At 45.4% G+C, this 72,089-nt stretch overlaps 1 protein-coding gene across 1 annotated transcript; it reads left to right on the plus strand.

Annotated features, from left to right (window-relative positions):
- Positions 1-2,095: 2,095 nt before the first annotated feature.
- On the plus strand, positions 2,096-44,382 carry LOC147718132 (tyrosinase-like). Its single transcript, XM_086919205.1, has 4 exons — positions 2,096-2,890; positions 9,181-9,394; positions 16,467-16,608; positions 44,172-44,382. The coding sequence occupies exons 1-4, from the start codon at positions 2,096-2,098 to the stop codon at positions 44,380-44,382; spliced, it is 1,362 nt and encodes a 453-aa protein (XP_086775331.1).
- Positions 44,383-72,089: the final 27,707 nt, after the last annotated feature.

A 72,089-nucleotide genomic window follows, 5' to 3' on the forward strand; every position in this document is an offset into this window, starting at 1 on the left:
AAGGAGCCAGCTCTTCTCCCGCTTCCGACAGGTGCGCTTGGAGGTCCGGAGGTCTTCGTTGAACCATGTGGATTTCTTGTTGGTGTGATTGGTGGCTGGGGTCCTGAGTGGTGCGAGGGTGTTGGCGCCGTTTATTTACCTACTGTGTGAGGTTGATGGTGGTGGTGTCGGGGTCCTGTGGGGTCGGAGGGTGGTCCCAAGGCAAAGGTGGTGGTCAGTTGGTCCTGCGGCATGGCATCTGTTGGGTGCGGTGGTGTGTGGTGGGTTTCCTGAAGGTGAAGTGGACGCCTCTGTTGTTGGTCCAATGGGGTTCGGTGGTGTGGTTGAAGGAGACGTGGGGACTTGCGGAGAAGATGGGGTCCAGTGTGTGTCCAACATCATGGGTGGGTGTCGTCACAAGCTGTTTGAGTCTGAGTTTGGCGAGGTTGTCGATCAGGGTGGTGGAGTTGGCGTCGTTGTTGTTTTCGAGGTGGAAGTTGGAAACAGATCTCCTTCGGTTTTGCAAGGGTTTAAAAACTTGGCTTTCCAGCAATAACTTTGAACAGTCCTTTGGTAGCTTCAACTTTCTTGATGCCTGGTAGTTCTTTCTTCTTCAGTCTATCCTTTGGCGCCCGGAAACCCACGGCGGGTAGCCGTGCGCCTTATAAGTTTAAATAAATAAATAAAATAAGTTAAGGTCCCCGAGGAGGATGTAGTCCACTGAGGCGTGTGTGTGGGTGCTGATGAGGTCGGTGATGGTGTCGCTGAACTGTGGTCGGGGTCCGGGTGGTCTGTAGATGAGTGTACCTCTGAGGGTGGTGTTGGGGTTGGTGTGGTTATGGAAGTGCATGTGCTCGGCAGTGGTGAGGGTGTCGTCGGTGTTGGTTGAGAGGAGGGTGTTCTTGTGGATGATGGTGATTCCCCCTCCCACTCCACTGATGCGGTCTCTGCGGAAGATCTTGTAGCCTTCTGGGATGGCTATTGCGATGTCTGGTGCCGAGGTGGTGTTCAGCCAGGTCTCCATCAGGAAGGCGATGTCGGAGTCTAGGAAATCCCAGAGTTTGATGTTGTGCTTGCGAGCGGAGCGGGTGTTGAGGAGGGTGCATCGGAGGTGATTGGGTTCTCTGGTTGATGGTTTGGCGGGCCAGATGCTGGTGACGCTGCAGTTCCAACCCTTGGGTGCGCTTTGGGGTGGCCCGGTAGCAGTTGTGTTCTCGGCCAGTGTTGAGTGCGTGGAGGGTGCTGGAGTCGTAGTTCAATTTGGTGTTGTGGCTGCCTCGGGGTCCAGGGGTTCCAGCGCGGTCCAGGCGCGGACGGGCACAGACGAGCTTGCCTTTGGCATGCCTTTGGTGCGCCAGCGGCTCGCCCAATCTGCGTGTCTGCTGCGTGGCCACACCGCTGCCGCCATTTGAGGCGGGGATGGAGGGAGGATAAGCTGGGAGGCGGGAGCATTGTGGTGAATTAGCTGGTGAGGGGCCGGGGTGGCAGGGGCAAAGGCGGGAGCAACTGGGCACAGAATTAAAAACTGGGGGTGAGGGTAAAATTCCAACAACAAAAGATACAGCATGGATACAAATGGGAAAAAAACAATTACAAGTGAGAGCACAATACGCAGTTAAAGAGCAAGCACAGGTGAGAGCCCCGGAGCAACCAGGCTCTGAGAGACTCAAACTCACATCAGCAGCGGGAGCGTGGAGGGAGAGGGCCCGGGCACACAGGTGGATCTGTGCGGTGTGGGGAGCGACCTGGCCTGCAGGCAGGGGTCAAAAATGTTTATCATTCTCAAACTTTAATATTCTATTTCCTTCTCCTGGTTTCTGTTTCTCAGCACACAAGTCCATGTACATTCAGAAAGAATAGATGGTGTCTGATCAAAAGACCAGGGTACATATTGCCACCAAGCCATTATCAGGAATGACTCAGGTCATAGCAGGCAGAAGTAGGAGACCCAGGCTCCTCTATTAGTGAAGCTCATGCTGTTATTGCACTAATGTCCTATGTCATGCCCATATACCTTTTTTTGAACTCATGCCTTCCACAGCTGGGTAACATGGAATTCATTACATTTCTTTTCCTCCCCAGGCAGACCCTAGATCATCAAAGATCTTTGGAAACCATGCTGTTCTCTCTTGTGCTCCTCCCTCTGTTCCTTGGTGGGGTCATGGGACAGTTCCCCACTGCCTGCACTACTACCCAGGCCCTCAAGGACAGGCACTGCTGCCCTAAGTGGAAAGATGGCAGCATGTGTGGGGTAGACTCAGGTAGAGGACTCTGCAGGTTCCTGCACCATACATATTCAGAGAAGAGGAGCTTCACTCTGATTAATGATGACCGCTTAGACTGGCCGCATGAGTACTACGACAGTGTTTGTGTCTGCAATGGGAACTACAGTGGTTTTGACTGTGGAGAATGTAAGTTTGGCTTCTATGGAGACAAGTGCACTGAGAAGAAGACCATCATCAGGAGGGATATCCGTGAGCTCTCTCGTCAAGAGAGATTGAAATTTTTCAGTTATCTGAGCCTTGCAAAGTTGAAAACAAGTGCAAGATATAAAATTCTCGTTACTGGCAACAGGCTTGACAGAAACACCTTCCGCTTTGTTGAAGCCACAGTGTATGATGTCATAGCATCTATACACTCTTATTCCGTTGCACCATTCCTAGAAAATAATATGTTTTATGGGACCATAACCCTTGCCCATGAAGGCCCTAACTTCCCTTCTTGGCATCGGTGGTACCTCCTGTTTTTTGAGAGGGAAATGCAGATTTTGACCCATGACCATGATTTTGCCATTCCGTACTATGACTGGAGCATGGATGGCCAGACATGCAGCATCTGCACGGAGGACATGATGGGCAAGAGCAATTCCCAGGGCTTGCTGACTTCTACCTCGTACTTCGCCAATTGGAAAGTAAATACACAACTCTGCCTGTTTGTTTGGAAACTTGCAATGATGTGTATGTGTGTCCATGAATGTGTGCACTGATCGGCAAATCATGTATAATCAAAGGGGTAAAACAAAATGTGTCTACAATGGGATGGTTTTCTTTACTGTTGTTCATGTGAGAGAATCAGCCCAATGCTCCCCCACTGCAATACACAATTGATCATATTTTAGCTCATAGGAATCTCTTGAAACTTAAATTGTATCATAAAAGAAGTCAAGTATGTGTCTAATTAAATTCACCACTTACCATTGCTGATAGGCAGCCCTTTACTCTGGAGGGCAGCGGATTACATTACTTGGAGAAAATAACTTCAAAGTACTTACTAGTTTACAAACCAAATATCCATAATCGTCATGACCAATATCACCCGGGGCTATACAATGAAAGAAAGAGTGTCACTTGTAAGCACACCCAAGAGCCCTGTCTGACTCTATTTCTGTATTCTGTGTCATTTGTTGATACATTACCATTGCTGTGTGACATGGATAAAAGGTTTCCAACCTATTTAAAATTAACAAAATTAGGGGCTAATTACGAGGACATACAGAAGCCCATCTGCACTAGTGAAAATGACAGAAAAGGTTCAACCCACCCCTGTGGCATGGACATTGCGATTACCTAGTTACAATGGTCAAACAGAGGCCATTTTCCATCCGCCGCAGTCTTTCAGGCTCTGCACGTCTTTTGTATACGCAAGGCTGATGGATAGAGAAAACAGAGAAGGACTGGCGTGGGGAAACACGCTCCATCTGCCAATCAGATTACGATGTTTCAAACAGTCCTTCCCACCGCCGCATAAAAAACACCACGTTGCGGATGGTAGAAACAGAACAACGGAGAGGAAGAACCGATACAGAACCCATCTAAACCACCAGAGCCGGCATGCTGCACCTCTGGCAAATAAGACACTGTTGCACCCAACAACACATCCTAGGACCAGTGTAAGGCCTTCAGCCCTCATGAGCCAGGTTAGCTTGATTGCAGTGGCATGGAGAGCACGGGACTCACGTCTGAGCATATCTGTCCCACTCGGGGTGACAAATGTCAAAACAAAAGTTGATGGACAGAATGCAGAACATTGTCATACATTCACCCCAGTACAGAGATCTGGGCCTAAATCCATCAAATTCCAGTTTGAACTCAGCCATATGCAAATCAGTGTTGACCCTGTGCCCCATGGGAACAGCCCAGCCCAAACTGCCAAGCCAGGTCCTCTCTGGACTGAAAACAAGCATCCTAGGACCGGTTTTGAGCTTTCAGCCCTCATCAGCCTGGATAGCTTGAGTCCAGTGGCATGGAGAACTGAACTGGGGTGGTGGAGTGAGATAAAGAATGATGATGAATTAAACCCAGATCAGTTGACAAGGGGTGAGTTTTTGATTTGCTCAAATGCTCCGTCCATCCTCCCCTTTGGTATTGCTTTGTTCGCCCTATGTTGGCAGGGTATGCCCCTATGTCCATCATCCCCTTTGGTATCGCTTTGTGGGCCCAACAACAGAGGTACGTACCAAATATCTCCACTCTCCACACATGCAACCTCTGAACAACTACAACTCCCAGCAAGCATTGAAGCACCACAATGAATGTGGCAACCTGCTGAATGCAAAGTGCGAGGACTACCCACTCTCCAAGAATGACCCTCGGTGCCCCTGAAGGCAATTTGGGCCAATGCTGAGCCCTGCAGTTGCAGAGCGCGTTTGCCGCAATATCAAAATATGTACGCCGAAGGCTCCTATTGGCTGATGGCTCATTCTCATAGTGATTAGTGCACCCATGTGTAATGTTGTGGGGCATAAGGCCCTCATGCATATAAAATAACCACATATACACCGTACATGAATAGGAGAACTGGCTCAGGGTAAGTGCGTCCAGCCCCATTTGTTGTCATGGTCACATGTCCAGTGACGCCTGTGCTGGGTGGCTGTGGGGTGGGGGAAAAGCGAGTCCACTGGGTGTGGCTGGTACATCAGAACAACAAGAACAGCGACCAGCTGGTCACTACACTTTGAAGGTATGACAGCATGTGACCCTGGAGTCATGTCCCCACACACATGGCATGTCTAAGAAAAGGATAGTTAAAGTACATACGTAGTCATGCCACATTGCCTGCATGGACCGAAATGAGGGAAGGAGTCAATAAGGACAAAGATCTCTTACACTGTACCAATGTTGTGCAATGAAACAAACAACCTGTAAACATCGTTCGTATATCCCTTGACATCTTACTGTCCTCTCTTGGCCAGGGGTCGGCATGTCAAAGGCCAGTGATATAGGCAGACAATCAGAGGTGTCATTGTCTGCAAATCAACATACTTGTGATCCCTAGCATTCCCAACACACGTACTGGTGTGGGGGTGCAGGTGGCATGCACTGTGCATAGCTGCCTTGCTTGTAAATGTTACCACACATTCCATAGGAGTGCACATATAGAACAAAGAAAGCAAACCTCTGACCAACATCATCGGTAATTTTCAGCCATGTGGACATGTATACACAATCCATGTGCATTTGTGCCTCATTCAGGTGAACATTGCTATGCAAATTCCACACACATTCACGCAGGACTGACCCCATACTGTCCACATGTGTCTGTCCACCATGCTAAATATACATGTTTCATTGCCCATATGACTAAGTATGGGTGAATTTTGCGAATCTGCGGTCCGCGAATTCATGCGAAATTGCAATAAAGTCTGCGAATGAGCGGATTTTCCAGTGAAATCGCTGATTTTTTTGCGATTTCCTTCTACTCAACTGGAGTACTTTCTACTGGCTAATCAGTAAGTGCTACCTCGTTGGCTATATGTATGGTGCTTTTCCTACACTGCAGCTGCATAAAAGGCCAGAAGATTTGTCTCCCCTGACCATGTGTGCCTGTAACTTTGACACCGCGTCAAAAGGCGCTGAGGTCCCTTGAGTGAGTTTTCCATCATAGTTGGGAAAGGCAGGAAGACGTTTGATACTGCTAGTGTGTGGTGCAGGGCTTCTATGCATGTCAACATGCCTCTTGTGTATAAAGGGTCAGAGAGCAAGCAGGGCAGCAGGTGAGGAGAAAGAAGCCTCCTGGTCACAGGAATGGGGATTGCGCTCGAGAAACTGAGGGATGCAAATACCTCCCTCTGGAATTACAGCTAATTTTCAACGGCAAATATTTGGGTTAAAGCACACTTACCCAGCCTCAACCGTGCTCAGTAATGCTTTTGGGCTGATTAAAACGTTACTGAATTTGAGCTTCAACTCGGGCACCTGCTTTATTTATATCTGTAAGTGCTTCCTGTTGAGGTTTAATTGTTGGCCCACAGGAAGCACTTACAGAGTTAAGGCAGGTGACTTTGTAACCATTTTAGAATGGCTCAAGCAAGCACTCTGGCAGCTTGCAGGTGCGATTCTAAAATGGTTATAAAGCTAGCTGCAACTCAAGCACCTGCAGTAACTTTGCTTCCTGGGTCCAAAAAAAAAAATTGCCCACTCGCGAGTTCGCAAATTTTTCGGCAATTTAGAGAGATTCGAGTATTGCGAAATTGCCGAAAATTCGCAAATTTTGCGAGCAGAGCGGATTTTGCTCACATACTTATATATGACACTCACTGTCCTCATCTCATAATGTGTTGTGTATTGTGGGACAAAAGCTTGCAGTCATGCACTGCTACACTGCTTTGATGCTAGGAAACACAAGTGCTGTGCCATCTAACCACAGGGCAGCTCATCCTTGATGTAGCAGTGTACTATATGCTTTACACATGGACCTCTCTGAATGTTGTAGTGTTAGTATATCAAGTGAGTGAAGAAAAACAATGTCTGCATGCATGTCACGTGTGCATTTCAGGTAACAATGAGTCCTGTCAATGTAGTGGTTGTGCAAGTCTTTGGGTAAGCTGTGCACCACATCTCATCTATAACTCAGCCCATGCTGTTGTACCCTGACTCCGTAGGAGGAGACCACCCATCTTTTGACCTGTCCCCGACCTGGCGATGATGGAGGACATTAAAATCATTCAGAAATTCTCTTTGGATCGCCGCACACTACGGAAATTATATGCCCAGTTGGAGCCCCATTTAAAGCCCAAAAGAATCTATCCGGCTGCATCGTCTGCTACATTGAAGGTTATGGCTGCACTGCATTTCTTCACCACTGGTTCTTTCTTGTACACTGTGGCCAGTGCCGTTGGTATGGCACGACCCATATTCGGCATGGTGTTGTGTGACGTCCTGTCAGCACTGATGCTTTACAAGGACAGATGTGTCCACTTCCAGAGGAGGGATGAATTGGCAGCTATTAAGGGGAGTCCTATGACATGGTAGGCATTTCAAATGTTGTGGGAGATATTGATGGCACCGACATTGCCCTCATTCAACCACAGGCAAGTGAACACATCTTTAAGAATCGCAAACACTACAGCTCCATCAACATGCAGGTCATCTCACACATGTGTGCAAAGTATCCTGGGTCAGCACATGACTTCAACATCCCACGCAGGCAAACTAAGCTTAAAATTGAGGCAACAAGCCTATCCCAAAAACATCATTAATAGGGCATGCAAGAGATCTAGGAACACACTCAGGGCAGTATAACTGGAGACAAATCAAACATCTGAATCCAACTTATTGATTTATGTCACAACATACAACTCTTCATCTAATGAGATAAACAAGATTGTTCACAAAAATGTTCCATCATAACATCTAACATCAAACAAAGCCTACACGTTGTTTGTGCTGTGTTTTCAAGACCTGTTGTATACACTTTTTGGGCTACAAGCCCACACATTGGTGTTCATTTGTCTTTTTAAATTACTTTTAAGAAATTAATATGTCTTATTTGTCGCTCCTTTTTGTAAGTTATTCAGTTCCAGGGAGCTGTGCAAAAGTACTTGAAGCCTTCCACTTTTTAGCAACTGCAAAAGGGAATACTTACTCCTTGTCCAAGAGAACTGCTCTGTTGCCTAGAACTCAGATTTACATTTCTACAAACAGGGCTGTAATTCTTGTTTCAGTTGTTTTGAGCACAGTGATCCAAAAAACACATAAATCTTGGACACCTTTCTTTTATTAACTTTTCTGCTTTTTTGTTAGTATTCACTTTTTATCCTTCTTCTGTTTTCAGAGGAAGAGTGGTTCTTTATTCTTTCTGTGCAGGCTGCCTTAGTCCTTATTCAGAGTCCTTCAAGCTGTTTCTCATCCTCTTTCACTGTGCTTGTTTGTTCTTTCTGTGTGTACTGCATTAGCATCTTCTCTGTGTTCTTTGTGCTGTTGTTCAACCTCTTCACAGTGCGGATGAATGCGTGTGTTTGGTGCCTTACTGTGGTGACTTGTAATGGTCTAACCAGTACATTGATTCGCTCAGAAAATGAATCAACACAACTCGATTGTATATTTTGGTTAGTCACAACTTGCAACTTAATGTCACATTACAGCATAGCGATCCTCTCTCATCTAAATGTAAACATAAGGTAGCATGTGACCATCTTGCACACTAGCTTATGGCTACAAACAATGCAGTGGTAGCGCCTAAGCATGCCAGAACTTGAAATTCACACACAAACCTCTGCTGGAAATGTACGTTTTTAAATTTCACAATGCGACCACTTTACATAGTAAAGTGAGTTGTTGCATCCCTCTGACTGATTTCAGTGTTTGAAATTCTTTTGCCAAATGTATGCATACTCAGAGCAGTTAATTTCATTCTTTTCAGGGGAAAAAAGTTGGCATGTTAAACCCTTTACCTGCATGCACGGATGGCCTTCAAAGGCCTCCTAGGTGAAGTAAAATGGGCTGTTATCTGAATGGTTTTCGGAGTTGTGTCCTTGCTCAATTATTGTGTCCAATCCAGGGAATTCTGAGCTTAGCAGTTTGGGCTGGACTGTTCCCATGAGGCACAGGGTCAAGACTGATTTGCATATGGCTTAGTCTGACCTGAGTAGGTGAAGTGAGCTACAGACCTTTGATGGATTCAACCCAGATCTGTGACTGGGGGTGAATGTCTGTAAAGTTTCAGCGCTCCGTCCGTTGTCTCTTTGTGTTTGCTTTAATAGGCCCACAAGGACCCATGATCAGGTAATTATGGACTTTGTGGCCCTGTTTTTTACAAGATCACCAAGAGGTCCACAGTGATGAGTCTTTGTGCGGAGGAGATGTCTATGGCATATGAAGTAGAGCTACACAAATGTCTAACATGTACTACATCATACATTACAGCCCTCTCTTCTTATGACTTTACAACATTTAATTTGCCTTCCTTCCATACCATTTCCAGAGTATATGCAGTGGGTTTAGCTACCCTGATAAGTATTGCACAGTCGCAGAAGATAAGTGCAGTTTTGAGCCTCTACATAGGAACCCTGGTGCAGACCCCAACAACAGCCATCTGCCCTCCGCTCAGCAAGTGGAAGACGTGCTACAATGGAAGGACTATGACACACCACCGTACAATATCACTTCCAAGCACAGCTTCCGCAACTGTCTGGAAGGTAGGTGATATACAGTCTTTCACAAATATTTTGTGTGTGTGTGACATCTCTATTCTTTCACGTATCTGATCAAAGAAAGAGTGTATAAAGAGGTGGCTTGAAGCCACATGTCTAAGTCTTTATGATTTCTACAGCGTGAATGCAGTGAAAGGATGGAAAGTGCATCCAAGCTCACAATGTCAGTCAACAGCCAACCAAGGAACCTGTGCCTGATGAGACAGTTACCAGTTAGGGGTGAGCGAAATATTCTGTAACACTGACAAAATTGGTGGAATTTTAGTGACTCATGCTGCTCTTGTAATGATGAGTTTTGGCCAAATTTGACAATCACTGCATGGCAGAATTTCTTCTCATGTACGGCTTCAGAACGGTAAATTGTTGAGCAAGATTTAATGTCCGAGTTATCAAAAGGAGGAATGGACACTTGTAGCTTCATAACCATTGGTTATAGTTGAAGCACCCTCATAAACGCTTAGATTTAAATGTGGTATATATCTGTTGTCCGCCCATTATCAGCGTTATGGCATAGTCATCGGTTGTTCAATATTGTGCTATATGCCAGCCTCATCCCGAGGCAACCTCTGGTCTGGGTAGCAGTGTCAAGAGATTGAAAGACTCCCCCAAAATTTAATGTCTCTAGTGCGATTTCAGATCCAGTGACTTTTTTCTAATGCAGAAGGCTACCACCATTTGTGCTTCATAGTCAGAAGACTGCAGCTCTGCACCAAAATCATCTCAAGTTGCTGCACACTCTGGTGCGCCATTGGTGCCCTTTGTGCTGACTTTTCAGCATGGAACACATTCCTGGCACTAAATCACAGCTTCAGCAGCACAACCTGCCTATGGCCATGGACTGTACTCCACAGAACCTCGCTGAGGTTATATGTAAGCCAGCAGAATTCAGCAGAGTCAAAATATGTGAGAATCACACCCACCTATTTTCACTGCTAAAACAGTGTGGCACAATTCTTGCTGTGCCAGAGGACACTCTGGAGTATGATTGGCCATGGAGGTTGAAGCTAATCATCACTGCTTTACCCCAAGGCTATTACTAGAGTATACAAAGGGAAGTTGGGGGACAATCCCTGTTTTGGTCCCGAGTTGGGGTGAAGGATGCAGAAAAGATAAACAAGAGCGCAGCGGGCGCGACGTTTGCGCGCCGAAGGCGCGCCTAAGGCAAGCCCGTCTGCGCTCGCCCGCGACCGACAGGGACCAGGGGCCACCCCCCCTGGCCATCTATCAAGCCAGACCATAACCTATAACTCGCAGTCACTTCGCCAACTAAACCAAACAGTTGGCCTGTCCTGTCTACACACATGGGACCCCTCCATCCAACATTCCGCCTGTAATCAGTGCGGCTTTCGTTACTCTCATGGCATGAAGAATCCTACATCATTCTCTATGCTGTTGCTTAACTGCCGTTCGCTTCCCAAGCACTCTGCGGAAATCTCACTATTATTAAAGTGAGGTAATATGAATTTTTATGGCCCATTGTGTCCCCTAACGTGAACCCCACCGTCTCCATGTACGAGCTTAAAGTGCATGTCACTTCCCTCCTCGACCTGCTATGAGAACGCAAACACATTTGCGTCAAACGTTAACATGTCCTCTTTCAGATCCGCCATGAATGGGTCGATAATTCAGTTCCTAAGTATGCCGTGCCAACGTCTTTTCATGGTGCCTTTCCACGTTTTCCTAGCCCCGCGGAGCTAGGCCCTGATTTCTGCCATCGAGCCCTTTCTGTTCTCTACCTGAAAGCTGCAACGTGGGATGCATTCCTGACCTCTGTTCTACTCCCTGCGTGGCGAGCGGTGCCCGGCTCGGCCTGCTTGCCTGCCAAAGACAGTATTTTGCCTTCAAGTTATCAGTATAGCCGAGTTCAGCTCCTCGAAAACACATTCCAGTCTAGCAGAATAGATAAACATTTCCCGGCTGCAGAGCAAAGGGCCCGGCCTCTCTGTCTCCATGCAAGTAATTCATTGCTCCTGTTACCATGGTAGGCCCATGGCCCCTCGCATTACACGTAGACACGTAGTCACATATGCACGCATTAGCAGTCAGTATAGAGTAGCCTCTGCCCAAGAGACCTTTCCTTCTAGATAGCGTAGTTCCCCAAACACAAGATATCAGGTATGATTTAGGAACAAGTCGATCTGACATGCCAGACTTCTGTCCCTCTCCTCTAGTGTTAAATGTCAAGTCCCCTGCACCCTCCAGCCTTACGCCTGTCACACGTCATGCTGCTGCGCGCGCATCCTTGCTACAGATTTCTGCTGACACTGCAAGATTCCGCTATGTCTCCACCCACTTGTGACACTTTCATGTGACGTTTCTAGCGCACACCTCCGTGTACGCCCTCGTGCACGCCTTTCTGTTACGCACATGTGTTCTTATCTCGTTTCTCTCAGCTGTTCCGCCTTCTGTATTCGTCACCATCATATGGATTTACTATAAATAATGTACGCTGTCAAAAAAATATGTGCTATCCCTTCCTGATCCTTGATGGTGAAAGGAATATGATATACCTGGTTCGAACCATTCCATTTTATGGAATAAAACCACTTTTAAACTCAGCTACCACGGATTTTGCCTCTTTTTTTCCGATTGAGTTATTTAATTGTACTTACTGCATAGAAATTCCGACGGTAAATAACTATTTACCCCAAGGCTATTACTAGAGTATACAAGAGGACACTCTGGAGTATGATTGGCCATGGAGGTTGAAGCTAATCATCACTGCTTTACCCCAAGGCTATTACTAGAGTATACAAAGGGAAGTTGGGGGACAATCCCTGTTTTGGTCCTGAGTTGGGGTGAAGGATGCAGAAAAGATAAACAAGAGCGCAGCGGGCGCGACGTTTGCGCGCCGAAGGCGCGCCTAAGGCAAGCCCGTCTGCGCTCGCCCGCGACCGACAGGGACCAGGGGCCACCCCCCCTGGCCAACTATCAAGCCAGACCATAACCTATAACTCGCAGTCACTTCGCCAACTAAACCAAACAGTTGGCCTATCCTGTCTACACACATGGGACCCCTCCATCCAACATTCCGCCTGTAATCAGTGCGGCTTTTGTTACTCTCATGGCATGAAGAATCCTACATCATTCTCTATGCTGTTGCTTAACTGCCGTTCGCTTCCCAAGCACTCTGCGGAAATCTCACTATTATTAAAGGAGAAAAGCCCAGATGTCTTTTTTGCAACGGAGACCTGGCTACAGGAACACTCAGAACCTGACCTGGTGCAAGCACTTCCACCTGGCTATCAAATACTTCGCCTCGACCGGAAAAAGGGTATCGGCGGTGGCCTAGCTATAATCTATAAATCAGATTTTATTGTCACCAGCACCCTTGTAGACTTCCCAGACTGCGAATGCCTTTCTTTCTTCATAAAATTCAGTGCCACACATACCTTCTCGGGTATGCTTATATATCGCCCTCCTGGACCACTAAGGCAGTTTCTAACAGACCTCACCGCGATAGCGGCAAGCCTTGCAGTTAGCGCTGCAAACTTTACTATTCTAGGTGACCTTAACATCCACTTGGATGACCCAAATGACTCTACAGCAACTGAGCTATCCTTAGGCCTAAGCGCCCTTGAACTGCACCAACGTGTCACTGGGCCTACCCATCTAAAGGGTCATCTCCTGGACCCCGTCTTCAGCAACTGTAATAACCTTCACATCGGAAACTCTTCCCCCCTTCCCTGGTCGGACCACTTCCTTATCGCGATCACCTGGACCCTGCCCTATCTCCCCCTCCCTAAACCTCCGACGACGCAACGATCACGTAACTGGTCTAAACTCCATCTATCCGAGTGGGAGACTCTCCTACAAAGTACCAAACCCACCAACACATCTTTTCCCGCCCACGACAATGATACCTACAACCTATGGATTACCAGCTCTCTTGACACAGTCCTACCACTAAAAAGCTCCGACCACTAGCGGGGCAATCCTACAGCCCCGTGGTACACAAATGAACTACGAGAGGCCAAACGTGTATGTAAACGTCTGGAGAGGAAATGGCGCCTTAGCTACCTCTCATCAGATAAATCTAGATATAGAACAGCAATAAAAAACTACAAAACAGAAATCCATCAAGCTCAGGCTAAATATTTTTAACTCAAGATTGAGAATGCGGCTTCCAAACCCAAAGAGATTTATAAAATAGCCAAAATCCTCTTGCAACTTCCAGAACCCTTGAAGCATCATAACAACACTCAGACCCACTGTGAGGAAATAGCTGAGTTTTTCCACCAGAAAATAGAAACCATTATCTCTTCCTTCCCCCACCCCGGCACTCTACCCACAGATCTCGACAACTCAGGTTGTACGACAGCCCCTCCTCACGATCTCAACAGCTTTCCTCCTCTAGATCTTACCAAGTTGGAGAAACTTATGGGACAGGTTAAATCTGGATCACCTACTGACCCAGCTCCTCCCAGCACTCTCACTCTGATCACACATCTGATCTCGCCCACCATCCTAGATTTGCTCAACTCCTCACTCCATACTGGTATTGTCCCTCCTTTATGGAAAATAGCAATGGTCAGAGCCCTGCTGAAAAAACCTAATCTTGACCAATCTAACCCCGCCAACTACCGTCCTATTTCCCTCTTACCATGGCTCAGTAAGCTCCTCGAGAAACATGTCAACTCCGTTCTCACCGACTTCCTAGAAGTCAATAACATCTTAGATCTCTCCCAGACCAGCTTCAGGCCCCGTCATGGAACAGAGACGGCACTAGTTGCAGTGATGGAGGAAGCATGAAAGATCTTGGACGATGGTGGATCCACGGCCATCGTCCTACTTGGCCTAAGTGCCGCCTTCGACACTGTCAATCATAACATCCTACTCCATCGTCTTGAGGGAATAGGACTGACAGGGACTGCTCTCAGCTGGATGAGATCTTTCTTGACTGACAGATCCTTTAGGGTTTTTGAGAGGGACTTTTCCTCTGCCAGTAGACATCTGAATTGTGGAGTGCCTCAGGGCTCCTCCCTGAGCCCCACTCTTTTTAATGTCTACCTGCGCCCACTAGCTGATGTCGTCCACCCATTTGGGGTGAAGATCGTTTCCTACGCGGACGACACGCAGCTAGTGGTATCATTGGACCCTCCCCTAAATTCCGATCATAGCCTACACAAATGCCTGGAAGCAGTTGCTACCTGGATGTCCGGCTCTTGTCTCAAGCTAAACGGGGATAAAACAGAGATAATGCTCCTTGGTAACAACATCACAAAAACCATTGATCCCATCTGGCCTCTCAGTCTAGGTAATCCCCCGCAACCCAAGGAGCAAATCAAGAGCTTGGGCATCTGGCTCGACCACACCCTTTCAGGCCACCAAGCTAGCTGCTACCTGCTTCGGGTTGATGAGACTGCTTCGAAAGATTCTCCCTCTCCTTCCATTCCACGCGAGACGAATTATGGTTCAAGGACTGATCCTCTCCCGCCTCGATTGTGGAAATGCCCTCTACCTTGGAGCACCCCAACTCACACTTAATAGACTCCAGGTTATCCAAAACTGTGCGGCAAGAATCCTCCTGAATATTCCTCGCCGAACTTCAGTGAGAGCCAGACTGAAAGACCTTCACTGACTCCCTGTAAGAGCCAGAATCGTTTTTAAGAGCATGTGCATTGCACATCGCTCTTACTGGGGAACAGGCCCCTCCATCAATTCCACCCTTATGAAAGCTTATCAGCCCACCCGTTCCCTTAGGTCCGCGACCTCCCATCTCGCCTCAGTACCACGCATCAGGAAGGCCAGATGTGGTGGCCGATCGCTCTCCTACAACTTAGCCAAAATTTGGAACTCCCTCCCTCTCCACATCAGATCCGAACCCAACCTTCTCACTTTCCGGAAGCATCTCAAAACATGGTTATTCAGTAAAACTCCGGTTTAAAACTTCACTATGCTCCCCCTTCCCACCTCTCTGACTCAGCTCAAGCTTCCTACAGCGCTGGGACGCCCCTGGGTAGCCAACGCGCTTTACAAATCCTCACTTCACTTCACTTCACTTCAAGATCTTTTTTGGGGCCTGAAACTCAATACCCACTTGTGTTAGAAACAGGGATTTTGTCAGGCCTTCTGAACACATAATCTTATACATCAACCTGTGGAAAAATTGAAGCACACGTAAACAATCAATTGCAAGGTATGACAAACATCTCGACTGATGACCCACACCATTGGTCCCACTCTCTCAGCCACAGCCCAGTGACAATACCATGCAATCATCAAATCTTTCATTGAATAACTGTGTTCAGCAGAGCAGGATTCTTCACCAGCAGCCTTTATACATGGTGGACATTCATAAAATCAAAGAATGCCCACTTCCATCTAGCAGGGTCTTTTGCAAGATTTAGGATTACATGAATACATCTTAATTAAGGGAAATGCTTTGGCCGAGCCTTTACGCAGTAGCAAATTAGTTAAAAAATGCAGGGCCATATGTATCAACATCCTCATTGGCGATTCTCAAATAGCAATTTTTTAGAAATCGCTATTTGAGAAATGCAAAAAGGGATGTATGTAAAAATCCACAATTTTTTTGTGATTTCTTAATATTCCTTAATTGCGATTAGCAAATTGAAAATCGCAATTAAGGAATACTTTCCCATTCTGAATGTGAAGTTATTCTCATTTTGCGATTCGCAATTTGAGAATCGCAAATTGAGAATAATTTCAAGGGTGCAAGGGTGTCACAAGGACACCCTGATGCACCCCTGAAATGTCCATGTGTGCTCATATGGCGCACATGCATGCCTTAAGCGCATGTATGTGCACCACATTCCACCTTTACAAACGCAAAAAAGTGCATTTGTGAAAGAAACTGCAAATTACCACCAACTTCAAGTTGGTGGTAATTTGCGATTTCTTAATGAGAATTCGCACAACTTGGGTTCTTCATACATAGCATTTAAGGAATCGCAATTTGCGATTCCTTAAATGATGATACATATGCCCCGTAGTGTTTTATTTATTGCTCCTTTTTTCTTCTCATGGATCAGTGTGTTCTAATATGTGACTCAGCATCTCATACTAAAGAGTCCATCACATTTTCCGTTTCCAGGCTTTGTTGATCCATCCAGCGGTGAGACATCGAGGCGGAGTTTGCACAACTTGTTCCACATGTACATGGGAGGAACAGTGCACCTGATATCCATTTCCAGCAATGACCCCATCTTCTATTTGCACCATGCATTCATTGACAAGTAAGGCACACACTGTGTTTGAAGATCTGTAAGAAAAAAAACAGATGTTACAGTCACCGAATTAAAACCTTGAAACAATTATGAGAGAGAAACAGTAATTAAAGAGGAGGGACCACATGAACACAGCAAACCACCTTCTCTCTAGCTCCTAAAGCAAGAACCTTTATAGAGGTTTTCTGCGTCTGTCCACTGTGTACACAAAGACATTTAGGGTATATCCTTAGATTTCAGAAACTGATAACTTGTAGTGAAGGCAGGGTGCTGCTTGCAACCATTGCTATGTTGGCATAGGCTTATTAGAAGTTTAAACAACAAGTTACCTTTTTGCTTCTTTTGCTCACGACACTGCTTATAACTGTTGTTGTACGTTACGCTGCTTCAAATTCTTCACATGAGAACAGCTTGTTTTCAACATCCCTAGACTTACATCGACCTTAGTCTGCACAGTGAGTGCAGAAGCCTCCAAGGTTATCATAACAATGTTTGCTGTTATTCAGCCTGATCGGCCCGCGCTCTAAACAGAACATGCACACAGCTGCGGCTAACTGAAATTTGAGCGCCTTTAACCCCTTCGCTGCGGGGCTAATTTCCCCACAGCGCGGGGGGAGGGGGGCCGCGCACGGCGCCGCTGTGCTAATGACGAGCCCAGGCTCGTCATGCAGCACGGTGCTCGTGTGCTGGTGACGAGCCTGGGCTCGTCATGAATACGCCCGCGCAATGGAACGCTCAGCACAGCGGGGAAATTAGCCCCGCGTGTGAGCGTTCCACGGCTCATGACGAGCCTAGGCTCGTCACCAGCACACGAGCACCGTGCTGCATGACGAGCCTAGGCTCGTCATCAGCACGGAAGGGGTTAATATTGTACTGCATGCATGATTTAAACACTTGGAGAAAATCTGTTTCCAGAGGGAGAGAGAGCTATATACTTTTCCATGTCTCTAATTACTCATGTTGTGGACTGGTATGAGAATATAACAAAAGAGTGTTCTTGATTCCCACCATTCCTGAGAGTAACCTACGTTGCATGTTCTGAGTTGTCTAATCATTGGAACCTTTGCTTTAGGACTAAGAACTAATGAGACACTGATGCTAGTCGGTTAGGTGTTCTAGGTACTAAGGTACGTTTTTTGTTATACCATAATTCCCTGAGGTCCTGGGTCTCTGTGCTCAGTTCAGTGTATGAGCAAAATCCCCGCAACGTGGCACACCTAATTATGTGGTCTTATTTTGAGACTCTCGAGTAGTGCTTATACTCACCACACCTCACTACTGTTTCCGGTTGACGCTGGTGACTGATTAACCTACCTATATATACATAGGTATATTCAAGCTTGATAAGTTCAAAAGGTTCTTACTTTGAAATACAACCGTTTGAGCGACACTTTATTTGCATTGTCTTTTCTCTACTGTGTCCTCATGGCTGACGTTGAAATCCCACAACATAGTAGAGTGGCCATCCGCAATCATTTGCAGATGTTTGGCGTCACCTTGGAAGGCATGGCAGTTGTTTTTGTGGTGAGTGCTGCGGCGCAACCTGTTGGACCTGCAGGGATGGAAATTAAACCTGTCATTGTGAATTTGGTTATGGGCAAGCACACCAAAGATAAGGATGATATGCCTTTTTGGCTTGCTGAGAAATTTGACTAACTGGAAGCAGTATTTCTAATACGACTCCTGTTGAGAAACACAGGATTCTAACCATAAGTATGCCGCAAGACTTAATACCAGAGGTAACAGATTGTGAGACCTGGGGTAACATTTTTGGGGCATTCTACTCTAAGTGCTTCAGCACCCCTTCCATGGCTGCCTTGCGTGTTCAGGATCAACATGGTCCGGAGGTGGATGTTAAATTGGGAATGAGACTCATTGGAGTGTTTGACATAGTTTCCGATCTCATCCTTGCTAATGTCAAAGGGGATGCGGTTAGCTTTTAGGTGTCAAATGCTTTACACGATGTCCCTGATGCCGATAAGCCCTGGCAGTTACCGAAAACCATTGCGGAGGCTTATGAGAGCATTGGCCTCAATAGTTTAAGTGTTAAGCCTTTTGCTTGATAACAGCTCAACTGCAAAGGCAGACGGTGAAGTCTTCTAAAGATGATCACCTTAATTTTCCCAAAAATAATTGGAATAATAAAATACAGGGGAAACAGCAACAGAAACAGGTGTTACCTCCTGCATCACTAATACCTGTGTCTACTGAGCGCACATATGATTTGTTCGACCGCACTAATATTAAGTCAGCTAATCGATTTCAGGTTCCTGATCAACGGTCTCCTCGCTCTTTACAAGATACATTGGTCTCTGCAAAGGGTGGATGGGACCGCGGTAGAGGCCGTGATGCCCAACATAGCTGTGAGCAGCACGGAACGTAAAGGCAAGCAGGGCGTCTTTCCACATCAACAATCCCAGTTTCAAAAGAAGAAAGTTGCCACTTTAACACCGAGGTATTCCATGGATAGTGAGAACACAGCTTCAGAACCTGACATGTGCGCTGATGCTGCTAGACAGTGCAGTGGAAATTACAGTAGGTCGGGAAGCATTGCGTCCATATCTAAAGGCGACAGCAACTGACAAATGCACTAAAGTGGCTCCCCCTGACAGGCACTAAGAAATATTCCTTTTAACCTCTTCAATGCTCATGATGGAGCGGTTAGATCATGAGCATTGGTTGGGCTGTGCTGATGATGAAACCGCTCCATCATGAGCACGGGACCTGAGGGGAGAGCTGGCGGTCCCCTCCTGGGACATCGATCGTGCCTCCACAAACAGGGATGGCAGCGGCCACCCCGGAACCCCCCACTCTTCCCCATGATATCAGCGCACAAAACGCTCACCGACGTCATCAGGAAGCGTTGGGCGCTCTGGAAACCATTTGTTTCCAGAGTGTTTAGGGTGGAGAGGTAGGTTTGGGCCTCAGGTGGGGCATGGGGGCCATTTCTTATTGTCTTGAGGAAGTGGGGGCAAGGAAACAGTGTTTCCTCTCCCCTGATGTCCCTATGCAGGGCATTCCTGGTGCACAATCGCTCACAGTGTCGCGATTGTGCACAAGGAATGCCCCAAATAGACACCAGGGATGTATTGTTGTATCAAAAGAAAGTGACCCCTTGGGCAAGTGTCGCTTCGTAGGGGCCAACATTTATATCAGACTTTTCGGCCCCCCCAAGGGACAGATCGGCTGTTTTTTGGAGAATTCTGGTCCCATTCAGAAAAGCCCACTAGAGTCAGGGATTTGTTTTGTGGAAAAATCGAAAGTGACCCCTTGGGCATGGGTCGCTTCCATGGCCCCTAAAATTGTATAGTATATTCTACCCCCTCTGGGGCAGATCGTTGTTTTTAATTTGGCCATTATGCCCCGGGGCAGAACACCCCACTAGACACCAGGGTTTATAATTTTTTTTAATGGAAGCGACCCCTTGGGCAAGGGTCGTTTCCATGGGCCAAATTTATTTCAAAATTATATTATGCCACCATAGGGACAGATAGCCTGATTTGTTGGGCGTTTCTGCCCCCGGGGGGGCAGAAAAGCCCAATAGAGCCAGGGATTTAAAAATAAATTAATTGGTTGCCTTTTTTAAATTGGAAGCGGCCCCTTGGGCTAGGGTCGCTTCCAGGGGCCATATTTTTTTTTAATTATATTCTGCCCCCCTGGTGGCAGTTCAGTATGTTTAATTGGCCTTTCTGCCCCCAGTGGAGAACAGAAAACCCCACTAGACACCAGGGAATGTTTCACATTTTAAATGGAAGCGACCCCTTGGGGAAGGGTCACTTCCTTTTGGGCCTAATTAATTCACAAGACTTTTCTGCCCCCCCCGAGGACTGATCACCTTTATTTTTGGGCATTTCTGGCCCTGGGGGTGGGGGTGCAGAAAAGACCACTAGAGCGATAGGATTTAAAAATAAATTAATTGGTTGCTTCCAGGGGACATATATTTGTTTATGTGTATTCAGCCCATTTATTTGGCCTTTCTGCCCTGATTTGTGTAGTGACATATCCTGTTATAATGTGTATTGTTTTTATTTCTTGTGAATTGTAATATTGTATTTCCCCCTTTTTGTTCTAGTTCAAGGCTTTTGCTCTTTAGACTGTTGCAGTTTGCAGTTTCGGTACTGGTGGTTCTATTGTTTGTGTAGTTGTATGTGTTTGGTAAGAGACTTTTTTTGTACAATGTAAATGTGTTTTTTCAAAGTGTGTAATAATACCAGTATGTTTGGCTTCTGTTTTTAGAGTGCCTACAATTTTTTGCATTAATGCTTTTTGTGTATTTTGTTTTCTATAGAGTAATTGTTTTTTTTTCTTCTTTCTAGTGGGAAATTGTTGATTTTTGCTGTGTCTTTGCAGAGTAGGTGCTGGTGAGTGTATATGTCCCTTGTGAGTAAATCATATAGTTTTTGAGTGTTTAGATCTCTGTGATAAAGGCACACAATGTTTTACTTACTTTGCACAGTGTTGGTTGTTGACTTGTTTGTGCAGTCTCATTTCTTAATAAGGATAATGGCTAGCCACATAATTACTGCTCAGCATGTTGTTGGAATGATTTTTGATTCTTCCATGGTCCACAGACTGACTTTGATTCTGAGGCAGAGGTGGGAGGGGAAGAATAAGGCAGTGAGTTTTCTCTCCACATGGCATCATCTGATGATGAAGATACTGTCAGTGCAGATGAAGCTACTCTTGGTACGGATGAAGTGCCTGTGTTAGAGGAGGACATTGATGTGCCAATAGTGCAGAAAGAGGCATCTGGACTGCAGCCTGGGGCTGCAAGACTTCCCGTTGGTATATTGAGAAAAGAGGCATCTGGGCTGCAACCTGGGGCTGCAAGACTTCCCGTTGGTATAGAGAGACAAGAGGCAGATGGACTGCAGCCTGTGTCTGGAAGGCTTCCAGTTGAAAATGCTGACCTCTGGGTTGCCCCAGGCATGGTGCAGCCGGCGTTGCCAGACTTTACTGCTGTTCCAGGGTGAAGGGTGAATACTGAAAACTTTTTGCCGATATATTTTTTTCAGTTGTTTATGGATGATGTGTTTTTGGCATAGATTGTTGAGCAAACTAATTTGAATGCAAACACGTTTTGGAGGGACAACGGTGCCAGCCTTAAGCCCCACTCTAGAGCTAGCCGGTGGACTCCCACAAATCTTGAAGAGATGAAGAAGTTCTTGGGTTTAACTTTTTGATGGGCTTGCTTAGGAAGCCATCAATGGCTTCATATTGATTTACTAATCTTTAGATGGCAACTGCTATATTTCTGGCAGTCATGAGTCGTGATAGGTATTTGCTTCTGCTTCGTATGATGCATTTTGTCGGTAATGGTTTAGCTTTGCCACAAGATCACCCTGATTGTGACCGTATTTGATAACTTTGTTGATCGATTTTCTGAGATCTATGCTCCAGGGAAAGAAATTGCAGTGTATGAGTCTTTGGTGTTGGTCAATGGCCGCTTGGTTTTTAGGCAATGCATTCCTTGTAAGAGAGCTTGCTATGGAATTAAGCTGTATATGCTGTGTGACAGTGGGGCTGGATATGTCTCTAATTTCAAGGGTACACCGGTAAGAAATCCAGGATTAACCCCCCTTGTTGTGTGGGAACTTGGTAGAGGATTTTTTAACAAAGGCCACCATTTATATGTAGATAACGTCTACACTAGTGTGCAGTTGTTCAGGGAATTGGCCAAAGTTGACGCTGTTGCTTGTGGCACAATCTGCTGTAACCGTAAGGGTTTCCCAAAAGAACCTGTTTGTCAAAAGCTTGTGCAGGGACAGTGCAGTGTGTTGTGTTGTGAGGAGCTTCTAGCTGTGAAGTTATCAGACAGGAGCGATGTCTACATGCTGACTACCATCCATGATTAAGCACTGTACTTGTGACTGTATGGGGTCAGGGTGCTAATGCGCCAAACCTGTGTGCATTTTAAACTATAATAGGCACATGGGTGGTGTTGACAGTGGAGATCAGAGGTGGGAACCTTACGCTGATCTTCGTAAGGCTTACATTACGTACAAGAAGTTGGCTATCCATCTTTTCCACTTGGCAACCTTTAATGCTTTTGTTGTGTTCCAGAATTTTTGTGCTGAGTCAAAGATGACTTTTGTTAAGTTTCAGGAGTCTATAATCTGCAGTCTTGTTTCAGTGTAACAGGCAAGTGTTCCTAGAGTTGGAGTGGTGGAGGTTGTTGCTAGATTGAAAGATCGCCACTTTCCAGATCACATTCCTCCCACAACCTCAAAAGACTTTCCCAGAAGGAGATGTAGAGTCTGTTGACGAAGAGGTATATGTAAGGAGACTCATATGTACTGCCACCGAGTGTCTTTCTAACCCTGGGCTGTGTGTGCCTGCTCCATTTAGAATGTGCCACACGCAAAAGAATTTTCTTTTTTTTCATATTTTTTCTTCAGTTTCAAGGTTGGCATTTGTATAGTGTATTTAGTTTCAGTTTTTGTGTTTTGCAGATTTGTATCTATTTGCAATTTGTTTTTGTTTTCTTATCTATATAAAAACATTCCTAAATGTGATGGCAGTATGTGTGGAGTGGTGCTTGTCTGGCGGTGTGCGTCATCTGGCGCTTGGCTGGCGGTGTGTTTGGATTGGCGCTTGACTGGTGGTGTGCGTGGTCTGCTGCTTGGCTGGCAGTGTGCGTGGACTGGCAATTGGCTGGTGGTGTGTTTGTACTGGCGCTTGGCTGGCAATGGGTTTGTACTGTCTCTTGGCTGGCAGTGTGTTTGTACGGGCGCTAGGCAGGCCGTGTGCGTGGACTGACACTTGGCTGGCGGTGTGCGTAGACTGGCGCTTGGCTGGCTGTGTGCGTGGACTTATGCTTGGCTGGCGGTGTTCATGGACTGGCAGTCTGCCCATGGTGTGTGAGTAGTGACTTGCTGCTGGTCATTATATACACTGCTAGCTGAGCGCCACTCCATGCAATCCATCAGTGTGTGTAGTTGCTGTGTCAGGAATGTGGGCGTGTGAAAGTGATGGGCCCTTGAATGGCACTGTGTGCTGGTGGGAGTGTTGTAATGTGATGGGCCAGCGGCTGGCGGTGTGAATATTTTGTATGTGTCACGCGTAGGAAAGGTGTATGAATGGCCTATAAATATGTTTGTGCCTTGTCGTGGCTTTACAGCTCTCGAGCTGTGAGTCAATGGTTCAGTTTCTCGATCCTTTCAAATATTAACAGTGCATTTCATTTTTGTGAAATCATTTGCTAATACAATTGTATATACTGAACCATCATCAAACCCTCGTGTCAAATCCAACCAGTGTGTGTGTTTGAGGATTAATTGTCTTTCTGAAGCAGGGTGTACCTTGTCCCTTTTTATGAATTTTAGGATGTGTTGGTTTCGTGCCTGGTGGTGTGAATGGTCTTGTGTGTATCACGTATGAAAGGTGTGTGAATGGCCTATAAAGCGGTTGGTGCCTTGCAGTGGTTTTACAGCTCACAAGCTGCGAATCACTGGTTCGGTTTTAGGTCCATTTAATTGACACTGCATTTTAATTTTGTAAAATCTCTTCTTAATAATATTTTATAGACTGAACCATCACTCGCCCTCATGCCAAATCCAACCAGTATGTGTGTGTGTGTTTGAGGAATAGATGGCTGTGCAGGAATCTTTGTCTTTTTAGTCTCTCTGCCAAGGTGTACATTCCATGTAAGAATAACCTATCAAGTGTAGATATTGTCCTAAACCCATGGGAGTGCATGGTGATGTCTCTCTGGTGAATTCCAACAATATATTTTATCCACAATGTCCTGCAAACCTCAAAATATCTGTCACATTTTCCTTGCAATAGTGTGCAGAACTAAACAACTAATCATGTCAAAACGATCTTGTTTTGCAACGGGGTCACATGGGTTTTTGGCCCTGTGCTCAGCACTCATCTAGGGAAACCTACCAAACCCACAAATTTTTGAAAACTAAACACCCGGGGGCTTTCAAGGAGGTATGGCTTTTATGGATCCCCAAGCATTTCCTTACCAAAAATCCCTTGCAAAACATCAATTTTACCTGTCAAAATTATTTTCTCACACATTTATGTGTGGGAAAGTGTGGCATCACCGAGCTCACACAAATTTCCTACCACCCAGCGTTCCCCCAGGTCTCCCAATACAAATAGTACCTCACTTGTGTGGGAGGCACAAGTACCTGCGACAGGCAAGGGTCTAAAACGAAGTGAGGCGACATCAAAGTTGCCTACCACCAAACCATCTGGTTTTGCAAGGGGGGGGTCACCTGCGTTTTTGGTCCCGTGCTTGGTGGCCATCTAGGGAAACCCATCAAACCCATACATTTCTGAAAACTACACTCCCAGAGGCTTCCAGGGAGGTATGGCTTGCATGGATACCCCAGCGTTTACGTACTCAGAATCCCTTGCAAACCTATATTTTACCTGACAAAATCACTTTTCTCACACATTTATGTGTGGGAAAGTGTGGAATCACCGGGCTCACAAAAATGTCCTACCACCCAGCGTTTCCCAAGGTCTACCAATAAAAATGGTGCCTCACTTGTGTGGGAGGCCCAAGTACCCGCGACAGTCAAGGGCCCACAAAGTAGTGAGGTGACATCAAATCTGCCTACCTCCAAACCACCTGGTTTTGCAAGGGGGGACACCTGGGTCTTTGGCCCCATGCTTGGCGGTCATCTAGGGAAACCTACCAAACTGACACATGTTTAAAAACTAGACACCCGGGGGCTTCCAGGGAGGTATGGCTTGCATGGCTCCCATAGTGTTTCCTTACTCAGAATCCCTTGCAAACCTCAATTTTACCTGACTAAATCACCCTTTTCACACATTTTTGTGTGGTAAAGTGTGACATCACCAGGTTCACACAAAGGTCCTTCCACCCATCATTCCCCCACGTCTCCCAATAAAAATGGTGCCTCACTTGTGTGGGAGGCCTGAGTACCAGCGACAGGCAAGGGCCTAAAACATGGTGAGGTAACATCAAAATTGCCTATCTCCAAAACACCTGGTTTTGCAAGGGGATCACCTGGGTTTTTGGCCCCGTGCTCGGCTACATCTAGAGAATCCTACCAAACCCATACATTTCTGTAAACTAGCCACCCGGGGGCTTCCAGGGAGGCATGGGTTGCATGGATCCCCCAGCGTTTCCTTACCCAGAATCCCTTGCAAACCACAATGTTACCTAAAAAATCACATTTCTCACACATTTTTGTGTGAAAAAGTGTGGCATCATCGGGCTCACACAAACTTCCTACCACCCGGAATTCCCCCAGGTCTCATGTGAAAAATGGTGCCTCACTTGTGTGGGAGGCCCAAGTACCCGTGACATGCGGCATCAACATTGCCTATCCCCAAACCACCTGGTTTTGCAGGGGGAGTCCCAATTTCGAAAATGTGCAAAACGTACTGTTTCTAAACTCTATAATTTGTTCCCATTTCTGAAATATATAGGTGTCTTTCATACCGATTTTCCATGTATACATTTCCCCACAATAATTGCTATATACCCAGTACATATTAAGAAGCAATTGCAAATTGCTGCTCTGTTTTTTAATTTGGGTTTGTCGGGTTCTTGGTGAACCTACAAGTCTTATATATCACCCAGGAAGGTCCTGTGGATGTAACAATATATTGCTTTAAAAGAGCTGTCATAATTAGGAGCAGTTCCAGGTGAAAACGTTGCCACAAAAGGCTGTTTTTTCAACTGCTTTTCAATGTTTCCTACATTTAACTGTTAGTTTCTATAAAGAAACCTTGATTGATCTACACAAATGACCCCTTGCTGAATTCAAAATGTTGTATACTTTTCTAAAATGTATAGCTTCCCCGGATCCATTATTGATTTCATACCCACTTCTACCAATACATGGAAGGAGGTTGAAAGCACAAAAATTAGCAAAAATAGGGTAAGTCTGAGAAAAATGCCAAATTTGTGTAAAAAACGTTGGTTTCTGACAAAAGTCTGTCACTCCCTAAAAGCTAGGGACATGGTAATTTAACCCCCTCAAACCCCTTTTTGATAACTTTTGCAGGGAAAAACCCAGACGCTTTCATTTGCATACCGTTGTTCCCATTTTTCCCCCAAAAAAACAACATTTTGCTGTATTTTGCCTAATTTCTGGGACCCCTCCAGGGGAATCCACAAACCCTGTGTACCTTTGGAATCTGCATGATGTTGGAAGAAAAGGACACAAATTTGGCATTGATAACTTATGTGGTCAAAAATTTACAGGGGACTAAGCGAGCATTACCCAAGATAGCTCAAAAAAGGCTTAGCTCGGGGGGGAAAGGCCTAGCAGTGAAGAGGTTAATTGAAGGTAACATACAACATAAAATAAAAGTTTTTTTTTGTGAAAATCTAATCTCTACCTATGACATATTGTTAGCAGAGGCAGACTAGCCCCCTCCCTTCGTTCTGACGCTCCGAGATGCAAAGAGGTAATCCTCCCTAGTTTCGCTCATACTGTCCTGAAGGAGCAGGTGCTGGATTTTGCAGAAGAGTGGGCTAAGGTGCTTGCGCCTGCTTTCTACTGTACTCAATGTGGATGGAATAAGCTTTCTCCCAAAGATGAGATTCTATTATGGCCTATGCCACAGCCTCAACCCCAATATCCCATGCAACATGAAGGAAAAGCTCCCGTTGCAGAAATCCTTGAAAAATTGGAATATCAAGGTGTAATTGAAACATGTGTGTCACTGAGAAATAATACTCTTTTAACTGTGACCAAGCCTGATGGTTCGTACCATTTGGTATTGGATTACCGAAACTTGAACTCTCATTGTCGACCTTCGTGGTACAAAATGCTCACAGTGCAGCCCTTGTTGATACTATTGTGCTTAAGCTGTTTAAGACCACACTTGACATTTCCATTGGTATATTCAGCCATAACCTGTCCTCTCTTGGTAGTCAATGGACGGCGTTCAACTGTGGCAGCAAACAAAAATAGTTCACAAGATTAGCTTTTGGCTATAAAAACAGTCCCGGAGTCTTTGCCGCCCGTATTGTCTCTCTTTTAGAGGGACTCGACCCTGATGCATGCTCGTATGTAGATGTATATTTATCTCTCAGACGATCTATTATGGCTGCATCTGTGTCGTGTTGACCGCATCATTTGTATGTTTGCGGATTTCGGTTACAAATGTAACTTTGCAAAATCACATATTGTAGAGTACACAGTTTTGTTCCTGGGCTATGAGCTCAACAATGAAGGTCGAGGTTTAGCACCTCACTTCATGGAGAAATGCGCACAGTTGCGCGGTCCTATGATGCTGAAAAAACTACAATCTTTGCTGGGTTTTTTGAACTTCTGGCGTACTTACATTTCCGATTACGCCCAGCGTATCAACCAACTTTTTGCTTTGATACGACCTACTTTCACCAGATCTTGCTGGCTGCCTAAACGTTCAGCCATATTGTTATTTTTACAGGCTGATCTTCTAGAAGTTCTTACTAACTTGTGATACAGTCCCCAGTGCATACAAATCACATTTGTAAACTTCAGTTGAAATGCAATTTTCCTCTGTGGAAAAATCTTTGACAGCAGTGCAGATGGCGATTCTGAAGGAACGTGCCTGTCACAGGGAAACGCATATCCGTTGTTACACATATCCTGCCTTGGAGGCAAAGCCAGTGTACCAAATTCAAAAGCTCTGCATCCTCGGTGGATACAAAGGGCCACATCCTTGACATCTCCGTATGCCACATTCATTTTTGATTCCTCTTTGTAAACTCAGGAGAACTTGCATTATGAATTCACTCATCTAGCTCCTCTGACCATGCGCCTGCTGGAGGATTTCCATTGTATCATTTACAAAGATGGAAAAGTGCAACAGGCGACAAAATCAAAGCATGCTTATTCAGCAGCCTGCACAATAGTGGTTGGCACCATGGTGAATCGAGAGTTCAAGTCTGAGGTCGTGCATACACAGACATTAGGGTACTGTACCGCCTAGTTGGCAGGGCTAAGTGCTCTGGTGTTTGCACTGGAGTATGCTGACACTTGTGTGAGAACTCTAACTGTGTTCAGTCTTACAATGACAATTCATTCTTTTGGTTCCAAAGGTAGCACAATCAAACACAAAATGCTATGGGTTTGAGTGGCTGCCATTCGTGTTTATAATTCATACTCTTGATCATCAACACGCAGGGGTACATGCTGTTGGTAACAGTCTTGCAGACACGGCAGCAAAGACAGCAGTAGCGACATATGTAGTAGCAGCAGTTACACGTTCCAAAAGTATGATTGATGGTGACATCTTGGCAGCCATTGCTGCAACAGGGAAGGGAAGTAATTACCCTAGAGGTTTCCCTTCCAAATAGTCTTATTATTTAGGTCCTGATAAAGTTCCCTATGTGAAAATTAAAAACATTGGTGAGAGATTGATTCTCAACAGGGACCGTAGGCTCTTCTTGTTAACAGCTGCTCACAAGGACATGGCCTTGACTAATGCTGGTGTTTCATCGACTGTTTCTATCTTACAAACAAACACATGATTATGTCAATCATTGCGACATTTGCCAGCAGATAAAACCTTCAACTGCTGTGCGCCCGCCCCAGACACAGTTGTACATATCTAAAGAACCACTTGGCTGTGTTTATTTAGATCATTGCGGTCCTTTCTCCTCAGATTCTGCTTATAAGTACATCTTAGTTGCAGTGGATTCATGCACACGCTTTATTTGGCACTGGCCACAACAAAGTGCTGATGCCCAAACTGTCATAAGGGATTTGTGTGTCTTTGTAGAAATTTGTGCATGTGGTACGTTTCATTCGGACAAGGGTCCAGCATTCACCTCCAAGGCGTACAAGTATCCCATGGGTTCATTGAGGGTCCAAGTAAAATTTCCATCTTCATAAAGACCTGAGGATAATGGCATTGCGGGGCAAATGAACCATGACTTGAAGAAATCCTTGACAACTAGGGTTTTAGGTACTGGCAGGAACTGGCTGGCCCATCTCTATAGCATTCAACGTGCACTTTATAATCTGGGTGGGTGGACCCCATACAAAATGCTCTTTGGCATCAAAATATTTGTTCCGGACCTTGAGGATCTAGACCTGGTGGTGTCTGCCGCACCCTTTGACATAGATGATCATTCTGCTGTATTACAGAACCTACAAAAGACTTTTGACAGTCTTGCAAAGGAACACTTGCCCTCCACAACTGATGCTGAGCTTCAGATTCTGATAGTTGGCTGGCTACCCCGAGTGGGTGACCTGGTCCGTGAGAAGGGGGAGAACAAGAAGGATTTTGGCCCCTCTTATCTTGCACCTGTTCCTGTGCTTGGCATGCAGGGTACAAGGACAGTAATTTTACCTCCACTTCCTGGTCGCAAGGAAAACAGGTACATCCCCATTGACAATGTCAAACGAGTGGCTGATTCTTCTTAGTGTGACACCAGCAGTCTCTTGTCCAGCGATGCTGAGAAATTCTGTTTTGGCCATGGTGGATACCAACAGGCCAGTATTAGAGGACAGTGTTAAGAATTTGTTTTACCCACTCAATCAGCAAATGATTTTACACACTCAAAGACTGAACTTCAGACCAATTGGTTCTGTATATATAAATATTTTTTAGTTATTTTATTTTCCTGAACCAAGCAAGCCTGGCACAGGTAAGTTTATAAATACTTTGCAGTAAATATACGGTTTTAAATACAGTTGTAAATGTACTTTGAAATGGTTACAGTTTGAATTACCGGTAATGCAATACTGTATATATACTTTGTATCGATTTTACAATAAGAATTGCGGGTAAGTTACTTGTACATTACTTTTGAGATTACTTTTTAGATTACTTTTTCTACTCAGTGTGATACGACTAGGTATCACACTGGGAGATTTCCATGAGTAAAGGTAAATAAAAACAATCGTTATTTTTCAGGTTTCCATACAAATCAACTCCAAACATTTTTTAGAGAAAACAGTCAATAGCTTCCTACGGAGAGAAATTAAGTTAACAGCTACCAGGTAAGTGAACGGTCTCTGGAGTTGAACTTCTGAGGTTAGAACAAGGGTTCCCCCATGGCCAGGGATGCACTCTCGTTACACCCTCAGAGGCACTAGGGTGGCCGGGTGCAGAGTGTTGAGGCTCAATGTTCTCCAAAGGGGAATAGGGGGCCTATGGTTGGTGGCTGCTGTCAAGCAGGCTACTGGGTTGTGGGAGCTCCTGGACTTTAGCTCAGGGCAAATAGGGAAACAAAGTAGCATCAAAGGTATACCCTCAGCAGCAGTAGTGAGGCTGGGTGCAGGGTGCTGTTTTGACATTGAGAGCCATTTGTGTCAATGGGGAACCTCTGGTTTTTCAAAGACACTGCAGGTTCAGGGATGAACGTCTGCTGGGTGCAACCACCACTTCGAGAGGTAAGTTTGTGAGTTAGGGGTTGGCTAGGCACTGTTGCCTTGGGCACACAAGGCTGTGGGGCGTCGGGTTCAGGGTTGCTTTTTGGGGGTCAGATCTTCTTAGCAGCTTGCTGACCTTCTAGATTTAGGCTGCAGGCATCAGCTCAAGGCTTGATGCAGGCCAGGGGTTTCTGGATCCTGGGTCAGGATTGCCGGGGTGACCTTGTTGTGGTGTTTTCCCACTCACTCGGGCCGTGGACGGTGGGTGCAGAGTGGGGCGGATCCGCGTAGTCCGGCTGGAGTCAGAGGTTGCAGATAAACAAATCCGGTGTACACAGGAGACAGAGTCTTTGTAGTTGAAGGTAGTCAGGTCCTCTGGGGTATCAAGGGTGCTGGTAGAAGAACACACTGGGATTTTGCAGGAGCAGGTTTGAGGGGGAGACAGGCCCATAGGGCTTGGGCCAAGTCAGTGGGCATCTTCATCTTGTTAGCTGATGCACGGCTGTTCAGTCCTTCTTCTTACTCTTCTTCTTGAAGGTTCTTATCTGAGGAAGCAAGGTTCAGGGGTGCCCCTAAATACTAGCTGAAGGGGTGTTACAGGTAGGAAAAAGGCAGAGACCAATAGATCCCTTCCCTGGGGTAGGTGCACACCCTATTATGCCACCCTCCCGTGGAAGGGGGCATGAGCCTGTCCCTGGTTGGCTGGGACCCCCATCTTCAATATAGCATGGAATGAGAGTTGTCCTTCACCTCGGCTCTCCCACCTGAGTGGTGGAGTTGGCAGAGTTGGGCAAACTTCTCTTCCTCACTTCTTTTTCCCACCTGTTCTCCCACCCAAAGTGAAGGTCAGAACCAGTGGGACCAGTTGCTGAGAGCAACAAGTGGCCTGGGAAAGTTCACAAAGCAGGGCACTCAAAGTCAAAGCATACAGATAGAAAGCACTTTCTCACACAACCCCTCCGACCCCAAACGAAAAGGAGCACACTAACCTTTACCTAGAGTGTCCATCTGCATTGGCATGGGCAATCCCAGGTCTTTGATCCACTACAAAGTCCATTCCCTGTAGAGAGATGGACCACCTCAACAGTATAGGATTTCCACCTTACATTTGCATTAGTCATCTGCCAGGTCTGTGATCTGTTTGAACTAGGAAGTGAGTGTCAAACAAGTATGGTCCCAGCTTCTTCAGGGACCAAACCACAAAAAAGCCCCCCCTCTCAATGGTATTTCAACGCTGATCTTGGCCTTCAGCATTTGTCCGGGATAGGACCGCTCCTATCCTTAGCTCAGAGGCATCAGTCTGCACAAGGAACTGCTTGGCATAGTCTGAATTGGTGCTGAGCACATAGCCTCTTTCAGGTGGTCAACAGCCCTTTGACAACTAACTGTCAAGTTTACCTTGATGGGAATCTTCTTGGAGGTCAGTTATGTGAGGGGAGCCACAATGGACACATATCCCTTCAAAACCCTCCACTACAACCCAGTCATGCCAAGTAATGCCCTGACTTGGGTTTGGGTGTTGGAGCTGCCCAGTACTGGATGTTATGTTATGTTATGTTAAGGGGTGCTTATAAAGCACACTGTCACCGTGAGTTTCCTGGCGCTGATAGGATGCTGAAAGGAACAGAGGGACTTTAGCTAGATTGTGGGAAAAGCCAGGTTTTTAGTGATTTACGGAATTGGATGAGAGTGTGAGAAATCCTGACTGGGGGAGGAAGGGAGTTCCAAAATTTGGGGCCAAGGTAGGCGAATCTCCGACCACCAGATCTACAGAGTTTAATGGAGGGGACAACCAAGAGGTGTAAGTGTGATGATCTGAGGTTGCGTGAAGGACAGGAGGGCCGGATGAGGGATTTCAGGAAAGCGGGGCAGGAACCAGAAAGAGACTTGAAAATAAGGCAGCCAAGCTGGAAGGCTGCCCTTAGGCTGACAGGAAGCCAGTGCAATTTGATGAGAAGGGGTTTGGCAGACTGCCATTTTGGTATCCCGAGGGCCAATCTCGCCGCCTGGTTTTGAATGATTTGCAGCCTATAGATGGAACATTTAGGCAAACCATGATAGATGGAATTCGAAAGATCCAGGCGGGAGAGGACGAGGGCCATGATGACTTGCAACAGAGCATCGGGGGTGAGGAGGTAAGCCACCTTCCTAATCCTGCGCAGCTGGAACATGCAGGAGGAGACCACCGTCCCCACCTGGGCCCCGAGAGATAGCCCAGCGTCAATGGTGACCCCGAGGCTTTTCACCGAGGCCACTGGGATAGGAGGAGGGCCAAGCTCTGCCGGCCAGTAATGTGGACCCCAGTGGGCAGCGCTCCTACCAGGGAGGAGGAGCTCCGTCTTTCCTGGGTTCAGTTTAAGCTGGTTCTGACACATCCACTGAAGGATATGGGACATGACTGCCTGGAAATTGGGAATAGCAGAGGGAGAGTTTAAAGAAAAGATGAGTTGCAGGATGGCATCATTCTTGGGCTGTAAGAGTTGTATCTGGCCTCTACTAACAAGGTGGCCCAAGTACACCACAGTGCCCTGTCTTATCTGGCATTTGAATGCCTTGATAGTTAGGCCTGCATTTTGCAGGGCATTTAAAACCTTCCAATTGAGCAAGGAGTTGGTTTATCAACCTCTGGAAGGTGACAGGGGCATTCTTTAAACCAAAGGGCATAACAGAAAACTGCTGTGGAGTACCTGATCAGCAGGAGCCCAGGTCACACTCAGTCAAAGTACATCAGCAATACAGCACTAAGTGGGGCTCCATGTAGAATGAGGGCACTTTCTCACAATAGTGGAGCCCAGCACCTTGAGAACCCTGATTGAATGATTAAGGTGGACATTCTGCTCAGCTCCTGGGTCTCCTTGTATTAGCTGAACAATCAAGTCAGTTTATTCAAGCCTAGGGAGAGCCAAGGGGGCTGGCTTTAGTTTAATTTCACAGCTATTGTTGAGAAGGTTCAACAACTAACAGCTGTCGCCCAGCGCACCGCTGTTATCTGTTGAACCCTCACAGCGGGAAACATCCTTTACAACAAAACTTTTACAACGCATTGCTATTACAACGCAGGTTTTACAACGAAAACCATTACAACGCATTGCGCTGGGGGGCGCTCTAGGATAGGGAATAGATTTAATTTCACCTTCCCTAGTGTCCACGGGGACTGGAGTTGGAATAGTAAATTAAACTATTCACTATCCATCACCCCAAAGCACTATGCGTTGTAAAGGTTTGCGTTGTAAAACTGGCGTTGTAACCGCATGCATGGTAAAAGCATGCGTTGTAATGTCATAAATCCATCACAGCAGTAGCTATGTTTGCATTAGGAAATTCTGACCATATAAGGTAGAATGTTTTATGTTTAAGAGCTGTCTAGCCTGCCATATACTGGCCATTAGAACATTGAAATGTTGAGAGCTCCAATGTTTGTCTTAGTGGGTGGAATGTTCTAAAAGTCTTATAACCCTACTGTGTATAGCCATTCTGCCTCCGGCTATACCCTTCCTGCATACAAAAAAATCCTGGTTACAAAACACAGGCACCTTGCACCATGACGCAATGGTACGTGCAATGGCAGTAGGCAGTTAAAGGTACGCCATCACCCGGAACCGACTGAAGGGTGCCATATAATGGTAAATACAGCACATTACTGCTCTTTCCCTTTTGTAGAGCAATGTGGATTGCTGTGCTGCATATGAGAGAAAGTGCAGGAATGGGCTGTATTTACCATTATACGGTGCTATCCTTTCCGTTCCTAGCACTAGCACTTTTGCCTTCCTAGCACCAATGCAGGCACCCCTGTGTCATTTCAGTGGCACCTGCATCTAAGGCAGGATTTTTTTCAATCCTCAGAGGCATTTTATTCTATCTGAGTGTGCTGCAGAATGAGGAAAAAACAAAGAGAAATAAAGATATTTCTCCTCAATGCATATCTGGTGGAGAAGTATACAATGCTGATGCGTTTCTGAGTCTACCAATGCTGGTAAATCTGGTATTGTGTCAGAATCCATGGGAAAATGCATGGGAACACTCAGTTGCATAGGATCTACTAGCCGCGGAGCCATTTCAGCAGCCGATAACCGGTGGGGTATGCTTGGATGCCTGGGTGCCTGGGGAGGGTATCAGCTGGGGATCTCCCCTTCTGGCAGTCCCCTACCTTCCGGGTTTTGCTGCGGTTACCTGTCCTCTTGCACCACCTCCCTAGTGATGATGGAGATGTATGAGTCTTGCTTCTTCTGGCAGGTGTTCAGCGGTGATGAGTACTGCCCCGTGATTATTTTGCTCCTTGAGTTTTGGAGAGGCACACCCTCCTGGTCCCACTGCTGCCTCCACCGCTCCGGAGATGTTGCCTAGCACCCGAATCTGACTTTCCCCGGTCTTTGCGGCATTCTGAATGGCGATGCTGATGACCCTGGAACCCCGGGTGTATGTATGTCGATGACCCGATTTGTGATCTGTGGTTTCCTGCCCTCCACCCTCTGTGGTCATGTGGCTGCTTCCCCATCCGAACCCGAGTGAAGTCTTTGAGTCTGCTGCCTTGTGGTTTTTGTGTTGGATATTTGTGTATTCCGCCATTTTAGGTAGATGCTGTCTCTTCCCATGGCCTGGGTCCTCCATCTTGGCGGTTTCGACCTATCCTCATTGTTGCTGGACTGCTCCTTCTTCTGTCTGTTCTTTTCCTCGTCACCCCCCCCTTTGGTCTTCTACTTCCCTCTCATCCTATACTATCACCAATTCTCCTTGGTAATATGATGTCTTTAAGGACAAATAATTCACTATGTATGTGATGGAACAAAAGAAAGTGCAGTGCAGATGAAAAAGTGGTTTATAAAGGATATGGAAGAAAAAAACGTTATTCTAATATCTTTCCCAAACTCCTAACTCCTAACGTCAAAAACAAATATGTCGCTGTTCTTAAAAAAATGGTCAACTAGTCTCAGCCCTAGGGGCCTATAGCCCAGGCTTTCTTCAGGACCTTAGTTAGCTACGGCATGTATGTGAAATTTAAAAAGTGTAATTATTTAATTACCACCATATAGGCAGAGTGATTTTTACATCTGGAAGACAAAAATTACACGAACACAACAGAGTATTAAGCATACATAATTCCAATAAACTGATCTCTCTACTTCATACATTTACTCTTTCAAAACATTTTTTTTTACTGAAGGTGTATATGTAAGTGTATACAAGTGACAGGTCTACTCACCTGTCCTATATATAGTAGTAGTTGCCTCACCTCACCCGGTAAACACTCAGGTGTATGAGACCCCACCCTACACAAAATAAAAATTACATTTTCTAAGGTGGATTACAGAACCATAACGTTTGGCATCCTGATGTAATCAATAAGAAGAGGGATTCTTCAAGATAGATTATATAAGTTACTTTATTAAGATAAGATGTTATATATATCAAGATAACCCCATCAGGAGCAGCTGTCCTGCTGCTCAGCCCTCACCCAACTGACATTCACAAACCACTAACATTCCATTCATCCAACATTCCACATCACATGCATTCTAGCTGAGCAGCAGGAAGATATTAGATACAACATATCTCCCTTCATTGGGGAATTTAAACGAATCAAATAAAACATTAACAACATGTCAAGTAAAATCGGTCAGTAGATTCAATAAAATCTAAACACAGAACAAGAAAAATAAAGTGTGCAATATAATCAATAAACAATAGATACCCTCATACTTCGCAATAATCTATAAACAATATATACCCTCATACTTGGCATCATAACCAATGACACGATCATCAAACAGACACAAGAAGACACATCATGTCACTTCCCATACTGGCACACGCACACTACAGTCTGACAGGCATCACATCACTTCCTGAAATCAATAACAATCCTACATCCTACATCCATATGCCACAAATCATACTAGTTGGCCAGACCAGTACAACAGGAAAGACACACAGAAACAAACCTTAACACCATATATGTAAGACAGGAAGTAACATGCACACCCCAGACCAAGAACACGCATACACATAACTCATTCATACACTGGGAAACGACATGCACCCTTCAGACCAAGAACAAGCACTCACATAACTCATTCATGCGCTGGGAAACTACGTGCACACCCAGACCAAGAACAAGCACTCACATAACTCATTCATGCACTGGGAAACGACGTGCACCCCTCATACCAGGAACCAGCACTCACATAACTCATTCAAGCGCCGTCAAACAACGTGCACACCTCAAACCAGGAACCAGCACTCACATAACTCATTCAAGCGCCGGGAAACAACGTGCACACCATAGACCAAGAACAAGCACTCACATAACTCATTCATGCGCCGGGTATCAAACACCACGCAATACCTAATAAAGACTGACCATATACAGCATAGTCATTCCATATACAGGGTGACCACATACAACATAGCCCTCACACACATAAACTAATGAGTTACCTAACAACTTGACACAACTCACACACAACATTTGTATCGGAACAGCTCTGGGTGACCTAAACACCTACAATCAAACAACACTAACAAGGGGTGACCACATACACATAACCCCCTCAAACACAAGCTAATGAGTTGCCTAACTTCTTGGCACAACCCACACACATTTTTTGTGAGACAGGTCTTGGTGACAAAAGCACATGCTACCAAACTATCCTGGTTGACTACACTGCAGTCATACCAAAGCTGACACAAACAAGAGTGGACTGACAACTTGACCCCACTCTAGAAAAAAAACCAACACATATAGATGCTACAGTCTGTTGTGCCCAAGTTCCGGGACCTATGTTGCCGACATTGTCTCAATGTCACCGTCTTCATGCTTTAATAGCATATATTGTCTCCGGACATTGCCCCTCAACATGGTATACAGGAACCATCGTCTTCATTCTGCTACCTCTGATTTTCAACAGATTCGTCTGATTATGCTGACCCGCTTCAATTCTTGAAATCTTCAAGCAAATCCTGTTACTGTTCGGCTCAGAAACTAGTTTCCCATATTGTGACTCACATAACCACTGTGCTCAAAGAACGGCTTGGATAAGGACAAACTCTTCAAAATAGTTTTCTTCCATGCAGCAAGCCATTCTATTTTCTTTTATTGTATAACTTTCAATTTTCAACATATGCATAACAGTACCTGGTTCTCGTAACCAACCATCCGAATGCACCCTTGACAACATGTTTTCATTACGATGTAATCCTTTAGCTGTGATGTGAAAATCCTTGTTTTCCCATCATCAAAATGGAGGCACGCACAACACCGTAATGTCGGGTGGTTCACGGTACGCACAAGGGCCAAAGCACTCTGCCAGGTGCAACTCGTCACAGAAGATGACGCTAATGTTCGCTGAGAAAGAAAACATGGCTAGTGCAGATTTTAAAAGGGAAACGGTAACCATCACTTTTTCCAATGTCAATATTGCAGATAGCTTTTCATTTCCATTACAAACATGAGCAGCATAAGTGTCCCAAAAGCATAATTCATCCCAAAGCACCATCATCCGAGGCTCGATTTTTTTTTTTTTTTGCCTCCGAACAACAAGCCCATCCAGATCAAGCGCTGTTAAACATTTGCAAACACTGCAAGAGGTTTCACGCTTGGATTATTTCACTTCACTACATGGCTTGATCATTACTCATAAACATCTGTCAAAACGATGGCAAGAAATAGTTCGCACTTCACAATGAGGCCCGATTTTAGCCCCCGAACATAAACAGAAGAGCAACAGGTGGCAGGAAATTGTTTGCACTTCACTCTGAGGCCCGATTTTAGCCCCCCGAACATAAACAGCAGAGCAACAGGTGGCAGGAAATTGTTCACACTTCACTCTGAGTCCCGATTTTAGCCCCCAAACATAAACAGCAGAGCTACAGTTAATACTCCACCACTCTCCACCTTAGCTCGTCTGATCCTTGCCCCTGAACTTCAAATAATTAAAAATTTGGCTTATTTTAAATTGTTCTGGCACACCTGGGTATTAGGGCGACCGATGACAAGGTCACTGATGGGGGTTTTCCTCTTGTGCCAGACAACATTTAAGCTCACCTCCAGATTTCCTTTTCTTTAATTTTCTGTTTCAGTCCAGTAACACTTCCATCAACTAGGAACTCTCTTCACCATTTCAGAAATGTTCTTAAGAGTTGCACGTGTGGGTTCGAATCCCATCCTCGTCGCCAAATGATGTAATCAATAAGAAGATGGATTCTTCAAGAAAGATGATATAAGTTACTTTATTAAGATAAGATGTTAAGATATCAACATAACACCATCAGGAGCAGCTGTCCTGCTGCTCAGCCCTCCCCAACTGACATTCACAAACAACTAACATTCCATTCATCCAACATTCCACATCTCATGCATTCTAGCTGAGCAGCAGGAAGATATAAGATACAACACATCCGTTACTCAACGTCGTTTATCATAAAACACTCTTTTGATCTCAGTGGGAAGGAGCACACCAAAACTACCCCTCCACCTCAAGTTTCAATATGTACACATGATCCATGCCCCACAGTATCAATGGTAAATCCCGATCTGCGTGATATGTGTGCTAGCGCTAATGATTCTTAAGGCTTTTGGTTAATAAATAGCCCGCATAGTACTTTCATTAAAGGCATACTACATGCCTACTGACACGTGTATCCTATAGGCAACTTTACGTGGTGTTAACTAGATTCTAAACGTTGTTTGTTTGTCTGTTTTTATTTATTTATGGACGGACCCCTCCTCCTTGAGTAGGTTCGCTGCCAAAGTCATACATTTAATTCTTAGGGCCTTATTTATGAAGGCCTTGCGCCGCTGGTGCGTCACTTTTAAAATGGGAAAAAGTGATGCACCGGTGGCGCAAAGCCTTCATAAATAAGGCCCTTAGCGCTTAGCGGCACTCATTGTTCCTCCCGCTATCTACAATCATTCTTCATTATCACCTGATGTCTGGCAGCGTGTGCTAATGCCAGCATTTAAGAAACGTCCCAAACATCCCAAATAATTGTAAAACAAAGCCCCTCACCTCTCCGTCGGTATCTCAGGCTGCACCTCAGTGTATAGGAAGTGCAGAGATGCCGAAGTTGACGTCAATATTTCCCGCCAGTGAGTGTCGCCCAATCCTGGTTCCAATTCGAGAGAACAACAAACTGATGTCATATGAGACGATTAGGTAGTTCTCTCGCTAGCGCTGTGTAGATGTCCTGTAACTGGCATATGGCTCTGACATAGATCACTACCTACGGTGAGCAAATAGTGATCATTTTTATGTGTACTTAGTTTATAAAAAAGGTACACTCATGTAAAACTATATGCGGGGTGTCTTTGACAAAATATTACTCTCTCTATAGTCTCATGTTGATACATTTCTGTGCAAAGAACTACAGTATGACATCATCCATAATGGACTTGTAGTTCCATACATTTCTCATGTTACGATGTGTCCTCTAACTAAATGCTAGTTGATGGTGTGTGTATTTTTCAAAACAGGAGACCTCACCTAGAGGCCTCCAGTGGCGAGATTATTTGTACAACATAACTAAGCTACTAATTCAAAACATTTAGTAAGCTGCACTGATTTTTCTGATGAGCTAGTTCATCTATAAATCTGTGAGCCATTCTCACTCTTGTTAATCACTACTGTCACTTACTTACACATCGATGTGCACACCATTTGCTTATATTCAGCACCCCAGTGTTTTATCATATTGTGTATTCTGGCTCAATTTGTAGATACCTATATTGCTAGAAGGGCACACATCATTGGCTAAACAGGCTAACATTTTGAAAATATGATGTCTCAGCTTCCATTGACAACCTCAGATGGAGAGTAGGTATATTCAGTTTCTACCATCTGCACATTGGTGCGATTCACAGTTGGCATATAATCACTATGCTTATGACATGTATAGTTGTAACGGTGAATGTTTCATTAGAATAAAATAACTGTCCTTATGCAGATCTTTTGTTGAGGAACATAAAAGAACTTCAAGTTAGTATGTGCAAACCACTATCCATGCACTTTTGCGGAATGAGAATTCAAAGCTTCTTTGTATCACAGCAAAGTCCACGGGATTGCATCATTAAGGACTCTAGTGTCACTATCTTTGTACCACAGCAGAGTCCACGGGATTGCAACATTAAGGCCTCAGGTGTCACTTCCCAGTCTGAACACCCATTTTTGCTCTCTCATGAACAAATATTTCACTTTATCACTGACATGTGATGGTATGTGTGGTTTCTCTAGCATTGTCCAGAAAAAATCATCAGGTGAATGGTTGAATTCGACAAAGTGTCTCGTTAATTTTGTGTTCGACTTCTTGCACCGAAAGGTGCCTTTATGTTCCAGCATTCGTGTTTTACCCCTGAGAGTAGTCATACCCACATAATGGTATCCACAAGCACATTTTATCAAGTACACAAGGTTGTCGCTGTTGCAATGTGTGAAAGAAGTCTGAAGCCAGAGTCGCGATGTTCCAATGTCTACTGTTTTGGACTGCGTGGTATGAGGACACATCACACAAGATCCACATTGAAAGTACCCTTGGACAGCTGGAAGATTCCAAAGGCTACCGACTGCTCTAGATTCCTGTTGTCTCAGGCGTGTATGTATTAGACAGTCCCGCAAGCTCTGACCTCTCTTCAAAGTGAATAATGGCATTGGGATCTTTCCTTACTTGTATTAAGAAAGCACCAGTTTTTCCGTATGCATTTTTTGAATGCCATTTGTAAGGGTATTGAATGTGGTTACAAAGGTCAAATGTCCAAATGGTGGTTTGACAATTTTGGGTTCTGAAGGAGCTTCTCTGTGGTTGTTTCTTGCGCATTTACAAGCCTTCTTGATGAGTTTTCGCGGATATTTCTTTTTGTTTAGTTGTTTCGCAAGACCATCTGCATGTAGTTGGTACTTCGCCACTGTGCAGCAATTCCGCCTAAGGCGTAAGAATTTTCTGTATGGCAAATTGTCACGCAATGACTTAGGATGTTGACTGTCATAACGTAAAAGTGAGTTACATGCCATTCGTTTACGGAACAATTCACTTTCCAGTCCTGTTGCTGTCACATAAATTGATAGGTCTAAAAATTCTAGCCTTTCTTTGTTTGCTTCCACAGTAAATCTCAAGAATTCATTGCGAGTGTTGAGCCACGTCTCGAACTGTGTAACAGATTCTACATCCCCACGCCAAATTGCTAGGATATCGTCGATATACCTCTTCCATAGCCTAATCGACTGATGGAAGGGGTGATCGATGGTTAGAATAAATTCCTGTTAGAAATTATGAACGTACAAGTTTGCCAAGCTCGGCGCAAACACGCTCCCCATAATAGTTCCAAAGATCTGGAGATATATGGATTCCTCAAATTTAAAGAAGTTTTCCTTCATGGCCAGCCTGGCTAGTGTTATAATAAAATGAACCGGGGTGATAGAGTCCAGGGTGCTTTCGTTCAAAATGGTGGAGATGGTATCAAGTGTCGCATCTTGAGGGATGGAGGTATATAGAGATTCTATGTCGAAACAAACCAGAAGGTCTCTCCCAGGGTCAAATTCTATTGTGGGCAAAAGGCGCAACACATCCATTGTATCCTGTATATACGTAGGCATTTGTTTTACAAGAGGTCTTAGGAAAAAATTGTCAAAAGTTGATAACGGTTCCAAAAGTGAACCCATACCAGAAATGATAGGATCATATGTACATATTGAAACTTGAGGTAGAGGGGTATTTTTGGGTGTGCTCCTTCCCACTGAGATCGAAAGAGTGTTTTATGATTAACGGCGTTGAGTAACGGATACCAAACGTTATGGTTCTGTAATCCCCCTGAGAAAATGTAATTTTTATTTTTTGCAGGGCGGGGTCTCTTACATCTGAGTGTGTTTACCGGGTGAGGTGAGGCCACTACCACATATAGGACAGGTGAGTAGACCTGTCACTTGTATACACATACATATACACCTTCAGTAAAAAAAAAATATTTATTGAAAGAGTAAATGTATGAAGTAGAGAGATCAGTTTATTGGAATTATGTATGCTTACTACTCTATTGTGTTTGTGTAATTTTTGTCTTCCAGATGTGAAAATCACTCTGCCTATATGGAGGTAATTAAATAATTACACTTTTTAAATTTCACATCCATGCAGTATCTAACTAAGGTCCTGAAGAAAGCCTGGGCTATAGGCCCCCAAGGCTGAAACTAGTTGACCATTTCTATAAGAACAGTGACATATTTGTTTGACGTCGCACCTTTTAAAATCACTTTTTCATCTGCACTGCACTTTATTTTGTTTTATTACATACATAGTGGATTGTACTTAAAGACATAAGATTAACAAGGAGAATTTTTTGATAGTGGTGATCATTATCAATTTATGTAAAGGTCACGGAGACTTAGATTATTTGAATTGAGGATTAAATCTGGTCCTGGTCTTTAAATGGTCACTTAGACCCTTTTCCCTTGTGGATGTGTTTATGGTATGATTGTTGGTCCCCAAACAGTTTGCATGTCTTTTACTGGGACTTTTTTGTTATTACTTTCCCTCTTGGCGATCTTTCTGACCCAAGTATTCATTCCTTACCCCTGTTTACCATTCCCCCTACTTTCCAAGCCCTATTTGATGTGTGTCTTGGCTATGCTATGCACTAATAACCCATGTTATCGTATATTCACTGTTTATCTCTTATGTTATACTTGGCTACTGATGTAATTTTGTAACTTGTAACTCGCTGATCCCCATGTAAAACATTTTGATATCTTCGGGTCTAGTCAGCGCTATATATAACTCAAAAAAAAAAAAAAAATCAATAATAAGCCTCCCTGGTACGCCTCAATGCCGCAGAGTAACACAAGGGAGTGGTTTCTGGCCGTGGCTTGATGAATCTCATTTATGTTTTGTGTCATCTTTGGGTGGCAACAGGTTGATACAAAACCTTGATAAATGTGCCCCTCAATTTGTACAACTGTGGATAGCCGGATGTCCACTCTCTCCCTGCCACATTCATTTTCCCTGATGTTTGGAAAATTCTAACAGCCAGAGCTAGCCTAATTTCCAATTCATCGCCACAGCATGTTCCTTTGTGAGCTCAACTCAGGATCCTAGCAGGTGAATCTGGACTATTATCACATCCACCTCTACCACATGTACTTTCCCCCACCTGCATGTCACATGTTCTAAGAGATGAATTGCCCCCAGTCAGAGTCATTAACCCAGAACTCCCCTCCTTCATCTCAATGTCTTCTTATAATTAAATGTTTATTGTCCTATTAACAACTGCCTCTTCTCTTTTTGCAGAATATTCGACCGGTGGTGCGTGAAATACAACGCTACCAGTGAAATGTACCCGAAGAACAACATATTTGGGCAGGGCCAAAATGATTACATAGTGCCCTCCATACCTCCAGTAATGATTAAAGACTATGTGAATCAAGCAGCAATCTTTGGATACAAATATTCTGATTATGATCCTTCTAGTAACTATTCCAACATAAATGTGAAAGCATAGGGCAGTGAAAAATATAAAGAACCAGGTGCACTGTGTAAGGAAGATATAGGACCATTAAAACAATAAACAGTGGTTGGTCTGAATACCACAGGGCATGTTATCCAAAATGTTAGGAGGCGAGGACAACACCTACAACTTGAGGAGTAGCAGTGACTTCTCCAGTATTGTCCAATCCATGTCCTCCTACCATTGGACCAGTCATTTGCCTCCAACAGTCCTGCTGAGATATACAGCCGCTTTAGATTTGATCGTAGAGATTGTTGGGTATACAACTTTGAGACTAGGCATATGTGAATATATAGAGATGACCAGGAGAGCCCTTATGGAGGATTAACTTACAATTGATGGACACAATTTGAATTCAACTATCATTTGGGATGGAATTATCACCATAAGAGAAGCATCACAAATAAGAGATTGAGCCTTGAAATGAAATGAAAAAAGAAATAAAGCACAGAAAAACGAAAGAAGATTGATGGATTGTTTGGGGAGCATGTATTTGTCATTGTTCTGTTGGCCACACCTTTCTGCATAACTGACAATTCTGTGACTGGCCTCATTAGCTTGTGGATAGTTCAGGGGCGCCAATTACCTATAGAAACACTATGACAATGAATTATAAACTGACAATGAAATATACATCACGCCGACGTACTTTGCATATGTTTGGGAAATGTATATTACACGTATGCCGTAAAAGATTCCCAACATAGTGACACATTGCATAATTATGCTAAAATTGATTGCACAGAAGAACATGGAAAACCAGAATACAGGCACCTGTTTGTACAGTACTTGGGTTTTTCAATCTATTTTTCCACAGATAATGCATTGTTATGTCCAAAATGCATGCAAGGAGGCATTTCACACTGAAATACAGTGCTAAAAGAAAGATTTGAATTTAGAATATTTATTTACAATTACTTGAAAACAAATGATGCCCATTTCACATATCCCCTGCACTCTATGAACTGCTCTTCTGTAACCTCTGGTGGTTTGACAAAGAATCGTTTTGTACAGCAATATAGATTCCAATCTTATTTCAAATGTCTTCTATCCTTTATAAACAGGAAAGCATATCCCAATTATGTATCTTCTGAATACATCCCATGTTTTAGTTCTATCTGAAAAATTAATTTAGCAAGAATCGAGGTATTAGTGCACCATGTAACACTTATATTTAAAAATGCATAGTACATGGGAAAAAAGAACATGCATGTGGAATAGAGGCTTATTTCTCAAATTCAATAGAGATACAAAGTAAAATCAGAAAATGGTAAGTTCATAAAAACAAGACAAAGAGATATTAAGTCACCTAGAAATACACTCTGTACACCTAAAGGCTTGAAATAGATTTGGTGTGGCAGGACCTTGAGTCCAATAGCATTCTTAAATTGAAGTCTGTTTTAGTTAAGGATTAGCTACTTTGATTGATTTGTATACTTGACATCCAATTTCAATGCACTCCCAAGCCTTTTGGCATTAGATGAGCAAATCATTGCTCCAACCACCCATCTATCAAAGTAAAACACAGCCTTAAGGAGAGAAAGTGACATCCAAGAAACCTCAATTAAAAAGAAATCCCCACCCAGCCTTAATTAAATTGAGGCCTTGACACGAGTTGTCAAATGATCTTCTGTAAAGCATTGCTACACAGGAAGGAACAACTGATTTTGTGCAGTGTGGTCGATGTTGCACATGTGCTGTGGCATAGTATGCTTAACCCGAAGGAACACCCTCATGACTGGTCACATAGAGCAATCCGTGGGGTAAAACCATTGCTCGAGAGCTCCATAAGCAGCAGCACAAACTCAGGGGCATATTAGCAACAAATAGCAAAAATTATCGCTAAATGTGCTTAGCGCATTTTTTTTATCGCAGAGATAACGTGCTATTAGCAACGTTTATCTCCAAAGCGATAAAATATCCGACGATAGCGGCTCAATGCATGAATATTGCTGGAAATCCAGCTATATTCAGGCATTAGCGCTAATGGGGGCTTAACCTGAATATCCACCTCCCATTGGATATACAGGTTAAGAAGTGTCTGAGCAGGCGTTTGGTTTTAGCGATAATCTTGATTAGCGCAAGTTTTTTTATTGCTTAGCCTGCCTTGCTAATAGGCGATAGCTGTGTTAGCGACTGCTTTCAGTCGCTAACAGGTTGGGTATGCCCACTTTGCATGTCATTAGCGATAAATATCGCTGACATGCAAAGCGGGCCCCAAACCTGTAGCTATCGCCTACAAGCTGTCGCTAATTGCTGCTAATAGGGCGATAAAAATATTGCCGCTTTCGCGGAAAAATGTCCTGCTAAAGCGGCGATATCACCCTTGCTAATATGCCCCTCAATTATTTAAGGATCGAATTGGACTTTTAAAGGCCTTTCTCCATTTTCTTGTATACAGTGAGAAAATAGGTCATGCCAATTTGTAGGTTCACTTCTCTTAGCACAGGGCGAAGGCCCTAGTCCACTGGAAGTGCTAGGATATGTGAGGCTTGGGAGAGTGTCGACAAAGAACAATTGTTGCATTTACAATTTGGACACTTTTTAGGGAATCATGCACTTTCCAAAATCACTTAAAGTTGTGATAAATCTAAATGACATGGGCAGTATTCATCAGGAGAAAGTATCTTTATTCTTTACTCTTCTATTTTTCTGTCTTAGACTTAATATTTAAACATGGGTGTCATTTAGAATGAGACCTCTGAATTACAGCCCAGATCATTTAGACTAGGGCAACCATCCAGGGCTTGTTAATGTTTTAGTTAAAAACATTTAAAGTATATAACCTAGTGATATACCTTATTCCAAGTCAACACGGTGATAGCTAGTTTAGTATAACACTTGTAAAACAGAGCATATTCATGATCATATCGTTGTAGGGTGTGTGTCTAGTGGGTAGTTGGAGTGCTTTGAAAAAGAGGACCATTAAAATAATAATAGTATGTGGCGTGGTCATATCAATCTTGTGGTTTAAACATTGGACAATGGTTAGAGAGTGAACTTTATCAACATATGAAGTAACACATAGGGTTCCAACATGGAGATCCCCTTACCGGATATATCATGAAAAGTGGGATCTGAAAAGCAAATCAGTTGGCTTTCAGTAGCATATCACAGAGATAATTAGTGACAAGGGGACCCGTTTAAGTTTCAAAGATGGTTCACAACTGCATTCCTCTTCTGCACAATAGAACCAATGTTCAGCAAAATTTCAATGTCTGCTATTCTCGCCTGCACAGGGAGACAGGCTCATTGGTCCATCGAGTGAAGGCTAAATGTGCCTCCCCTTAGCCTTCAACAAAGGAAGGTGATTGTATTTTGAATGGCCTTTGTCTCAAATCTCTTTCACACTTTCCTCTCTATCTCATCACACTCTGTTAACATAATGTATCTCCTCATTGATGAACCTTTCAGAATAAGAAAAAACAGCCCAAATGGCCTTGGCACGCTTTCACTTACATTTTGTGAAACTGTGCTAATTGTTTGAAAACAATAAACAAGAAGTGGCATGATCAATTTCTATGAAATGTTCATTATTTAAAATGCTTCACTGGAACAGAGAATTTAATTCATACAAAATACAATGACAGTATGCAAGCACACTTGTTTATTGGAATTTAATAAACAATTGTATTAATACGTTTGCATTTTATATCTGACTGGTTTCTCTCAACACCTAGCTTATACAATTAAAAAAAAACGATGCCTAAAGCAACAAGCATTTGCAATGCACTTGGTCTCGCCTTTGGGACCTTATATGTATTTAGCTGTGCAGCAGATTAGCATGGGCCCTGAAACATCTACTGTTCTTTAACATGGAGGGAACTTAAGCACCAAACTGCCTGAAACACCAGGTATGGGAACACATGGAGAGAAATAGGAAATGGTATAGTCCAAAGCTGTTTTTTTATATAAAATCAAGGCCTTCGGTGGTCATATCAATGAAAATACAATATTTGAAAAAAAATAAAAAAATATATATATATTATTATTATTATTATTATAATTATTATTATTGTCTACAGGTGCTTGTGGAAGACAATTTCTATGGATTTGAATCCAGAGAATGCTCAAGTAGTTCTTATATTTTACTGACCTCTGCTGCTCGTTTTCTATCAAAAATAGTTGAAAAGAGGCAGTTGCCAGGAAAAAAAAATAATAAAGTCCCTCAACAGAAACCAATTCTGGTATTTTACTGACCTCTGCTGGTCGTTTTCTATCAATACTGGTAAATAGAGGCAGTTAAACTGAAAAAAAAGTAACTAAGCGCAAGCAGACAAGTCCTAGGGCTGATCTCCAGAGCCCACACAGTATAAACAAGATGTCTCGAAGCTCGACCTAAAAACTGGTGACCTCACTCCTTACAAAGGACTGGTTAGTGTCCAGGACGTGTCTCATGTAGGAAACTGCTGCATGACACAGTTTAATTCATAGGGCTCAACAGATTGAAGGGTAAGGTTCAGAATAGCATTTCCTCAGGGCCGTCTTTAGAGCTGTTGGTACCCCCTCCCCCGGGTCAGCGCCCAATGGTGCTGCATCAGTCTAACTGCTCTGCTCTGGCCCTGCATTTTCCATACTGCAAGGTGCAAAAGACTCTTGTGATCGGTCAGAGTTTTAATATGTTATTACTTATATGGGAAGCCGCTCATCACGTTTAAAGGAAAATAGGTTAAAATCGATTCGTTAGCCTTTGAAGTATTCTAAAGGACATATACGATGTAAAAGTTAAACAGGCATTGGGCTCTGTGAAGACACTCTGTATTGCAATTGAACCCGAAGGGGCACATGCACTGACACCCAATTCATACTGTGCCACGCTACCAATGGGGTGAGCTGGGGTTATTTTAGGAGTGTAACTCCCTTCTCTTGACTAGGAAGAAGGGTCCCTACTTGTACAAAGGTGCAAGCCCTTTCCAATTAGAGACCCCTATTTCAAATAGTATTTTTAATAAATGTGTACTCTGTATGTGATTAGAAGTATTGTACATGGAAGCATGATGAAGCGTAATGTTTTATCCATCTATAACATTCAGTCAACATGTTTTAATAATGTGAACTGCCCAACAAATTAAGTGAAAAAAACAAAGGTTAACGCCACATTATAATTAGGTGAAATATCAGTGCCAATGTGACGTTTGAACTAAAAAAACACAGAAATTCACCAGTTATATTTGCATAGATAACTATAACTTGTGCCCCCCTGCACTGCTTAATACCTCATATATTACATCACTCATGACATGTTCTACGACATCATTGGTGACATCACTGAAGTTTGCACTATTTATATATATTCATATGAAGAAACAAAGGTTTCAGGGATATGTTTCTAAAAAGTTATATGTTATATATATATATATATATATATAAGCCAAGGTGTATTGAAAAATGAGTGGGTATTTGAGTGTCTGAATGGCTGATTTAGTAGGTGCATGACGGACTGTATAAATATGTCTTACTGAAGGCTTGGGTTAGTGAATGTTAGTATCTCTATCTATTAGTATGTAAAAGTCTGCATGGGTTGTTGAGTAGCTACATGAGTGTCTATATGGGATATTGATTGGTTTTCTGAGTATTTGTATGGGCGCCTAAATGTCTGTGGGGGTTGTAGTGGTGTATGTTACTCCTTGCATCGATGTGTGAGCATGTGATTCACTGGGTGTATGGGTGCAAGCGTGCGTCCTTGAGGAATGTATGGGTGGGTGAGTGTGTGTATGGCTGTGTTGGTGAGTGAATGGATCTCTCGGTGGTACATGTGTGTGTCACTACATATGTGAAATACAGTATAAGTGAGTATTGGAGTATATCAACAATTATATGTGAGAATGAGTAATTGTGAGAGTGGCTGTATGGATGAGTGTGCGCATGTGTCAGTGATTGTATAAGGGAGAAGGTATGTGTTAGTATCTTTATAAATAAATAAGGTGGTATGTTTATAACTTTGTAGGTGAGGACATGGGAGTGTGATAGATTGTTTGCATGACTGACTAGCTGTGTGAGTAACTCCATGGGTGAGTGGTGGTGTGTGAGTGTCTGTATGAGTGTATGAGTTCATATGACAGTGGCTGTATTGATGAGTATCTGTATGTGTAAGTGACTGTATGGATGAGGCAGTGGATATGTGTGCAGTCCTAGGAATCAAGGAATGGGTATGTAGTAACTGGTATTGCTGTGTCTATGGTTTCAAGAATGTCTGTATTTTACAGTGGGTGTATCAAAGGTTATATTAGGCTGTGAGGAGGTACATCAGATGAGCATGTGTGATGTCATCAATGATGTCATCAGTGATTTCATTGATCATGTTATGAGTGATGTGATATGTGATGTTATCAGCAGTTCTGTGCACTGCGGGGCACAAGTTATAATTAGCTCAACTAAATATAATGGACACATTTCTCTGGTTCTGTATGAGTGAAATCTCTAACTAACTATAACCTCACTGAAACCTGTGGTTTTTTAAAGTTAATTTCTATGTTTTTTTTAATGCTAATTAAGAACAATAACGTCCCTGAAACCTGTGTTTTTTTCATTAAATTTCAAAGGTTTTTTTAAATGCTAATCCCCAACAATAATGTCCCTAAAACCTCTGTTTTTTCAGTGAATTTCTAAGGTTTTTTTAAAAGCTGATTTCTAACTATGCCTACAGAGATGGGACATGTACAGAAAAAGGAAGAAAGGTACAGGACGAAGCAAGAGAAATGCAGAAAGAAGAAACTGTAATCCAGAAAGAGGACGAAGGGTGCAGAAAGAAGCAAGAGATTCACAGAAAGAACCAATAGAGGTGCAGAACACAGAACTCTAGATTATTTTTCTTTTTTCTGCGAATTGCTTAATTTGTGAGCAGTGTTTCGCTGTCCGTGCTAGTAGTTGCTCAGGTTTCTTCAAGCAATGACTGAAGAATGAAACTGGACCATGGGGACTACCGTCACAAGTGTTAAAATCACTGCAACCATTAGAACCATCCACTCATGGGCCTTAACCAACCCTTGCATCCAAAAAGCCTTTACCAAAGGAGTCCTAATAATCAGCGAAGCACTAACACCCAGCCTAAATGCTTCTTTCAACTCAGCCACATGTTCGGATACCTGAAAACTTGCCACCATCATGCCCCTACACAAGAAGTCATCAACTGACCCAGCTATGGGTTCCAACTACAGAACCGTCTCTGTCCTACCATACCTGGCAAAAGAGAAACTAATCAGCCACTGCCTTATTGACCCTTCAACAACACACAACTCCTTTATGTAATGCAATCCAGGTTCACATCAACCACAGTACCAAAACAGCTCTCATTGCCTCAAAATATGAGGCCCATGTGATCCTTGACAGAGGAGACATGGCAGCCCTCATCCTCCTGGACCTCTCTGCAGGATTAGTCACAGTCTCACGCCTGATCCTCATCAGGAACCTGCACCAGATCAGCATTAAAGGACCCACTCACTGTTGGACCTGCTCATTCTTAACTGATAGAACTCAAGCTGTCAGCCTGGCATCTTTCTCTTTGGAATCCTGCAAACTCATCTCATCAAACTCATCTGCCAAATGACTTAAGTTTGATCAATCAGCTGCTCCCTCTTCAATGCATACATGGTCCTTCTGTCTAACATCATGTACTCACACAACATCAACATCTTCTCCAACGCAGATACCATTCAGCTCACACTCTCCCTCTTGGTTAACTGGATGAAAGACATTTACCTCTGTGGTAAATATAATTTACCGTACAATTTTTCCATATAATTACTGACAGGTAAAAGAATAGCTCAATCAAATGATAGGCAGAGTCTGTGGTATCTGAGTCATACGGGCTTTAATCGGGATGGCTCGAGCCATAGAAATCAGTTCCATCAATACAAGGGTTCGGGGAATATGCAATGATGGCAAAAAGATGTCAACGATTTATTAACAGTACATGACATATATAGTAAAACTGTACAATGGCAATGGATACAGTAGGCGTGACAAGTGAAAAGAATATGATAAGAACACATGTGCGTAGCGAAAAGGCGTGTACAAGGGTGTGCACGGAGGTGTGTGCTGGAAACGTCACAGAAAACTGTCATAAGTGGGTGGGTGCATAGAGGATTCTGCAGAGTCAGCTGAAACATTTCACCTGGATGCGCGCGCAATTAGTATGACGTGTGATTAACTTGGAACTGGAGAAAGCTGGAGGCTTTGACTTTAGCACTAGTAGAGGAGACAGAAGTCTTGCTCCTTCCTTGCTCCTCTCCCTGTACTGCTGCTATCTTGCTGGGGATCGCACTGCTAAATTCAACCTCACGGTATCGCCTGCATTATTTATTTATTTCAGTGGTATCGCCTGCATTAGAGTAAATAGCGCCGTGTTTAAAATCGGCTCGCCTGCTTTTGTCAAATTTGCGCAGTGTTTTGTTTAATCTCATTGCTATCAGCGCTTGTGACTATAGCGCCGCCCGCCCTGCACTGCATTTCACTGCATTCCACCTGGCAGCAACGTGCATTATTAGATTTATTTTATTCGCTGGCGACCTACTGCCCCTGCCTCGCCTCCCCTCTGACCTCCATCTTGTCTGCTGTTGTTGTTTTCCCTGCCCCTCCTCCCCGCTACCGCCTCCCAGCTGCTGACCCTCCCACCCACGTTCACAGAGCCTACCTCGTCCTCTCAGCCCCTGTGACCGCCCGGACTCGCTCCTGACCGGTTGCTCCTTCCTTGCTCCTCTCCCTGTACTGCTGCTATCTTGCTGGGGATCGCACTGCTAAATTCAACCTCACGGTATCGCCTGCATTATTTATTTATTTCAGTGGTATCGCCTGCATTAGAGTAAATAGCGCCGTGTTTAAAATCGGCTCGCCTGCTTTTCTCAAATTTGCGCAGTGTTTTGTTTAATCTCATTGCTATCAGCGCTTGTGACTATAGCGCCGCCCGCCCTGCACTGCATTTCACTGCATTCCACCTGGCAGCAACGTGCATTATTAGATTTATTTTATTCGCTGGCGACCTACTGCCCCTGCCTCGCCTCCCCTCTGACCTCCATCTTGTCTGCTGTTGTTGTTTTCCCTGCCCCTCCTCCCCGCTACCGCCTCCCAGCTGCTGACCCTCCCACGCTCCGCCCCCTCCACCCTCCATTTATGGCCAATGCCTCCACGCGCAGCGTCCACGCGCTTCGGACACGCCGAAGGTGCGCCAAAGGTAAGCCCGTCTACGCCCGTCCGCGCCTGGACCGCGCCCAGCGCCAGACCCCCTGCCCCTCGCGCTCCACAGCCCTCCCGCATTACCTATGATGCCGCCACCCTCCTAGCCCTTGACCCCGGTCGCGCCCCCAACTGCGTCCAAGCCGCTCCTGGACGCACCCATGGACCGTTCTCCTGCTTCTCCTGCAAATTTAGCGGCACCGACAACATCTCCGCTACGACCACACCACAGATTCCCGACCCCAACCACCTAGAATGCATCCTTCTCAACACCCGCTCGGTCCACAGGCACGCCATTGACCTTTGGAACCTACTAGACACCATCTCTCCTGACGTCGCCTTCCTAACGGAAACATGGATGAACGCTTCTTCCGCCCCTGACATCGCCATCGCTATCCCTGATGACTATAAGATCACACGCAAGGACCGCACCGACCATACAGGAGGTGGAATCGCTATCGTCCATAAGAAAACAATCCGCATCTCAACCAGCTCTGATGCCAACCTCGCCAACTCCGAACACCTTCACTTCCAGATCCACATCGACCCCAAGACCACACTCAGAGGCACCCTCCTCTACAGACCACCTGGACCACGCGCAAAATTCAGTGAAGACATCACGGACTTCATCACTCCACACGCGCTCCCCTCCAAAGATTACATCCTTCTGGGAGACCTCAACTTCCACCTTGAAAAGATCAACGACCGCAACACCGCCACCCTCTTGGACAACCTCGCCAACCTCGGACTTAAACAACTGGTCACTTCCCCCACCCACATCGCAGGTCACACTCTCGACCCCATCTTCACCTCCAGCAACCATGTCTCCTTCAGCCACACTACGGATCTCCTCTGGACTGACCACAGCTGCGTTCACTTCATCTACAACAAGCCGAAACCCATCAACCACCCCCAACCAACTCTGCAAAGAAACTGGAACAAAATCACCACAGAGCAGATCTCCACATCACTCCTTCAATCCTCCCCAGCCCTCTCTTCTAACGCCAACGAAGCCGCCTCCAACCTCACCGTTTGGTTATCCAACACCGCCGACACCTTAGCACCACTGAAAAAACGTCAACACAAACTTGGCTTCAAGAAGGCCTCATGGTTCAACGACGACCTCAAGAAATCCAAGAAACTGTGCCGCTCCCTTGAAAAGGCCTGGAAAAAAGACCCATCCACCAGCAACAAGGACGCCTTCAAAAGCGCCATCCGGACTCACCACCAACTGATCCGAAAAGCCAAGAAAACAGCATTCAAAGATCGACTTGACAACAACGCCCACAACAGCAAGGAACTTTTCAACATCGTCAAGGAATTTTCCAACCCCTCGGCCAACTCCAACGACATCACCCCCTCTCAAACCCTCTGCGATTCCCTAGCCTCTTTTTTCCACAACAAGATTGCTGACATCCACAACAGCTTTGACAACCAACCCGGAAGGCAACCCACCCTACCATCAGCTGACCATCCTCCCCCCGTCAACACCCTTAACGCCTGGAACCCAATCTCCACTGAGGACACCATCCGCCTGATGAATTCCATCCACTCTGGATCCCCCACAGACCCATGCCCCCACCACATCTTCAACAAAGCAGACTCCGTCATAGCTCCGCACCTCCGAGACGTCATCAACTGCTCCTTCAACTCCGCTACCTTCCCAGAAGACTGGAAACACGCTGAACTCACCGCCCTTCTGAAAAAACCAACAGCAGACCCCACCGAACTCAAAAACTACCGCCCCATCTCACTTCTTCCATTACCGGCCAAAGTCATTGAGAAAGCTGTCAACAACCAGCTCTCCGCCTTCCTCGAAGCCAACAAATCACTCGACCCCTCACAATCTGGCTTCCGAGCCAAACACAGCACTGAGACCGCACTCATCGCAGCAACAGACGACATTCGAACTCTACTGGACAATGGAGACACAGTCGCCCTCATCCTCCTCGACCTCTCTGCAGCCTTCGACACAGTCTGCCACAGCACCCTTTTACAACGCCTCAGAAACATCGGAACCCAAGGAAAGGCACTGGAATGGATCACCTCGTTCCTCACCGGAAGAACCCAGAGAGTCCGCCTCCCACCATTCAAGTCCGAGGCCTCTGAAATCATCTGCGGCGTACCACAAGGATCCTCACTCAGTCCCACCCTCTTCAACGTATACATGAGCCCCCTCGCGGCCATCGCCCGCCAACACAACCTCAACATCATCTCTTACGCGGATGACACTCAACTGATCCTATCTCTCACCAAGGACCCCAGCACCGCCAAAACTAACCTACACGAAGGAATGAAAGAAGTCGCCGAATGGATGAAACAAAGCCGTCTGAAACTGAACTCAGACAAAACAGAAGTCCTCATCTTAGGTAAATCCCCCTCTGCATGGGACGACTCCTGGTGGCCGGAAGCCCTCGGAAATGCACCCATCCCGACAGACCACGCACTGAACCTTGGCGTCATCCTGGATTCTTCACTCTCAATGAACAGACAAGTCAGCGCCGTATCCTCTTCCTGCTTTAACATTCTTCGCATGCTCAGAAAAACATTTCGCTGGATCCCCTCCGAAACAAGGAAAACAGTCACCCACGCTCTAGTCACGAGCCGACTGGACTACGGAAACACCCTCTACGCAGGTACCACCGCTAAACTCCAGAAGAAACTACAACGAATCCAAAACGCCTCAGCCAGGCTCATATTAGACATCCCACGCAACGAACACATCTCTGGTCACCTTAAAGACCTCCACTGGCTACCCGTCAATAAGAGGATTACTTTCCGACTGCTTACCCACGCACACAAATCACTCTACGACATCGGACCAGATTGCCTCAACTCGCGAATGTCCTTCTACACCCCCTCCCGCCAACTGCGCTCTTCCAGCCAAGCCTTCGCCACTGTACCTCGCATCAACAAGACCACCATGGGAGGCAGATCCTTCTCATACCTGGCTGCCAAAACATGGAACTCACTCCCCGCTTACCTTCGCCTCACCCAGAATCACCTAGCGTTCAGAAAGCAGCTTAAAACGTGGATATTTGACAAATAATCCACCTCCCCTTCCTAAGCGCCTTGAAACCCTCTGGGTATGTAGTGCGCTATATAAGTGTTATGACTTGACTTGACTTGACATGTCAGATCGACCTGTTCCTATAACATGTCTGATATCTTGTGTTTGGGGGATGTTTAATCTGAAGTAAAAGGTCTCTCGGGCAGAGGCTATTCTATACTGAATGTATATGTGTCTAAGTGCAATGCGCGGGGCCATGGGCCTACCATGGTAACGGGAGCAATGAATTACATGAAGGAGACAGGAAGGCTTGGCCCTTTGCTCTATAGACGGAGAAGCTGTTTACCTATTTCACTAGACAGGAATGTGTTTTCGAGGAGGTTGAACTGGCTACGCTGATAACTTGAAGGCAAAATACTGTTTTGGCAGGCAGGCCAGGCCGAGCCAGGCACCGCTTCGCTTGGCAGGAAGTAAGGCAGAGGTCAGGGATGCATCTCCATGCTGCAGTTTTCGGAGGCAGAGACAGAAGTGGTTCGAGGGCAGAAATCAGGGCCTAGCTCGGCAGAGCCAGGAAAAACGTGAAAGTACACCATGTAAAGACGTTGGCAAGGCATACTTAGGAACTGAATTATCGATCCATTCATGGTGGATCTGATAGAGGACATGTTGACGTTGGACGCAAATGTATTTTCTTCTTCAGATTCGGTTGCCGAGGGAAGTTACATGCACTTTAAACTCGTACATGGAGACGTTGGGGTACACGTTAGGGGACATACCTGACCATAAAAAATTTCAATTACCTCATTCCCTCCTTGTCCCCTACGGACCCATTAAGATATATCTATTTTCATGAGACCATCTATCTGTTCATATAACATCATCTGTACTTCTTTCTTTATTCGGGAGTGGGAACGTGAACTTGAGTGGGGGATACAAGCTGTGGCGCACAAGCCGCAAATCGCTAGCCCACATTGAAGACATAGACAACAACTGAATACTATGGCCAATATAATCCCTAGGAATGACAGTAGCTTCCATCCCCAGGCTGATATTACACTCCAGAGCCAACCGGACCAAGTCCAGGAGCCTGGGTTCTGATGTATCTGATGGGCAATTTCGTGAAGCCTGGTAATAGCTTTGTATACTGATGGCGCGTTATTAGGAATAAACACGCAACAACTGGATCCGATGACCCTACAAGCTCCGCCCCTATCGGCCAGGATGACGTCAAGGACAAGGCGGTTCTGAAGAACAACAAGTCTCATAGCAGACTGCTCCTCTGTTAGGTTGCCCAAAGCGGAAGTAGTCTCATTCACTACTGCTTCGAGGATTCTGGTTAATTTGCTTATCAGTTTACTATTTGAGACAGTGCCTAGATAAGGAAAGAATCCTTTATTGAAATCTGTATATTGTTCCCATGTGGTTTCAGTCTGATCGACTATTGGGAGATCTCTCTTTTGTCTAACGTGAGTGAGGCGGGAATTCCTGTGATAATCAGATGGGGCTAGAAAAACCGGTGGCAATAGGAATGCAATGAAACAAGTACCATCCCAGTCTAGAGGTAAACGCACATAAGCTGTCTGACCACAAATGAAATAGGAATGTCGGGAAGCTTTGAATGTAGACTTGCCTTCATCACTAAATTCGACCACAGTAGTACAGTCACTATGGCCTAGATGTACTGAACCATTCTTTCTGACGCATAATACACCTTTTGCTGGTAAAACTGATATAGATGGCAGGTCTGGACTAGTTTCGGACTGAACATTTAGGATCATAAGGTTAAGTGTAAAATTACCTAATCCATACACTTCATTTTCTAGATCGGTCCCTGTCATTTGTGGAAGACCTTCTTCGTCTGGGAAACATGCTTTGTTCATGACTGTGTTCAGGTTTCCCCATATCCATTTGCCTTGGGAAACTCGGGATTCAGTGTCTAAAGAGGATATTAAACTAAACCATGCACCACAGGAACCATTATGTGTAAACGGGTAAGGAAAGAGGGGCAGAGCTCCCTTGTAGTTCTGATAGGGAGGGAGTCGGCCACATATCCAACAATTTGTAGCATTGTTGATCTGGTGAGAATGGTGTAACATACGGATGAATGTATTGTTGCGCAGCGCAAATCGATAACACAATTCATGTGGGGGTAGTTCACTAAACGTGTGCTCTGCAGTGACATTAGAAGAAGAATGTGCAATAGGAAAGAACATATGTAACATCCAACTAATGCAGATTAACGTAAGACTCAGAAAAAACATAATAAGTAACGTGCAGATACAACGGCTTCGGAGATTTTTACAATAATGTCGTTTCTTGATCTCCTGTCTATCTCTCTCCCTATTGGGGTCTATCTTATACATGTCAAGAAACTGTCTAACCGCTTCACCCAGGAGGGGACTTAAACAATTAAACTGTCTGACTTACTAGACCTCAATTTCAATCTGTACTCCTGCTGAGGAGATTTCTCTAACAGGGAGAGTTTAGTATCAGTGTCTGGAATGCGGCAGTCCTGGGAATCGTTCGTTGGCGGAAGTCCATAAAATTTTTTGACGTGGCTCGAGTGGAGCCAGCCTTTTCTTCCCTCGATCTTGACTGCAGTCCTTGTAGTCAACAAAACGATCTTCGGCTCTTTCCAGCGGGTCTCCAGAGGGCTTGACCGATCAAAATTGCGGACTACGACGACATCTCCTGGGACCAGCTCATGCGGTTTCACCTCGGTGTTGTCTGGGAAGGCTGCCGCGACCTGTGAACGACATGATAGTAGTGAAGACATCAAGGAGGCAAGGTAATCTGTCAGCATAGTACTGTCAACATCGGTTATTTTACGTGGCATAGGCGTCCCCCACATATTAGGAGGCCTACCGAAGACCACCTCATACGGGGATAGCCCTGTCCTAGAATGAGCTACCATTCGCATATAAAAGAGGGCAACCGGTAAAGCTACTATCCAATCTATGCCTTTCTCTTTACACACTTTGGCAAGACGGGTTTTCAGAGTCTGATTGTGTCTCTCCACGAGACCTGCTGCCTCGGGATGTCGAACACAGTGGAACTTCCATTGATAACCTAACAGAAGTGAAACCTGCTTCATGAGTTCGGACGAGAATGGCTGACCGTTATCTGAATACACGACACGGGGCAACCCGTACCGTGGGAAGAATTCACGAACCAACTGCTTGGCAGTGGTCGGGGCAGTGTAATCTGGGACGGGATATGCTTCTGTCCATCGGGATATGGCACATACAACTACGAGGACATACTTGAATCCTCGGCATCTGTCCATCTGGATATAATCCATCTGGAGGACTTCAAAAGGATGGTCGGGAGGATGAAATCCACCTCGTTCCACGGGAATACCTTTTCCTGGATTGAACTGACAACAGATCAGGCAGGTACGCACTTTCTGTTTTGCTGCTGCTCGTAAATGTTTGTTGAACCAAAGGTTCTGTAAACTGTCTAACATGGCTTTCTCTCCCAAATGTGCTGGACTGTGTGCTGTGTTGATAATAACTTGAACCATAGAGTCGGGGAGAAACCATGTGGTCTTTCCCTTCGTCATCCATCCCTGTTCTGTCTGGACCCCTCCTTGTTCAGTCCATTTCTTTATTTCATCTGGAGTAGCATGTGTCTGTATGTCAATGACATCTTGTGTGGGGTCCCTAACTGTCATGCAATGTGTCAGTGAAGATACACCAGTCTTTGTCATATCAGTCGTATGAGTATGAGTCAGTGCAGTATGTTTCGCTGTTCGATCTGCCAGGTCGTTACCCTGGGAAATAGTGTCTGTGACTTTTGTATGTGCTTTGCACTTCATGATGGCTATTGCTGTAGGCAAATGTATCGCTTCTAACAGAGCTTGAATGAGGGGACCATGCTGGGCGCCAAATTATGTGGTAAATACAATTTACCGTACAATTTTTCCATATAATTACTGACAGGTGAAAGAATAGCTCAATCAAATGAGAGGCAGAGTCCGTGGTATCTGAGTCATACGGGCTTTGATCGGGATGGCTCGAGTCATGGAAATCAGTTCCATCAATACAAGGGTTCGGGGAATATGCAATGATGGCAAAAAGATATCAACGATTTATTAACAGTACATGACATATATAGTAAAACTGTACAATGGCAATGGATACAGTAGGCGTGACAAGTGAAAAGAATATGATAAGAACACATGTGCGTAGCGAAAAGGCGTGTACAAGGGTGTGCACGGAGGTGTGTGCTGGAAACGTCACAGAAAAGTGTCATAAATGGGTGGGTGCATAGAGGATTCTGCAGAGTCAGCTGAAACATTTCACCTGGATGCGCGCGCAATTAGTATGACGTGTGATTGACGTGGAACTGGAGAAAGCTGGAGGCTTTGACTTTAGCACTAGTAGAGGAGACAGATGTCTGGCATGTCAGATCGACCTGTTCCTATAACATGTCTGATATCTTGTGTTTGGGGGATGTTTAATCTGAAGTAAAAGGTCTCTCGGGCAGAGGCTATTCTATACTGAATGCATATGTGTCTAAGTGCAATGCGCGGGGCCATGGGCCTACCATGGTAACGGGAGCAATGAATTACATGAAGGAGACAGGAAGGCTTGGCCCTTTGCTCTATAGACGGAGAAGCTGTTTACCTATTTCACTAGACAGGAATGTGTTTTCGAGGAGGTTGAACTGGCTACACTGATAACTTGAAGGCAAAATACTGTTTTGGCAGGCAGGCCAGGCCGGGCCAGGCACCGCTTCGCTTGGCAGGAAGTAAGGCAGAGGTCAGGGATGCATCTCCATGCTGCAGTTTTCGGAGGCAGAGACAGAAGTGGTTCGAGGGCAGAAATCAGGGCCTAGCTCGGCAGAGCCAGGAAAAACGTGAACGTACACCATGTAAAGACGTTGGCAAGGCATACTTAGGAACTGAATTATCGATCCATTCATGGTGGATCTGATAGAGGACATGTTGACGTTGGACGCAAATGTATTTGCGTCTTCAGATTCGGTTGCGGAGGGAAGTTACATGCACTTTAAACTCGTACATGGAGACGTTGGGGTACACGTTAGGGGACATGCCTGACTAAAAAAAATTTCAATTACCTCACCTCAATCAGGGGTTTATATAGTGCACTACTCACCCATGTAGGTCTCAAGGTGCTGGGCGGGTAGGGGGGCAGCTCCAGATCAGTGGATGAGCCAGGTCTTGATGTCCTTCCTGAAAGTGTGCAGGGTTCAAGAGTGTGTGATGTTCATGGGGAGCTTATTCCAGGTCTTGGCTTTGATGTAGGAGAAGGCTGTCCCACCTGTTCTGTTTCTGTGTATGCGGGGGACCTCTGCCAGGGCGAGGTCGGCGGAGGAGAGGTTCCTCTTGGGTACGTGGAAGGATACTCTCTCATTGAAGTATTTGGGTACGATTTTGTTGAGGGATTTATAGACATGGATGAGGACTTTGAAAGTGGCCCTCTTCTCTAGTCTTGTAGGTGTTGGGTCATGTGTTTGTGTTAGACCTGGCACCTTGGCGTGAGTTTACCTTCCACTTTTTGTTGATGTGCCTCAGATGTTTTTGCTGGAGTCCACCGCTCAGGGCACTGCGCCACGGCCAATCCGTGCCGCACTGCAAGTGCTCCCTATGTAAAGTATATATGTGATTGATTTCCATGATTGGTTCATTGGATTTACTGTCAGTCCCCAGTAAAGTGCACCAGGAGTGCCAGGGCTTGTAAATGCCAATACTGCTAGTCACCCACAGAAGCAGCCTGTTAAAATGTGTCTAGGGTCTGCCATTGCAGAACCTGCGTGCAGTCTGGTACTGTCATGCTGGCTGGGCAACTGCACACACTTGCAAGCCTCAAACCCCTCCCTTAACTTCATATTAGTCACCCCTATGGTAGGCCCTAGGGCAGGGTGCATTGTAAGTGTAAGGTAGGACAAGCCCTGATGTGTGTTACATGTCCTAATAGTGAATTACAGCCAAATTCGTTTTTCACTATTGTAAGGCTACCTGTTCTCTTAGGCCAGATGAGCTGCTGGAGTTATTACACCCTGTAATCCCAGCAGGCTCAGGGAACATGGTAGAAAGTCAAGTTTAGTATGCCTGAACTCAGAATAATAAAATACATCTTTTAGTAAAGGTTATTTTAATATCCTGTGTTTGCAAATGCTACTTTTAGAAAGCTACCATTTGCTTGCCTAACCATTTCAGCCCACCTCTGCTAGGATGTGTATCTGACTGTCTGGGTTATGTGAGTGACAGGGCTGGGGGATGACAGGTGGTGAATGCAAGGATCACACCTTGGTGGGAGGTGGGAGTGCCCCTGGACTCTCAATAGGGCTGTGCTCTGCCACCACAATGCTGGCTCCGCCCCCTGGGGAGCGACTGATGACTCAGCCGACACCTGGCCCAGGAGAGGCGAAGCACTGTCAACAAGGTACTCCTGGCTGCTCTGTCCACACAATGCTGGCTCCACCTCCTGTGGAGCGTCTGATGTGCCTGCCTCTCACATTGAAAGGAAAAGCCAGGAACTGCACAAGAGAGTGCTTCAAAACTGAAATGGACTATGCAAAGGCCCCCCTGGCCTGAAAAGAAAAAAGAAATGCTGTATAAAAGTAGGAGCACAGCTCCTTGTAAATTAGAATCCTGTTTCCCACAAAGAACCTCTGCCCAACTAGAAGGAGAAGAAGACGCTGGAAGGACTGGCCTGCTGCTTGCCTTGCTGAAGAAGGAGAGGAAAAGACTTGCTGAAAAGACTTTGCTGATTTGTGCTTGAATGAGCTTGCCCCCAGACCTGAGCCACAGGACCATCTGGCTCAACCTGCTCTCTGCTCGTCTGCCGGTAATTTTAAGGACTTCTGCCCCGCCGGACCCGTGACCTGTGGTACCCTCAGCCCCTCATTGAGGCCGTGGCCAAAACCGTGTTTCCTTGTCCCCGCCAAGGAAGAGCCCCGCTCTGTCGAGCCGCTCTCCCCCGCTGAGGGAAATCGCTGTGTCACCTCACCTTGAAGGCTTGCTGCCGTGACCTTTGTGGTGCCCCCCAGCCCCTCTTAGAGGCCCTTATCTAACTGTGCTTCCCCGTCCCCGCCGAGAGAGAGCCTTGCTCCGTCGAGTCGCTCTACCCCAGCTGAGGGAAGTCGCTGTATCACCGCCGTTAGAGGCCCGCTAGTGCACCCCCCCATGCTCCCGCCTGACATCCCTACCGGACCACAACAGACCCAGAGACCAGATTCCCTGAAGCTTTGGTAGCCTGGGGCACCAGCCTTGCTCTGTTGAGAGCCGCCGTGCACCCCGCACCCGCCTTCATGGAAGCCCCCAAGAAGCGCTGCTTGCCAACGCACAGTGCTCACCACGGGCTAGGGGCCCGCAACGTTCTTCTTTCCCCTTCAGCACTGTGCAAGGTGAACTGCCCCGGTACGTCTGGCCTCCCCGCCTAGGCCGCCTCTCTGCATGCAGCGCACCCCAGAGGTGCGTGTCGACCCACCTGGAGCCAGCCGCGACAGGCGTACTGCTTGATCGGACTGCCCGTACGTCTCGTAGCTGAGAGCGAACGCATCGTACACGTGCTCACGCTAGATGCATGAGACGCGGTAGGGTTTCGGCCGTTTATACCAGGAAAGGCGCACAGAAGTACTACGAAGCGGCTAGCAAGTCCCAAAGAGATACCAACGATCTAGAAACTGCTTTTGAAGTAAAAGAGACTAAAAAAACCAGTTAAGAACTGTAAACCAAGAGAACAATTTGCCTATTTACAATCTGGTGGCTAAGAGAAACGTTATTGGTCTTGTGATAAGTCTGATCTGCTTATATATATATTTTTACATAAAGGAATGTATTTTTATATATAATACTTGCCTGGTGTCCATTTGTGGGGGGATTGGTACATTTTACTGTGTGGATTATTAAAAATGCTTAACTCCATAGCGCCTGAACAATAGCCTCGGCTGCTCACGCCACGCACCTACAGGGTGAGCAAGGGTAATTCTAAGGAGTCATCCTTCGGCCTGACTTAGAAGAGAGGGTCCCTGCTTGTCACAAGTCAATACTGGCGCCAACCAGAGACCCCCAATTCTAACATTGGATGCATCAGTGAGGATTTGCGAATTTGCATTTGTAGTTTACATACAGTGAATTGCTGATCACCATATAGTGAGAGCAGACCGATAACGCAGCAACAGATTTCCATTTTTTAAATTTTGTTGACACATCTGCCATTGTTGAAGCCATGCCTGGCTCACTCCCTGCTGGAAGAGCACTCTCTACCTTCTCTGACATAAATTGGAGAGTAACATGGATTGAGCAACAAGACCCAACTCGTCACGGCACTGAGAGCCTGGAAGGAGTCAAGGGAACCACAGGATGTCATACCACCAGATGGCATTGTGGAGCCCAGCAGAGGCCTGTCACCAGAGGAGCTGGCAGACAGGGCAGCAGACAGGGCACATGCAATGGAGATGGCAAAATTAGCTGGGCAAATGGAAATGGAGAAGCAAAAATTGGAAATGGACAAGCAAAGATTGGCCATGTAGGTGCAGCAACGCCAGCTGTACCATGACCTAAGATTGAAGGAGTTGGAGCTGAGAGGTTTGGGAACAACTCCTTCTGGTGGCAGCACAACGCCGGTGCAGGTAGAGTCCAGGGTGTACATACCCAAAGATGTAGTTAAGGAGTTGAGGAGGGATGACATAGGACAGTGGTTTAGGGCATATGAGGTAGCCATGTCCTCCCACCGGGTCCTTGACAAGGATTGGGGAGCGCGGTTGTGGGAGAGGTTCCTTAGCGAAGGGCGGGACATCCTAATAGATTTGCCCACTGAAGAACAAAGTTCATATCCCCGCATGAAAGAGGCCTTAATGACCAGGTATGGGCTTACCCCTGAAATGTACAGACAGAAGTTCAGGAAGAGTGAAAAGTGTCCTGGGAATACGTAGGTGGAGTATGTGACTGGTTTTTGCAGAGCACTGGATGGATGGGTGAAGGGTAGTAAGGTAAATGATTTTCAGGGGCTTCTTGATTTAATTTCATGGGAGCGAGCACTTGTCTGATCACTGTTTTCCTGAGCTACCCCAGCACCTAATTGATAGCAAGCTGTCCAACCCGAGGAAGCTTGCTGAGGAGGTGGACCGCTGGCTCAGCACCCGGGTCCACCAGGGTCCAGTCGGAGACTCCGCCAAAGGTGGGCAGAGTCCCAAGCAGAAGAGTGGGGGGGACAGTGGTAAACAAAGAGGGTCCCAGCGAGGCCCCCAAAGTAGTCACCAAGGGAACCAGCAGAGAGGTTCTTAGCCTCCCCCACCCCCAAAACAGATTGGGGCCCTGACAGATAGGCCTGTTCCAAATGGGCCCTTTAATTGTTTTAGGTGTGGTTACCCAGGTCACATTGCCAGTGACCCCAAGTGTCGCATGTCTGGTAAATCAACACCCACTGCCACTCCACCCCGGCAAGTAGCTAATGTTAATTTGGGGGAAGAAGTAGTAGTCCCTGGGGGTGGAGATCCTGTCCAGATGACCCTAGTCTCGCTAGGAGACAGTGAGATGGTCCCTGAGAACTACCTGCCCTTTAACACTAAGAAATATGGGCAGTTGGTGACCATCAATGGTAAGAAAGCTGAGGCTTCTAGAGATACAGGAGCCAGTGTGACTACAGTGAGGCAGCACCTGGTGTCTCAAGAGCAGGTTGTACCCCATGCCTACTGTAGGGTTATCAATGCTGATAATTCAGAGAGTCAGTGTCCGATGGCTCAAGTTCCCTTCGAGTGGGGGAGTCTCTGGTACTCTGCAGGTCTGTGTGAGGAAAACCATGCCTGTGGACTGTTTGCTAGGGAATGACTTGGAAGACTCCCCTTGGGAAAAGGTGGAGAAGACGACTCGCCTGAGGATGGTGGGTCTACCTGACTGGGCGTGCGTGACCACCCGGTCAATGGCAGCCAGTAGGGGTGCTCAAGAGATCCTGGGGCGTGAATGAGAGGCCCAGGAACCGGCCTTAGAGAAGAGGCGCAGGGGGCGCGGGAAACCAGCACCGAAGTTCCCACGGTCCAGGAGTAAGCAGACCTTGAGGGGGATGCCCTGGAGCCTACAGGGGAACAGATTGCTGAACTGGGGGACCTGCCTGAGCTGACCCATTGGCAGCAAGAAGGGGGCCCCTCCAGGGAGGAATTCTGCAGGAAGCAGAAAGAATGCCCTTCTCTCGTGGTTATTCGGCAGCAGGCTGCAGACCAGGCCAATGGTGTTCAGGCCAAGACACATTATGTGTACTGGGAGAATGACCTCCTGTATTCAGAGCCTAAGGCTGCTGAACCTGGGTCAGCCCGTGTGCTGGTGGTACCCCAGAAGTTCAGAGCCTTCCTACAGGAGCTGGCTCATGATGTGCCGTTAGCAGGAAATTTGGGGATGGACAAGACCTATGACAGGCTTGTCACCCACTTTTATTGGCCCCAAATGCACTGGAGCTCAGATGCTTAAAGTAGGACCTGTCAGACTTGCCAGGCAAGTGGTAAGAGCGGAGGGAAGCACAAGGCTCCTCTGCAACCCTTCCCCGTGGTCGGTACGCCATTCCAGCGAGTGGGTATTGACAATGTTGGGCCTCTGGACCCCAAGACAGCCATGGGCAACAGGTTCATCCTGACCATGCCACACGGTACCCTGAATCCACCCCTCTGAGGACAGTAACGGCCCCGTGGTGGGAAGGGCACTGATGGGAATTTTCTCACAAGTGGGATTCCCTCTAGAGGTGGTGAGTGACAGGGGGACCAATTTCATATCCAAGTATATGAAATCCCTTTGGCAAGAGTGTGGTCTAACCTACAAGTTCACCACCCCTTACTATCCCCAAGGAAATGGGTAGGTTGAAAGATTTAACCGGACCCTGAAAGGCATGAAAGGTCCAATGAGGCGTAAGTGGGACGTCCTCTTGTCATGCCTTCTCTTTGCATACCGTGAGGTGTCACAGAAGTCCCTAGGGTTCAGCCCCTTTGAACTGCTGTATGGTCACCCAGTGAGAGGACCTCTGAGTTTGGTAAAGGAAGGCTGGGAGCAATCTCCCAGGAAACCTCCCCAGAATGTATACAGTTACATGCTGGCCTTCAGAAACCAGACCAGGCGATTCAGGCAACTTGCTGAGGCAAATCTGGAAGCCAGCCAGGAAGAGATGAAGTGTGGTACGACCAGAATGCCAATCTGGTAGAGCTTCAGCCTGGACAAAAGGTGTGGGTCTTGGCCCAAGTGGAGCCTTGTGCACTTCAAGATAAGTGAACAGGTCAAAGTCAAAGTCAAAAAGGCTTTATTCGGTTTTCATTCAAACCATAAAAGTGCATTTACATTATAAACAATTTAAAACAATGAGACATACAATATTTATAAAACCTGAGCAGATAGTACAAAAGTGCAGGGTGCAGCAAATTTTCACACATAACAAATTCATTAGAAGGTGTAGTTAAATTAACAAAGATTCCATCATTGGTCTAAACAATTTATCAACTTGATAGACAGTTTTAAAAATTCAGTTACTTGAAGGATACTGTCACTGTGCAAAAGTTGCAGATACAATAATGCTGGTCTGATCCGGTCTTTAAAAGGTCTACCAAATAGCGTTTGCGGGGGTATTCATTAAATTTACATAAAAATATAAAATGCAGCATATCCTGTGGAGACACACCGTCGCAGCCACAGGGAGCTGCAGGTTTTAAAAAAGCAGCATTTTTAGGTCTAAATAGCAAGTGATGGAAAATATTATGTCTAAACCTCGTTAACAGGAACTTCTCATGGGAAGACAGCGATCCCATCAGATAGGGCTCCATCATATCACCTGTTTTTAACATAGCAAATCTTACACTTGGTTTCAGGAGCTCCTCGCCTTCCCTTTTAAGCTTTCTGTCCAAAAAGAAGGCTTGCTTAATTGCATCCACATCACCCTTCACAATCCCACTCGGGTGCTCAAACAAATCCAGGCGGCCAAGCTTAGAAAAGTTTGATTTCGAGTATTTTAACCAGGGTGTACCCATTGCCTTATCCTGTGACAAATAATCTATCATAATCAGGTGGGTCAATGGAATATCTTGATTCAGCCACAATTTTAACCAGCAATTCAACGGCCGTAGTGAAAAAATATCACAAAGATATTGCGCCCCTAGCTCTTCGTGCTGGGACACACAAGAGGCGTTTCATAAAAGAATTTTCCGCAATCTGTAGTTGCTCACCAGCCACATAACCCCATATTTTACTGCCATAAACAGCAGATGCCACTGATTTTGCGTTATAAAGTTTCAGCATGGCATTGTTAGGTGTTTTACCTAGTTTGGATGCAAAGTTAAAAATAGTTGCGTTCACCCTTACCAATTCCTTTTTCTTTTTGTCAAGGTGTGGGCCCCAGATGAGTTTGGAGTCAAAAGAGACCCCAAGATATGTGAATGTCTTCGAGATGGGGATTGCTACATTATCTATTTTAAATAAGATGTTCCTTCTTGGTTGTTGGCCAACTTGCATAATAAAGGATTTAGAGTTGTTGACCAGGAGATCCCTATCCATCATAAAATTAGTAAAAGCATTTAATAAAGCTTGGAGACCTCTCTTTGTTCTGAAGATTATAACTGCATCGTCAGTATATAAAAGAACTGGAATACCACGCCTGCCGACTCTAGGACAGTCAGTCTTTACATCCTGCAGTACGCTGTCTAGTTCATTGATATAAAAATTTAAAAGAAAAGGGGCAAGGATGCAACCTTGATGCACACCCTTCCCGATGTTAAAATTATCAGTTACACATAGCTCTTGAGAGTACTGGTATTATTGTGTAAATCAACAAGAAAGTTGACAATTCCTCTGTCAACACCCTTGTCCCTCATGGACTGCCACAGCTTTCCCCTGTTGATGCAGTCGAAAGCTGAGGACAAATCCATGAGCAACAGTGTACTTACTTAAAATTAGAAAGAGGTTAAGGCACTGTGTAATGGTAGAACGTCCGCTGCAGAAGCCGTACTAGGAGATGGACATAATTCCAGCACCCAGCTGGAGAGCCTCTTCAGTAGAATTCTTCCCACTATTTTGACCATAGAATCAATTAATGAAATGGGTCTATAACAAAGAGGGCTACCCTTGTCCCCCTTCTTAAAGACTGGGACAATCGTTGATACCCCCCATGACTTTTGGCAGCCCATTTTAGCCGCTGCGTTAAAGACCAATTCTAATATTGGCGCCCAAAAGCTGGGATCAGACTTATATAAGTCTGGCGGGATCCCATCAGGTCCTGGAGCTTTCCCGGCTGTGAGTCCCATTATTCCCTCAATAACCTCACCTCTGTCAAACCTAATAAGATCACTACTAGTAGGGGAAGGAGGATTGGAATTACCACTCAACGTGCCACCAAACAATTGGGTGAAGTGTGTTACCCATTCCTCCTTTTTTATACAACATTCTAGTCCATCCCCTCGGTCCTGGGTCAAAAAAGGTCTTTTTACTAATGCCCAGAATCTAGAACTACACTTCAGAGTAGAGGGTTCGAGAATCTCATTCCATGCCTCTTCTCTTAAAGACTCCTTACATCTATTAATAACGGACGTGTATTCTTTTCTGCACTGTTGGATATTCTCTTTTATTCTGGGTTTTGTGGTCAGTGCTGCCCTTAAGTTACGTGATGCCCTAGAACAATCCTGATTAAACCATCTTGGTCCCCTGGTCTCTGAAGGCTTTACTGGAGCTGACATCAACTGAGACGCCTTATCAGAAATACTTTGCAAAGCACATAGGACCTGACATGGTTTTGGCCCATCTTGAGTACATTTTGCAATTTCCTCAGTGCAATTTTCCTTAATGTCTTTATACAAATGGTCTGGTGAGACCATAGACCACTTCAAGCGCCTTCTGCCGTCAGTAGTACTCAGCCTACCAGAGGTACAGTTCCGTCCCTCCTTGGCCACCCAGGGGCGCCTCAAAAGTACAGTCAATGGGTTGTGATCACTGAAGTCACTGTGTTCGATGATAAAGGAGTCCACAAACGTCTGCATTGATACTGAAAGCAAAGCACAGTCAATGAAGGTACCCTTCCCATGACCCTTGAAAGTGCTTAGAAGGATCCCTCACTGCCATTGTCGGTAATAAATCCAGGTTGGTCAACAGGTCATTGAAGGCGTCCCCCTTCGATGTATGTTCCAGATGCAATCCCTCTGTACGTTCACAATACAGATCTGAGAGATTTTTAAACAGGGGTCCCCACATGGGTGAACATTGAAATCACCCATTATCATAAGATTATGGAGACATTCCTTCATCAAAGTACTAATAAATACATTCAGTGCCAATATAGAACTAGGAGCTAGACAAGAATTAACTGCATTATAAAAATTCACCAGTCCAACTTGACAGTTATCTCCACTTAGTACTAAACCAATGATACCAGAGCTATCTGTTAAAACTCTACATATTTTACAAGAGAGTGCCACCGAAATAAACGTTACCATGCCCTCCTTAGGTCTACCTCTGCTAGATGCTACCGCAGGGACATAAAAGCCTTCATACCCCTCAAGAAAACAGTCACAGTTCACTAGCCAGGTCTCCTGGAGACAATTGATCTGAAACTGCTTGATGTAGCTGACCCAATTACAATCTGACATCTTAGTGCCCAGTCCGGCAATATTCCAGGAGATTACATTATTTCCATGCGGTTTTACCTGCGTGATCTCCATGTGAACCGCTTCCCCAGGGTTTACATTTCCTTGGCCCATAGACGCCTCCCGTCATTCACATGCCTCGAGGCCTGAGAGCAAATCAAATCTATCCTGTGTTTTCACCATAAACCCATTCCTATTTTAATTAACAACATTATACAGGTATGGTGGTGCTGGGGCCGGGGGCTGAGATTGAAACAGAGGCCTAAAGTTCCTGCGTCTATACGGGGCTTTAAGGAGGTGAGAGTAAAAGTATCCAAGTGGGCGGACACATATGCTATTTGCCTCAGCCAATAATGATGTTGCTCTTAGTAAAACTGTTGCTACATGTTGGGGATGTCTGAAGTTGACAATAATACAATCCCCACTGTTTGACTTTCTAGATGGGCCAATCCAGTTTACCCTTCTCACCGTAACTATTTCATCGGAATATGCAGTTGGAAATCCACAGTTGAAGTTCAGCCAGGCTACTGCTTTATTTTTTAGTGAATCATGAGATTCCCCTTGTGACTGGGCAAGGGGATCTTCTATAATTGGAACGTTAGTCAAGACAGCCACATAAGGTGCGCATCAGGCGGGAGATTAATGTAGCAGCTTCTTCTTTCTGGTCTAAACTCTGGCCTGCCATCCGAATCTGCTGATGTCGGTGCAGTCAGGACAGTTTTTCTGCAGTCGGGGGGGGATCCATTTGAGGTCTTGCAGATGATGCGCAGGCAGTTGAAGCTGGTGGAGGCGACTGCATTGACATGGCAGTTCATGGAGAGGGAGGAGTTGAGGTTGATGCAGATGTTTTGTGCATGGTCAGGAGTGGGAGGGGACCCGAGGGCAGAGGGCCACCAGTTTAAGCCTCAAAGTCAACATCAACAACACAGCAGTAGTGATGTTCGGCAAG

Source organism: Lissotriton vulgaris, chromosome 4_2, assembly GCF_964263255.1.
Source record: "Lissotriton vulgaris chromosome 4_2, aLisVul1.2, whole genome shotgun sequence".
NCBI classification, from domain to species: Eukaryota; Metazoa; Chordata; class Amphibia; order Caudata; family Salamandridae; genus Lissotriton; species Lissotriton vulgaris.

Bases quoted from the DNA above. Each gene is read 5' to 3' on its own strand.
- LOC147718132 (XM_086919205.1), top strand. From the start codon at position 2,096: ATGCTGTTCTCTCTTGTGCTCCTCCCTCTGTTCCTTGGTGGGGTCATG. The intron at 9,395-16,466 runs GTAGGTGATATA...TTCCGTTTCCAG, and splicing joins CTTCCGCAACTGTCTGGAAG to GCTTTGTTGATCCATCCAGC. The intron at 16,609-44,171 runs GTAAGGCACACA...CTCTTTTTGCAG, and splicing joins CACCATGCATTCATTGACAA to AATATTCGACCGGTGGTGCG.